The sequence below is a fragment of the Stegostoma tigrinum genome, chromosome 5 (genome assembly GCF_030684315.1).
Source record: "Stegostoma tigrinum isolate sSteTig4 chromosome 5, sSteTig4.hap1, whole genome shotgun sequence".
Classification (NCBI taxonomy): domain Eukaryota; kingdom Metazoa; phylum Chordata; class Chondrichthyes; order Orectolobiformes; family Stegostomatidae; genus Stegostoma; species Stegostoma tigrinum.
Window position 1 is genome coordinate 98,569,031 of NC_081358.1, and position 72,089 is coordinate 98,641,119.

At 41.7% G+C, this 72,089-nt stretch overlaps 1 protein-coding gene across 3 annotated transcripts; it reads right to left on the bottom strand.

Moving 5' to 3' along the window:
- Positions 1–2,477: 2,477 nt before the first annotated feature.
- Positions 2,478–32,048, bottom strand: csrnp1b (cysteine-serine-rich nuclear protein 1b). Of its 3 annotated transcripts, none has more exons than XM_048529254.2 (5): positions 31,639–32,048; positions 16,376–16,638; positions 13,231–13,490; positions 11,227–11,523; positions 2,478–8,155 (listed from the first exon to the last, which is right to left on the bottom strand). In XM_048529254.2, exons 2-5 carry the CDS (start codon positions 16,611–16,613, stop codon positions 7,124–7,126), a joined length of 1,827 nt encoding a protein of 608 aa, XP_048385211.1. In that variant the 5' UTR covers positions 16,614–16,638; positions 31,639–32,048; the 3' UTR covers positions 2,478–7,123. The 3 variants fall into 3 exon arrangements, with proteins under 3 accessions (XP_048385211.1, XP_048385212.1, XP_048385213.1); XM_048529255.2 differs by having other exon boundaries at positions 16,376–16,641; XM_048529256.2 differs by lacking the exon at positions 31,639–32,048 and adding an exon at positions 25,488–25,579 and having other exon boundaries at positions 16,376–16,641.
- Positions 32,049–72,089: the final 40,041 nt, after the last annotated feature.

The window sequence follows — 72,089 nt, forward strand, 5'->3', positions numbered from 1 at the left end:
ACAGGTCAAGGAGGCGGGATGAGGTTAGTAGGTAGGAAATGGAGGTGCAGCTTGAGGTGGGAGGAAGGGATGGGTGAAAGGAAGAACAGGTTAGGGAGACGGGGATAGGCTGGGCTGGTTTTGGGATGCAGTGGGGGAAGGGAAGATTTTGAAGCTTGTGAAGTCCACATTGATACCCAAAACCAACCCAACTCGTCTCCTCCCCCCACTGCATCCCAAAAGTAGCCCAGCCTGCCCCCGCCTCTCTAATCTGTTCTTCCTCTCATCTATCCCTTCCTCCCACCTCAAGCCGCACCTCCATTTCCTACCTACTAACCTCATCCCACGTCCTTGACCTGTCCGTCTTCCCTGGACTGACCTATCCCCTCCCTACCTCCCCACCTATACTCTCCTCTCCACCTATCTTCTTTTCTCTCCATCTTCGGTCTGCCTCCCCCTCTGTCCCTATTTATTCCAGTACCCTCACCCCATCCCCCTCTCTGATGAAGGGTCTAGGCCTGTAACGTCAGCTTTTGTGCTCCTGAGATGCTGCTTGGCCTACTGTGTTCATCCAGCTTCACGCTTTGTTATGTTATACCAGTCTCTAGATGTTGGTAAGGATAACTTTTCAGAGTTGACATTGGGATTAACCAAGTCGTGCCTTGATTTAAGGCATTAGTTACTGTCAATGGGCCATTGATGTTTAGCTTAGGATTTAGAACTGCCTGGATTCAGAGGCCGTTAGTGACAAACACACTGGGGCACTGGAGTTTTTCTTATTTTTCTTTAATTGTTGGAGGACGACCATAACTTTCTACACATTTAATGGAAGGGCATTTTCACATCTGCTTCAGTGTTGACAAAGACTTAGAGGTCAGCGTTTTTGACTGAATGCGTACAGGCAAGTGCCACCTGCACGTGTAGGCTGAACAATTTCCCATCTGCTTCGTAAATCATTTCCCATGTCAGTTTGCTGGAGGCGAGGTGAAGTATTGTAACAAGGAAAACAAAGAGGGAAGTTGATGCAATGGAACAGCCCGGTATGACCTCTGATTTCACTGAGGTACAGTTTGCAGATGAGGATCTTTGTGGAGTACGCAGAGGTCATTGCATATGTCAGGAGGTAGCCAAATGTGAGGACCATATTCTTTAATCCTTTGCAGTTAACATTGTTGCATGTTTTTTTTTAAAATGATTCTCTTAACATTGTAAGTTACATAACAATTTGTTCCCAGAAATTAATTCTGTAATTTACCTTTTCTGGGTCAACATATCTGATGCTCTCCAACTTTCTTGAAGATATGTGCAAAGACCATTAAAAAGCAATGAAGCAACTTCCTGATTGCTGCTCACTGATATGTAGTGATTGTTAGTCCATATAGCTTCTTCAGGATATTAAGATCAGTGACATGGCTGCTTCTTTGCTAGTAAAATGCCAGCTGTCAAATGAAGAGTTAAATCAAGATTCTTCACTCTCATTTGAATGCGCAAGATCCCACTATTTCAGAGAGGGTTGTGGGAGACTTTTTCCCCCAGAAACTTGACTAATATTTAATCACTCAAAACAGCAGTGTCTGTGGGGCTTAGCAACATTTGAATTGGTTCAGCATTTCCTTAGAACTGTGACTATGTTCCAGATGCTATTTATTGTTGGTCAAGTCCTTCGCGTAAACCTGAGGTTGTGAATGCAATAATGCACAGGTTGCTTGCATACCAAAGAAAGAATGAGTGTTTACATTTTACAACTGAATTTCCTCCCAACCCCCACCAGAAAGCTTCCTCATTGTTCCTTCTACAATCTTCAAAAAGGTTTGATTTGCTTATTTGCTTTTGCATTACCTATCTGCCCTGGTTGTTTTCGTATCTTCACACATTTCCAATGGAAGATGGCTGTAACTACATTCAGTTGTAACAACACTCAGAATGGGGATTAGGGAAAGTGGAGGGGGATGAAGAGTATACACTCATCCACAAGATGTGGACATTTCAAACTCAACTTCAGAGCCAAAGTACAGAATTTGAAGGAGCTGTTTTGGACCTAGAACATTCTGCCTCACAGGTAGTTATCCCTCAAACAAAGGTCTCCATTCTTCCTTTCAGAGGGTCATAACTGATCCTTGACCACTATTCAAATAAGAGTTTGAAGTAATTCTGGTCAATCGTAACCTAGGAAAAACAAAGCATTAAAAGGAAAAGCAGCCATGCTTTCTGCTCCTAACCACTAACTAATACATCCTGTGGGGAAATGAATATGCACACTGGTTTGTGTGGAAACATGGCAATGGCACAATCAGATTAGGATATAACTTCCCTCACTCACTCTTCCCACAAGGAATTTCAGCAGTCTACTGAACTTAAGGATTCACATGAGAACTGACGTCGTTGGATAGGCTTCACTTGGGTGAGGTACTACAGCATAGCTGGTATGCATGAAAAATATTCTCTGGCAGAGAGCAGCATTTTCAGAAACAGTGAAGAAAGCATCTCAAATACACACGTTTCTTGCATATATAATTTTATTATTTAAAAGTATGATGTAAATGGCTTCATACAGCTTGGATGAAATGAATAGCACAATTCCATTATCATATTTTACAGATTAAGCTAGATGCGTTTTCTTAAAAATCATCGTACCATTTTGCAAAATTACTGAAGTCTGAATATATATTATTTACATATCAAAGGCAAATGGGAGATGTACAGAAAAATCAGTTCAATACATAACATTATCTTAACAGTTTTGCAATAAATACCAACTTTCATTTTTTTCTATATACAAACAGGCAAAAAAACCATAATGGAGTGAGACTGAACTTATTTACAGATTTCTAGTGCCTTTGAACGGATTTCAATTTTTGCCAAAAAACTGAAAAAGGGAACCAAAATAAATTAATTTTTAAAGGCAGTACAGCTGCATATTGCCTGGTCCAGGTTGTTTATGCAGAGAAACTTCAGAGGACTGAAGAACAAAAGTATTAACTTGACTAACTGATCCTCCCCTCACCACATCCTCCCTAACCAACCTGAAATATCAATTCAGCTGCTAATCCTAAACCAAGTAAAGTGACATTTTTAGGGAATAAATAAGTTTGTTCACACAAGGTAACACATCACAATGGAAGATCCTCCATTAGCTCAGTTCCTTTGATTTTTTAATAAAAATACCTATAAAATCTTTACATTTCAGATTTTAAAGTATTTTAATGCAAATAAGTAAAGGATGGAAATTTTCTCTCTCTGCAAAGCTGATCTACATTCCTTCACAAAAGCAGCACAAATACTGGTCATGGGGTTTCTAACAGACCACCACAACCGTTCGAGTCCTGCCCTCTTCCTGAACAGAATTCATTACTGTCCCTTTTAAATTTGTTGTCCATGAGAAATTGGACATTTTTCCACAATTAAGATCCCCAATGTCATTGTATTCAAATAATTCAGGCAATAAAAGGCCACCAGTCCTATTTTGCTTGTCACCAGGTCTCTATTAGTTGTGCAAGTTGGGATCGAAGCTCAAAAGCAATCGCTTATAACTTAATAATAAAATGGGAGTTTTATCTAACAGTTCTCACTTCTGGTCTTAATGAATACATATAGAAATTACAAAATTATATTTTTGGACAATTAGCTTATCATACAAAACTCCTCACTGGGCTATTTAATGCACATTAACTAATTTAAAACAGAAATTTCATACAAACTCCCAATAGTTGGGATCGAACTAATAGTAATCTCTACAATATTCATTTTTTTCATGTTCAAGACTTGAGAAGGGAAGTGAGTCTGTAGACAATAGCAGTTATTTTTCACATCAACTTGACTTTCAAATGTTTGATAGTTTGTACATTAGGAAGAAAAGATCAAAATATATTTTCAAAAACACCAACGGCTATTCAGAAAATAGATCAGTTCTAATAGTTTTAATTTCATGATTCCTTTCTAATTTGGGTTCTTCATCTTTCGGCCTCATTGTTATTAATTCAACAGCGTACCTTCTGCTACAAAAATATTTACAGTTCCTCTGCATAGTAGACACTGGGCTGAACCATGCATGCCTCTCCCTCTCAGAATTTCAATAAATTATAAATTGTAAAGCTTAAAAAAAATTAGTTACTTTGTGGAATTTTAAATAATTAAAGGTTTCAAATCCCTAGCACCTTTACAGAGCTAAAACCTTCATTCCAAAATACAGCCTAAAACACTAAATGTTTGAGTGTAATTCGCGTCTTTTTTTAAAAAAAATGGTTTCTTACCAAAAAAGGTACTTTTCAAATCTTAAAACGTTTTACAGAGTTCTCGGAGAAAAGCTGAGAACCTGCGATAAAGTGTTTCACATACACAGGAGCAGTGCTGTCACTAGGATTTTTAGCGGTCACATTTGGTAGACAAACTTTTGAGTTGAAGAAACACCCGGGCAACACAGTGACAGAGTTTTTGTCCCTCTGAACTTGGCTCATGTGGAAATCACATTTCTAGGCTTTGAAAAACAAGAGGATGAAGGTGGTTTTCATGTCTGGTGCTAGTGAAAACAGATGCATGGTAAAGTAAAAAAATTAAAGCACAAAGGTGTGGAATTAAAAAGTGCATGACCAAAGTTGCAACGTGTAGCCAGTTAAAAGCAATTTTTCATTTTTCTCCAGCATATTGGTATCAAGCCGATAGTGACAGCACTGCTCGAGCAAACACAGTTACCATAACAGTGTAATGATGAGAAAGACCAGTGCTACTGAAAGGCTGTATTGCACTTCCATTGTTTCATTATTAAACCACAGTGCTCCTTGCAGTACTGCATGTACAAAAATAAATAAATACAGTACAAAATAAATAAAAACTGCACATGTAATACTTAAGGTACAGTATTACAAAAGTTACTTATTAACTTCCTGCTATTTAAGACCTTGTCACAAGTTGGCTTTATCAATGTACTTTGCACTTACAAATTACTGTTCAATTTGCTAGGCTCAGCTGTAGTTAAGACTTTGCATAGTGAGTTTAGTCAATTTGTGCATTAACCCTTTACCATTCAAAGAATCTTTATCTTGTAAGGTGTGTAAATTAAGAAGATTGCTAAATCTAAGGAAAAAAGTGCTGGAAATGAAAAGCATTTCGGTGAGAGACTGAAAGGTCCAGGCCATCAAGTGAAGAAATTTTCATTGGAACCCAGGAAAAGTTATATTTAAAATGAAGGAACTGACAGATCTGTTTCTACTTGCCCATTATTGTCCACAAATTTCAAATGTACAATCTACCTGCAATAAATACATAACAATTGTACTGCTGTCCCTTCTGAGGAATGCAAAGATTTGAGCTCATTTTGCTGTGCAGAAGTGTGCACAGAATCCTCTCACTATTCAAACAATTAGTACACATTCAGTGAATGCAACATCAGGTTGAGCACTCAGAAGCACTTCTAGAAGGAGAAAGGAAATCATATATGTTACTACTTGGGATGTCAACTAATACAGTAAAGCTTAACACAGCATTAATGCTGGGCAATGCATGTCACTAGCATATATGGATATATTCCACACATTATGTGCAGTCATGTATATTTTTGATCAATGTCCTAAAATTGAAGGTTGGAGTCAAATTACAATCTTTGGTTCCAGAATCCTGACCAAACTAAACAACTGCCACATAATTGTAAGCTTAGCAAAGGGAGTTCAAAACCTTGACTACAAAAAAAATCATATTCTGGCATTCATGTGTCTCACGTTTCCCTGTGTGACTCTGTATAGTCTTATGACCCTCTGAGAACTGTAAACACCTCCAAGTCTAGTTTTTGAACATCCCCAAATTTCCTTTATCCAATTACTTTCAGTTATGCCTTCAGCTATCTAGGTTCCCATCTCTAGAATCTCCTTAAACCTTTGTAACACGCTCTCTCCTATTCTTAAAAATCAAGACTTTCTTCTTTCACACAGATATAGATCAACCTAATCAATATAGATTATGTCCTTATGTGGCTGTCAAATTTTAAATGATAATCCTACTGTGAAGGATCTTGGAATATTTGAATACACTAAACATGCTACATCGCCCAGAACTACAGTTCGATTTAATCTCATTGCTCAATTTTACTGGATAATCTCAATTATTGCTCCCGTAGAGATAAAAAGGACAAGTTTCACAGTTTGAAAAATAACTCTCATCTGCTATAAATGACTATAACTAAACCATAAGGCTTACTTAAAACATACCACAATACAAGATTATGGGGACTACCTTATGGGGCGTTAGTACAATGTACTTTAACAATATTGAAACATCAATACCAGGAGCATTCCAGGTTGTTTGGCTGACTTACATTCAGCTAATTGGATCAGGCTGAAGGTAATAACAGTGGCACTCCCATAAGCTATAATCTGTATGTGATACAGCACCGACTCAACTGTGATCTTGAAACCCCAAGGGCGTGTAGATGCAATGGAGTAAGAATGTGGCATTAGGCTTGGCTGCTTAACCAACTAGCAGTCATCCACTACATAGGTTCAACTAATACAGAATTGGAATGAGGTTACAAAGATCAAACAACAACATGGAGTTGTAGGTTAGCATGGGTAGTTGCTTTTACAATTCAAGCTGGGGTGCAAAAGAAAAATCACATATTACAAGATAGTAATCAGGGCTGAAGGAAACAGCATGATTCTTTGAATAGATTGATCACAAAGACATTATTATACAAATGATTTCAGCTGCCAGATGTCCATTGATAAGCCAAACAGATTTAGACTTATTCCATTTCCACCTTAAGTGTAATTAGTAAGTCATCATCTCTGTGTTGCTCTTCACTAAATTACCACCGAGATTCAGTATTGATGCATCACTGTTACAACACACAAGATCCAATTATCTTTTGGATTTAAACAATATATAGCTCTTTCATACAAAAGATTACCAATTGATACTTAGGAGTAACACTCCCATTTCTTCAAGTTGAAGAATCATTTTGACATTTGTAGCATCACTGGATCCTCGATTAATACAACTGAAGGCTAATTACTGCAGAATGATTCCTTGACTTATGATTTCAATTAGTTCTGCATCCCCTCCCCCCGAATACATCAGTTATTTCACAAAAGATATCTGTTAGTTATCTTTGAAAAGAAAAAAAAAATTTGAAACTAGTCACTTCAATAATCTGAAGTTAAACCTTCACAGTTTCCATAATGGATGTTTTGATGGCTTCTTCAAGATGCTGACTGTCTGGGAAAGGTGTAGGGGGCTCTGGGAATGAATCAGCTGTGATTGGCTCAGCCAGACCAATCAGTGACTCTAGGAAACAGCTACCTGGGTCAGCAGCCTGGGAGAAACTGGGAAAGCCAGGGAACTGAAACTGTAGCGTTGGACAATTGTCCATGCTTTCATGGTCCTTCTGTGGATTGTGAAATGATCCATAGTTGAACTCTGAGAACGATTGGAAAAATTCAAAGGAGTCAGTCGAAAGGCTGAGGTCAGTGTAACTTTTCGGAGCCTGCTCCACGCAGTTAGCAGGTGGGTAGACATGGTTACTGCTCTGTATTGGAGCTACATCACCCAGGGGAAAACTTCCCTCCTGATTGGCATTCTCGTCCAAGGTGGGCAAGTGATTAGTATAGTACTCAGTGTTGAATTTAAAGCTTTCCACACCAGATTGCTGGTCACCAGTCTCACAAAAAAAATCAGATGGGTTAAAGTAAGGGAAGCCATCCTGGTTGTCAGTGTCATAACCACACTCATTATCAGAATCATTAAAATGGAGTATTCGGGTCAGTCCATCATCATCAATGTCTGCTGTTTGATGAGACTGCGGTGCATTATCCAAGAAGTGGTCATTGCTTCGCTCGTCCACCTCCTCGCTGTAATTTGACAAACTGGAGTCAGTCATGTCACTGCTACAGCTGTTATCCTCACTGTCATCTGACTCTTCACTGAAAGGAAAGGCTGGCATTAAGGAAGCAGTTCTGTCCTGGAACGTGGCCTTGTCTGCTGAGTATCCATAGTGCTGGGGATTTTCCAAGTGTGGCATGTCTGACTCTCCATTCTTATTTTCACCATTTGATTGTCTTTTCTCCAAGTCCAGCTTCATGATGGTGTGGATGAAATGCGTCTGCACTCTGGCGGAGTTGAACTCTATCCTCCCCATTGTGTTACCACAACCATCCTTTGTACAACCGCAGGGGAAAGACATCCGGTCCATCTGTACAATACAAAAATGCATAACATAAGTATTTAGGAACATCTGTCAGTACAGAAGTAGAGTAGGCCATTCAGCCCTTTATCTCGTACTATAAAGCAATTTGTTTACAATAATATGTCTAAACTCCATTCAGTTACTTTGTATTTCCTGTCCTCTAGACTAAAATTACAGAACTCTACCACTAATGTAACTTAATTACATTTAAATAGGCTTTGTTGTTATCTCATTTCCCCAGGTCTTCAGCAAAGAAGGAGAACTGCTTTTTTCGTGGATATCCTTTTAAAGAGTCATTTCTGTTTCCATTTGCCCCCCAAACGTAGTCCGAGTTGGAGGAAAATGTAAATGGTCTAATTATTAAATTGGTGGATAATAAAGAAAGATCGGTGGAGTTGTGGATAGTGAGAAGGGTTGTCAGAGGATATGGCAGGATATCGATCAGTTGAAGGATTGGGCAGAAAAAATTATTACTGGAGTTTAATCTGGGAAAATGTGAGGTTATGCAATTTGGAAGGTCAAGTACGGGTGGAAATTATACAGTGAATGGCAGAACCCTAAGGAGTATTGGTATGCAGAGGGATCTGGATACGCAGGTCCACAAATCAATGAGGGTGAATAGGGTCATAGAAAATACCTATGGCATGACTGTCTTCATTGGAAGGGGCATTGATTATAAGGATAGGCAGGTTATGCTTCAGCTTTATATAGAACTTTAGTTAGGCCATACTTGAAATATTGCGTACAGCTCTGATCACCATGCAGCCAGAAAGACGTGGATGGTTTGGAGAGGGTACAGTAAAGGTCTACCAGGATGTTGCCTGGTATGAAGGATTTTAGCTATGCAAGCAAGGTTGTATAGACTTGGTTTGTCTGAACTGGAATGTAGGAGGTTGAGGGGCAACCTGGTAGAAGTTTAAAAAGATTGTAAATGGCATGGCTGGAGTAGTAAGTATGAAGCTTTCTCCCCTAGGGTAGAGGGGTCAATTACTCAGGGACACAGGTTATAGGTGCATGGGGAGGTGGGGGTTGACTTTGAAAGAGATGTGCAAGGCGAGTTTTTCCACACAAAGGGTGGTGAGTGCCTGGAATGTGCTGCCAGAGGAAGCAGACAATAGCAGCTTTCAAGAAGCACCTGGATGAAAACATGAGTAGGAAAGGAAGAGAGCAATACGGATCCTATAAGTAAAGACAGTTTTAGTATCACAGGGCAAAATGCGGCAGCACAGGTTTGGCGGCCACAAGGCCTGTTCTTGCACTGTATCATTCTTAATACTTTGGAGGTATAGAAGGTGATGGATTCCCTTTCCCTCAGTTTAAATGTCAGGGTTAGGGAGAGAAACCTGCTAAATGGAAACTGGCTGCCCACATTAGGTTGGATGGGGCATTTCTGCATCTCAGCAAGACCTGCTTCAGAGAGATATTTGCCCAAGGCATGGGGCTTTAGATCAGGATTTGATTGTGTATGGAGTCTATAGGAATGCCAAACTGCAGACCCCAGAAAAGGAATTGGAAGAGGCAACAGTATTGAGTGAGGGTGGGGTCCTCATGCAGGTCCAGGATTTAAACTTCAAGTTTCTCTTTTTGTTTCATGGGACGCAGATGTTACTAGTAGAGCTACCGTTTGTTGTCTATCCCTACTCCATTTCAGATGGCAATTCAAAGTCTGTGTGTGTGAAATCATACACAGGCCAGTCATTCCTTAAACGACATCAGTGAGACAGATGGATCTTTACCACAATTAACAACAGGATCCTCCTCCTTTGCAGGAGGCTTCAAACCAAGATCCTACCCATACAGTTCACCATTACATGATCCTACAGTGCAACATGAAGGGAAATAAGGAACTATTTTCACTGAAGAATAAAATCCAGATATTCTCAAAAGACAGATCAACAAGTCATTCAACTCATAGGAACAGTACAAGCTATTCAAGCTCTTAAGTATTTTCAATAATTCACTCAAATCATGTTCCACTTTCACCTCTACCTCATATAAGTTTGAGGGTCTTCAGTACACAAAAGTCTTGCCTACGGAACTAAGTCAATTATCAATTTACTGTGTAAAAATTCAGACAGCATTGAGGGAGACTTGATGAGACAATATATAAACTTGAGTATTTTACACACTGTCAATTATTAGTTATTTGCAAATCATGATGCCATCCTACGAAGGTATTTGCCGCATAAAGGGACAATAAATGAAAACAGACTCTGAATAACCGCAGTATCAATTAATAACAAAAGGGCTTTTTCTTAAAAAAAGACACATCAAAATAAGGAGAGGCTACATTAAAACTGCACACAGTGATCATTAAATACCAGGGCTGTCAGATCTTTTACACTTCTGTCTCCACCCAATTAAACATTTTGCATCTGGAACACAGGGATTAGCGCACAGCTCAAAAAGAAAGTTACCTGTTGACAAGACAGGCCACGTGTGGAGATGAATCCAGAATCATGAATTGCATTGAAGGTTTCAGTGCCTCAGGCTACTTGATTACTTAGCCTACATTTTAATGTTTAGAAGCTGAGAAGTTGCATACCTAGGCATTCAGGTATTTTTAATCTTTTAATTTAAATTTGAATTACTACTATAAAATCAGTGCTTGTTCTTACAGGCAAGTGATTCCCGGTAAGTACCATAGGATTAAAATAGCAGCAGGAAGACATGCTCAGGCCTAGTTGTGATATGGCTACAAGCCTTGGATATGCTCCCAAACCTGCCGACTCAGCAGGCTGCCTGATGGAACAAGGGTGAGAAAACCATACGGGTTTCTTTATTGAAGGTGAAATATTGTTGGACTAACCCAATAGAGATTGCTCTGACTGCAAAATGGCCAAGTTAAAGTCATTGTTCACACTTGGACTAATTTTTGGAAACACACATAACAAAAGGGTACATTAAGAGATTGTATTAACATTGCAATCAGAGTCAATGCTTTGCAGATTTTACTTAAAATTAGAAGGAAGCTTGGGAATTGAATTTAAATCTTGGAAAGTAAAATGCCACTTACCACACCAGTAAGTGCACATATATGTCTATAAAACTGTGTATTTAATTAGCTGCTTACTTACTTGGCATTTAATTCCAGCTAGGCTGCAGCTACAAGTTTCTGGTTCACAGAATCCCTTACAATCACAACCACAGTCCTCACGTGACACCCTGATTGCATTCAACTCCCGCTTTTCCTCTCGGTCGATTTTCTTCACTCCAGCTGCTTTCAGTAGCATGTGCCTCTTCTTAGCTGGGTATGGCTGGGGAAAGAAGCTGCTGTCAAGCTCCACTTCACTGACATCAATATCTTCATCCAAGATGTCATCCACGGTGAGATGGTCAGCTTGTTCCGAGTCAGCGGTACCATTCTTTGTCAGCTAGTTGGAGTAGAGGAGAAGAGAAGTGTTAATTTTGTCCAAGTTAAAGATCAGTGACAATTTGCTATCATCAGTGCTTAATACTTCAGTACAGGTTTACAGTACAAGAAAAGAGCACGTCATGCTGGATGAATACCAAAGCAATCCCACTCCCAAACCTTTAACCTTATATTGTCCTTTGCTGCATCTAGGAAATGCAATAGTTAGCCACATTTGACTTGCACCAGTCCTCATCTGTGTTGCGTTGGCTGGTCTCAACTGGAACAGCACTACCAAGGAGAAACAGGGCAAGTGATCTAGCCAGAATTAAAAGATGATCGGAATCTTATGTTATACTTGGCAATATTTGTAGGGTGGAGGGAAACGAGACGTGGAATGTGCTGGCTAAAAAGAATGGCAAATGCAGATGCAATTGGAATTTTCAGAAAGGAAATGGATAAATATTTGAAGGAGACAGTGGGTTGGTAGGATTAATTAGAGATAGCAGGCAGAATGGACTGAAAAGTTTCTTGTAGATCAGAAGATGTCTAATGAATTTCTACACTTTGTGGGTAATAGTCCAAAACACAGTTTAGCAGAATACATTCCATTTGAAGGTGGAGATGCCAATATCTGAGCAGACTGAACATTGCCATTTGTTACCGTAAGTAACACTCTGGTCACAGCTGCCTACTCTACTTTTGATTGAAGAAATGCGAGCAGACTTGCTGCTCCTAATCACAAACTGGCATTTTTTGAAAAGTATATACACACAAACGTTGGGTAAAGAATACTATTGCCGTGTCTGTAGTACCCATCATGGTCAAAACAGGTCCACAGAACTTGGAGGGAGAATTAGAGTGCCATTAAACCGAATATAGAATTAAATGGAAGAAAAAGTTGATAGTAGAGATGGAAATGGAAAAGCAGCATAAATGTACTTCCAACCCTGGATTATACTTTAATTAATTTTTAATAATCTCAGGATGTGGGTAACACTGACTGTTATTAACTGTCTCGAGTAGGCCTCTTCAGGTCATAGGACTAAAGTCATATATGGGCCATGTAAAGATGCTTAAGTTTCCATTCTCTAATGGCTCTATTGGTGTTTTACAATTCATGTGCTTTTGGCCATTTAAATTGACATTGAATAATTATTTCTGGATTTTATTCAACTGAAAGTCAAGTGTCAAACTACGGGAATATATGAACTTGTATGATAAGAACAAAATGTAACCAACACAACAGAAGACCAAATGAAACCAAGAACCAGTTTCATCATTCAGTAAAGGTCATAGCTGATCTTTGACCTCAATGTCATCCTCCTGCTGGATCCCATATCCCTCAATTCCAAAAGCTAATCAATCTAAGCCAGGAATATATTCAATGACCAAGCATTCAAAGTTCGTTGGGATGGAAGAGAATTTCAAAGATTCGCAGCCAAAGAAAATTTTCCTCACCTCCATCCAAAAATCACTGATCCCTTGTTCTGAGATTGTGGCTATTATTTCTACACTGTTCTACCAGGGAAATAGAGTCTACCCTGTTGAACTCCATCAGAATCTATGGATTAATTAGATCACCCCTACTCTAAATCCAAGAAAACATATGCTCATTCTACCCAATGTCTCCTCAGAAGAAGGGCATTCTCATCCAGGAATTTAGAATCATTTCTAGAATACTCATCTTGTAAAAAAATTAATAGGTAATCATTCCCAAGTTTCATACCTGCAGTCTTAACGAATCCAGCTTCTGCTCTTTCAAGAGCTCTTTGATTTTTTTCCAGCGTACGAGCTCTTGCTCTTTGGCAAACTCTGCGAGCGTGTACTGTCTGCATGAGCTGTGCTTGTTGGCCATCCCTAGTGTGCAGCCTCCCTGACTTGGAACACTAGTGAACCCCTGACACCGGGCAAAATAGAACACGACAACACGGTCAAATTGGACGTTGTTCTTTCTCATCCGTTTAGTTTTTTTCAGGATGGGGACAGCTGCAAAACCAAGAAGGAAAGAGAAAATAACATTAATAAGCATTTAGCTACTAATAGATTTCATTAGAAATGACATTACTTTTAAAATCTAGTGACAGCTCCTTGTGCAACTCAAGGGTGCACTGCAGTGATGCTGAGAATCGCAAACAGTGACAAGTGACAAGGTCTTCATTTTGCTAAGAGAGAATTGTTAGGCAGAAATCTGTAGACAATCCTGTTCTTTTCAGTTGTGCTGACTGATCTTTTAAACCAATTCAAATGGCCAGATGTAGCCTGCGTTAATTCCTCATGTGTAGACAGTAACCCCAACAATGCAGCACTCCAGAGAGTGCTACAATGAGGTGTCAGCTTGAATTAGGTGTTCAAGGCTCTACAGTGGGCAAACGCATGACATTCTGACAGAGGACAGCTTTGGCGCAAAGATGACATAATAATTTCCACTCCCCAAGGAAGTGCAAATCTCTTCAGTAGCCTTAATGCCATGGGCCACTAGGCTTGAACTTGACAGAGTCTGGAGAGTATGGCCCTCTGTTTCCCAACACAGAGGATCATTGTGGAGCTGTGTGTGGGGTTGCATGAAAGTGTAGATTTTCATAAACTGCCCATTGCATGATACTGTGGAAGAGGGAATAATGACAACAAATTCAGCTGCATTTAAAAATAACTAAAATGTGCATTTTCTATTTAAAACCAAGAATGTGTTTTAAAAAAAAAGAGAAAAAACTTGCAGTTTCGGCCTTTTATTTCTCAAAAAACAAGTGGGTAAAGAAAGGAAGCAGCTCCTCTCACCATGGAGTCTCAGAACAGGACTCAATACTAAGAAATTCCCCAATCTGTAACTAGGTTTCCTGGCAGTTTGCTTGTTTCAAGGAACCCAGTTGTCATGCTGTCCACTGAAGGCTAATCTCAGACCTATTTTAAGCAGGTTATTAGAATGTAGCCCTGTTATTACAACTGCTTTCAGCACATGTTTTCTTTTGTGCAGGCACACAATATAGTACCTGGCTGATTTAGGAACATTGATTTTATCCCTCCAAACCCACCTAGTTTACACTGGAGTACAGCACCAGAGGAGGTAGACAGCCTCCTGCTACAATAAATACCACATGCACTACAACTGTCTCTTCACTAAGTGTTTTTCTACTACATGCAGGTCTAAATACTTCAAATCTTAAAAGCAAAGAACAATTCTACTCTAAACTAGACATGGTTCAGCATTGTCACTCTTAATCCCCGATTTGCTAATTGGGTGCAAATTCTCCTGGTCTCTGTTAACCCATTATCAAACTGTGTGTTGTCCCTACCCACTTGCAAGACACTAGTCAGTTTTTCACGATAATAAAATGTGAAGCTGGATGAACACAGCAGGCCAAGCAGCATCTCAGGAGCACAAAAGCTGACGTTTCGGGCCTAGACCCTTCAGTTGCAATGATGTGGAGGTGCCAGTGTTGGGCTGGGTCAAAAGTCACACGACATGCCTGGAGGAGGAGCAGGACTCAGAGCTTGTGTCTTCAAATAAACCTAATGGACTATATAACCTGGCATAGTGTGATTTTTGACCTTATTGGGTTGGTAGGTCTCCCTGTGTGGTAGTAGTCTGCCCAATTCACAGAACAGGTGCCAATTTAACAGATTATATGAGCAGAATTTCAGACTTGCAATAAGCAAATGCTTTATACATCACCCTCAGAGACCAGCACATCACGGTACCTGACACAGATAGTTCACCTGTAACACAATAGTTGCGTTCTTGGGTGGCCTCATGCTATAGAAAATAGCGCTATACAAGATAGTGTTATAGGGAAATCGCTGCACCCATACAGCACAAAACTCACGTTGTCAAGAGCATTCATTATTTATCAATTGCATTACAACCAATTTGCGTTAATGAAATGCACGTTATAGCAGAACTACCCGTACTTTGGAAAGTGTTCTTGTCTTTCTAGTACCTAGGCTTTAGAATATGCTCATTCTTGCAACCTTAACATTAACCCCCTTCTTACAGAAGCCAGGCAACAGCTCTGCTGACACCCAAAGGAACTACTCAAGTGTAATCCAAGCCAAATATGGTAAAGGTTTGGATGAAGAGAGAGCTTTCAATAGGGTCTTCGAAAGGAAGTGTTGGGAAGGAGAGGATAGAGTTATTGAGAAAATTCCAAGATGTTGTCTCAGTTTCTTATTTCTTTGAAGATTCCATGCCTGCATATTGAGTCTGTGCTCTTTCCCCTCAAAGTATCGTATAATTGAGAATCAATAACAAAACTGTATTTGCTGGTTGACTCTGAGGCGAATCTCAAATTCATTAAAGAAAATGCTAAATAAACATGAGAGAGTAAGGAAAATAAGGGTATGTTAATACAGTTAGAAGAAAGTGGGGAGGACACTTTTATGAAAAACATAAAACGAGCAGGAAACTTTTGGAATGAATGTCCAGATTGTGATTTTTACTATTTACATTCAGCAATTTATGACAAGGCAAGTGGTCTGCTTCCATGCTTTCATTTTTAATCCATAATGCTACATGTATCAATGCCAATAGGGATAGGAGAAAAATTGAACAACAATAACAAGCAACAATTGTTTATTCCCAGCTCAACTGAAGGAGGAAAATTATTAGTGAGGAAGTGAATTTTAGCAGTTTTAAAGGTAGCCGTGGTAGGGACTACCAGCAACTGCACTATGGCCACTCCCAGGAATCCAGTGAGAGGGGGATCCAGGTCTTCCAAATCTGACTTCTCATATGGCTAAGCACCTCCAGAATACTCCTGGGGGAAGTCATCAAATTCTGCCCAAAAATGTTACCCTGAGGTCATACAGACACCAATACCTTGCCATCAAAATCCAGCTCCCAACTGTAAAAAAGGTGAACAACGTTAGTTACTTACGGGTGAACGGTGTTGAGGGGAAAGCTGTTTTATTTTTGGTCGGCCATGTTTCATCACAGGAGCTGTCATCATCCGTGTCCCAGCTGGAGGATAATGAGCAAGATGAAGTAGAGGGGGAGGACGATGAAGAGGAGGAGGAAGAGGAGGAGGAGGAGGAGGAGGAGGATGATGGCGAAGGTGAGGAGTAACAGGGATCATCCTCCACTTCTTCAAACTTCCTTTTCAGAATTCCACTCATGGCAAAACGTAGTTTGGTCACAGGTCTGCTTTTAAAAAAGCACAAAGAAAAAGAAGTGTTTCTAACACATTTTGCATAATTACAGCTCTCCATTTTGAATGATTCAGCCACACTTAGATTTGAGAATGACCCTCACCAAGCTAGAATTATTACAGTCACTGAAGTCTTTCAATGATGACATGTTCAGAAATAAATTTTTAATTAGATTAGGTTCCCTACAGTGTGGAAACAGGCCCTTCAGCCCAATAAGTCCACACCGCCCCTTGAAGCATCCCACCCAGACCCATCCCCCCTATAGCCCACACACCCCTGAACACTACGGGCAATTTAGCATGGCCAATCCACCTAACCTGCACATCTTTGGACTGTGGGAGGAAACCAGAGCTCCCGGAGGAAACCCACACAGACACGGGGAGAATGTGCAAACTCCACACAGACAGTCGCCCGAGGCGGGAATTGAATCCGGGTCCCTGGCACTGTGAGGCTGCAGTGCTAACCACTGAGCCATTGTGCTGCCCCTTTGAGAAAAATAAATAAGCAAATTAGTTGTATCTTGAAGAGCAGATCTTTGGCAAATGCCTTTTTATACAAAAACTTGCTTGCAGAGACTTAAAAACAATGGCATAAAATGATCAGTTAAAACCACATTGATATTGGTAAAAAAAAATCGAAAGAAAAGAGCGAGAGAAGATGAAATTAAAACTAAGCACCAGAGACAAAACCTCAGTATGTGCTTTCTGTTCAGTGAGTTTCTTAAATAGTGGGAATGATAGCATAATGGTACATTACTGGATTAAAATTCAATGGTTTGAACTAACCTGAAGAATAATCAGCTCAGATTCAACATAGCAGTTTGAGAACTTCAATTTTATAACATAGCTGGATATGAAAAGCTATACTTATACAGGTGACTATCTTAACCATCTTAATTAGCCATGTATTTATATTATATCACATCACTACAAATATTTACCACAACCTATATTACTCATATCTCAAGTTGGAAAAGAACACAAGGCAAGTGGAGTAATCAAAGATACAGTTGGTCCTATGTGAATTGAAAGCTGCAAGTTTCGCAGCCTGTGAATTTGACTTGAAGGTTAAATGGGTTCAAGATCCAGGTCATAACATTTTTGAATTCCATTTTTTCTGCCAAGAACCTGGATTCATTTTCACGAAGGAAAATTCCCAATTAAAATTTTCTGGTCAGTGGCGAATTTAATCAAACATTCCCCAATCTCAAATGGAACAAAAAGCGATCATCTTTTATAAAAATCCGCTGATGTTTCCCTAGGGATCAGTGTGAAAATGTAGCATTTGGGAGATACATAGGTATTGCACTACACAGGGGCCCAGCAGCTGACCTCAGTTCAGTGTAGCGCAACAGTGAAGCACAAATAGTGCATGGTTTTCGTTTAGTGAGAAGATTGGATTTAGCTGCTCCACTGTCAAAAAATAAAAAAAAACAGCCATTATCAACTAATGGATTAGAACTGTAATTTTCACTTCTGTCATCGGGGAGTTAATTGATGGATAAAAGAACAAACATGTTTGCATTTTCACACTGTCTTTCATGACCCCAGGACATCCCAAATTGCTTTAAAGTAAAGAAAGGACTTTTGAATTTATATCATTGTTCTAAATCAGGGGAATGCAACGACCAATTTGGAAACATAGGGACTAACAAAGAGCAATGGGATTAATACAGATAATCTGGTAGTTTGTGATTTTATTTGAAGGATAAATTGGGCAAGGCAATCCCCTAAATATTGCATTGATATTTTGTGTCTATCCATGTCGCAGATCGAGCCTTAATTTAACAGCATCCAAAGACATCATATCTAGAGGTGGCAAACTCCCTTAGTATTGCAGTAAAGAACATCGGTCTAGTTTCTATGTTCTGAGCAGAAGTAAGCATTTCAACACTGAACAGCTGCTAACACCTAACAAATCAGATATGTCACTAAAAACCAAATCTTAACTCACATCCCTCAGCCCAACTGAAATTCCATTTCATACTTTGTCAGGGTGTACATTTGTTACAATCCTGGGTCTTTAATGACTGGGAAAGCAAATCAGCCAATTAAAACAAAATCCAACCAGCTGATGGTTAGGGAATTGAAACAAAGTGGTCACCCGACTGTATCACAATTAATATTTCCCTGCTATCTGCCTGGTGGGGTAAAGACTGACCCAATGTAGGACTAATTCAATTAGATCTGAAAATTCCAGGATAAAATGCTGTTTGCGTTGAGTCATGTAATCCCACTGTGGGGAAAAGTAGCAGCAACTAGTTGATGGAACAATTGGTCTCATCATTTCTAGACTGGGGTGTAGAGAAAAATCAACTTAGGTGCTCTGAGAGATCAGTACATGGTGTCTCTGCACGCTGCATCTGAACAGCTAACAGTCAAACTGTGTAGATTTATAAATAGTGAATGCTGTTGGGGGAACAGTCAGTACATTATAAAGGGAAACTAGAACTGTGAAGGAAGCATTATGTACCGAAAGGATTAGTGACCCTGATGTATTGAGGACTTTAGATAAAATAAGGTTCAGATATTTCACTTGCTGTTTCAGAATTACGGAAAGTCGATCTGAACCTTTTTTTAATTATTATTTGACCGGGGAATTAAAGATAATTGAGCAAGACTGCATTTAAGTTCCATCACCAGATACCACAACAGTTTTTGCAGCTAATCATGTGACACCGATTAGCATAACAGGTAGGCCTGACTGGGTACAGTACTGACATTGTTGTTATCTCCTAAAGAGATACTTGTCAACCTGTTTGATTACAAGGATTTTGGTCATTTTGCTTCCTACAGAAACCGGTAAGTGAATGAATTAATCGAATTCCGTTCCAATCAGCAAGAAAGCAGAAATGCTGGGATCTAAATAAATTCCTCAAAATCTTCTATGCAAACGGTATGTTTTTGAACCAGGTGGTTATGAGTTCAAGTCTCACTCTGGGGAATTGTACAAATAATGTAGGTCAAAATTTCAGTGATGCAATAAGGGGGATGCTTCATTGTTCAAGATGATTTTAGTTTTGGATGAAATGTCTGTCCTCTAAAGGGGACATGAAATACCCCAAGGCTTCAACAGTTTTAAAAAAGATGTGTATGGGTTTTACGGCCAACATTTATCCCTTAGTCAGCACCTGTGTCATGTATGGCTGCAAAACCTTTAAACTATTTGTTCTTGAGACATTTATCAACTTATCAAGACTACATTTATCAACCATCTCTAACTGCTCGACAAAGTGGTGTTGAGCTCCTTTTTGAGCTGCTGGTAGTAGCAGCAGAGCTGTAAGTCAGGGAGTTCCAATGTTTGACTGTTTAGTGATGAAGGTTTAAAAGTGCAGAGATTTTTATCACAGGAATAAACTATGGGCTTTGCCGGACTCTGGATATGCACTGAGTAATCTGAGACAACACAACAAATACTCGTAAACACAGCTTACTCACTGGTGTCAGTGGAGACCCAAAAACTTCCCACACATGACTCAACACAGTACGCTCTCAATAATGTAACCAGCATGACTTGCACACTCCTTTACTTGAATGATTCTGCAACCTTTGAAGCTTGCATGTGGGTGGACATGACTCTCCATGGAAGACTCATCTGATCTATTGCTTCCAAGATTTCACAATGATTCATGCCATGTGTATGTGAGCAAACCTTTCCTGAAATAAAATTGTACATAAACCTGCTGTGTGATAATAGAGAAAAAAGGGAGAGAAAGACAAAGGTAAGGGCTGTGGGGGTGTTTAGAGAGGAATATGATAAAAAGTTGTGACATTTAGCAAGAAACACATGATATTCCTTTGAAAACCAATCTTGGATTTTTAAACGGACTGTGTAAAATGGTTCATTGAGTGATAATATCAAGAGACAATGACACACATTTGTATCATATGGATTGCACACACTAAGCTCAAATTAGTCTCTACCAGTGAATAACAAAATACGTACCTCCCTCACCAAAACAGTATAGATGGACCTCAGATAAATGAATTTACCCCTGTTTTCAGGGCAATCAGCAATTCAAACTTTTAAGGAGATTTCTTAGGGCTGTATTAAACCCTAGTGGTTTATGCATCCTTAGGTTATCCCAGGTAAAAATCAAGGAGTAATAAATCCTCGTGGAATACTGCTCAGGAGTTACAATGGGTAAACAGGAACACTTCCACAGCTGTTGCTTCAGTGTTGTTCTACTTCAGAGTGTGCAACTTACTTTGGAGACTGGAATTGTCACATGGCATTTTTAATACACCAGTGCAAAATAAGACTGCACAAAGGCTAACTGGTTATCCTATTATATTGTGCTTTAACACTCATTACCTTAGAACCTTACAATCAATGACAGATCAGCAATTATTGATCATTTATCCCAGACAGAACTATTCAAGTTTTCACTCCAATGCTGGGAAGGGCAAGACCTGTTCTACAAAGTCGAAATGGACATGTGAAGTATTACTTCTCCATCATTGAAACTACTCGAATACAGTAGAGGACTAGCCTTGGATTAGTGATTACACTATCTTGGAGCAAGACAGTTGTAGGTTAAAGTTCCACTCCAGAGACTTGATCAGAATCCAGGAAAAACACTTCTGAGGGTCTGCTGCACTGAGCCCTTGAGACAAAACATTAAAACAGTGGCCCTTCAGCTGCCCACTCAGACAATGAAAGCTCCCACAGCACAATTCCAAGAAGAGCAAAAGTGCTGGGCAGAATCTATTCTTAACCAACATCACTATATAATTCCAGTCCATTATTACGTTGCTGTTTGTGGAATGTTGCTGTGCATATACTAATCTAAATAACCATTGTAGCTATGCTTCAAAACTACCTCACTGACTGTAAAGAGCTATGGATGTCCTAAAGCTGTGCAAGGCACTATGTAAATGACTGTTTATTTCTTATTTGTCTTTAGTGGCTAGAATGATTGAACACAATTTGATGTCATCGTTCTTGGCATTTACGGATTTCCTGCTGACCAATTCTAGACCAATATCTTGGAGAGTTCCAGTAAGTGCTATGTTGCAGCCTACCAACAGCACAGACATTACTGTTGCCTGGCAACACAACGGCTTGCACAACAGAGAAAATACAACATCGTCACCAGCCTGTCATCACAGATTTGAGCGTATGATTAGAATTCTCCAAACAGGGCAACTTTGGTGTTTTTCCATAGTGCTTTGGATTTAACTTTACTCAAACAATTGGCCAGATTCCAGAATGGTAAAGCTGGGACTTGAGTGAACAGTGAGATCTTCCACAATGTAAATGCCTCAGTGCAACCTTAACATCACTATCCAAAGCAAAGATTGGACTAAATGAATGAATCCTTTCGTACCTGATAGGCCAATCACAATTTTAAAAGAAACTCTTGAAGGATTGATGCTGTAAGAGATTAGCATCTTCTCCCAGTTCAAAGATCAGAGTACTGTAAATTTTATTTTCTTCCCCCCTGCCCCAGTATCCAATGGTTACTAAACAAATATGAGAGACACTAGACTTTCGAATGTTTCGATTTTACCGCACTGTCTTTCCCATCCAAAACAACCAAAATCAATCTTCAGGTGCTAAACAGACCACAAACACAAGTCTTTGACCAGGCTTGCTTCTTGCAGTTCTTTTAATTATTCTCATATCGCTTTCAACAGCCACAAGTGACACACAATTTATTATAGAGCTCAAAATAAACTCAAGTCGACAGACATAGCTCAGCCTTTAGTTACTGAAGGATGATTTGCCCGCCAACTTCACCCACATCCACTGTCTAAGAGAAGACTAAAAAAAGGCTCTGAGGAATAGCAGAGATGGCATTAACTGGTAAAGTTTAAGGTTCAGTAAACTTAATAGATAGCAAGTCAAAAAGAATCAGTTTACAAACCAAATCAGTAAACATCTATTAAATCTGCTCTGCATTCACTTGCATCGTTATATTGTTCAGTTGCACAGTGTCCGGATCAAAAACCCTTGATCATATACAAACGTGAAAGAAAAAAGGCATAGAAACAAACTTTATTAAAATAAAGGAGATATTTATGGATGGCCAAGATTCATTTCTTTATAATTATTTCAGGTATTTACAGTTTTAGCTGTATATTAGGAGCATGTTAATTTCTTACACCAATGCAAAAACATTTGGATTTAAATAGTGAACCTCAAAAGATTAAAGCCATCCAGTAACAATCTGCATCAAGCCAACACTACTGATCTATTTTTGTTAAAAACAGGTCAAGAAGTGATAGGTGGTAAGACATTGAGCTGACTTTAACTAATAGTTCGTATTAACATAAACGCAGAAGTATCAGGAAACAGATTAGGTGAACTGGGTTTATATGGAGTACAAACAAACAAAAGCTAGCATTTTGATGGAAACATTCATAGTCTTGGAATGCCCCAACATGCTTTACAGGGAATTTTCTGTGCTTTTTCAATTGCACTTGTAGGTATTTTGCTGTGGGCTCACAGCGTGCCATCATTTTACAGATCAGCATCCCTGTTATCACGAAGTACTTCAGACCATTTCTTTCCTTTCACAAACAGCTTTATACCAACAGCAAGGGGATAGGACAGTACCCAAAAAGAAAATCTATATTGAACTACCAACAGAAATCCTTCCAAAGCATCACTCTTCCCTGCAGAAGAAATGCTAACAACTTGTGTTTTATCTGACACCAAGTTACAGCTGGGACAGGGCAATTCCCTGTGGTAATGTTGGCAGTCAGTTCTTTCCTTCCTGGCTTTAATCCAAAACAGATGGGAGCCTCTTGGTTCTGACCTTATAGTTTGTGGAAAATAGGTAACTCACTGTTGAAAAAAGGTAACTTACTGCTTGTCGTGTGAAAAAAAAACAACTTACATAGGCACTCATAGCAGATAAAAAATTTTTTTTCTGCAACTAAAGCGTTTCCAGTTTCGAAAATCCATTCAGCTCAGGTTCTGCAGACCTGTCATTACAAGGGCAGAATAAATAGTCCATTGACACTGCCCTCTAGTGGCACAGTAAGAGAAATTACAACATTTGCAACCCAGTTTTCACATTCACACAGGATGAAAAAAATAGCTTTGTACCCTGTCTCCCCTGCCAAAGAACATTCTGTTCCTTGGCTCCAGCTCTCCCTCATTCATTCCATTTAAACTGTCTGTTTTAGTAAAAATAAACAGTGGAACAGATAGAACCCACAGGAATTTTCTGCTGGCTCTCTGACTCCCACTCAAGCTGGAACAGTGCGTTACAAGTATTTCACCCAGATGTGTTTGATAGTTCCTTTATAAGAAAGGGGTAGGAGCATGCAAGGAGAGTTGAAAGAGTGAAGGCAGTGCAGCATGGTCAGCTGGGATCAATTTCTTAATCGTTTTAACAAAGAAAGTGTATAGAACCACATCACAACCTCAAGACATCCCACAGCGCTTCACAGCCAATTAACTTTCCGAAGCACAGCCACTTATGTAAACAAACATGGTGATAACACTGTGCACAGACAGATCCCAAATACAACAAATGTAATGAAAAGCCAGCTAAAGTGTCATACTGGATAGTGGTTGAGGGTGGAATTCCGGTAAAAACCCCCTCATCAGGAACTGGCTGATAGAACCTCTGGCTAAAAAGTTTGTGTCAAAAGATGACACCTCTGCCCCCTCACGCCTGCACTGAAGCTTCAGTCTAGATTAATTCTTTCTGAGCCAAACCAATGAAAACCGACTGAACTAAAATCAGAAATAAAAACAGAAATTACTGGAAAAATTCAGTAGGACTGACAGCATCTGTGGAAAAAAAAGTCAGATTGAACATTGAGTCCAGTGACCACTCCTCAGAGTTAGCATTTTTAAGGGTCACTCACCCCAAAACATGAACTCTTGATTTCTCTCCACAGATGCTGCCAGTCCTGCTGAGTTCTTCCAGCAATTTCTCTTTTTGCTTGTGAGCCAAACTAACAGTCAACTTAGCAAGATGAGAAGACTGTACTGACTCAGCAATGAGATTCTAAGTCCACTTTTTAGTCAGAAGTCAAACTGGCTTTGAGCTTCACCACCTCTAGTAATTAAAGGAGCCACACAGACCAAAAAAGTCCCTAATCTGTGTTGAGATCTCTATTCTCCAACATAGCTAGCAGTGAAATTCAACAAGACTTGGATTCCACTTTTGGGAATAAAGAAACTGCCTTAGTTGTATAAGTCATGTTAAGTATGAGGAAAAGGTATGTAAAGTCACAGCGGACTGGTCTCTCACGTGGGAGACACACACACACACACACAACCACTGAGTTTAACCAGACAGTCATCGTGCCTCAGGTGAGGGACAAGGTTGAGAAGGTGGGAAGTTCATGGTAATCTCGGCTGATGTGGGAATTGAACCTGTGTTGTTAGTATCACTCTGCATCATAAACCAGCTGTGCAGTCAACTGAGCTAATGACGGTCATCAATGCACTTTAAATACAGCTCTGGTTTAAAATATCTCTCTGCCATCAGTCCTGCACCATCCAAAAAAAACACAAATAAAAGCTAAGAAAGTAGAAATCCATCTTTCATTATTGTCACAGTGCATTTCCTCACTATTTCTTAGGTGAAACATTGTACTTCCATTGAATTAGGAGGCACTTATTCCCTCCAGGGAGCTTCCTCCTGCTTAGCCTTGACATTGATTTGCATTAATTTCCTGACTTGTAGTCAGAGGAATGTCTTTAATAAAATTCCTTCTGTTTCAGCATAGTATTTAAAATGAGCCCCAGAGTAAAAACTGGGAGCTTATATTTTTTTATGTTAAATCAGGCTCTGGGCTATTGTAAAAAGGTACATTCCTCCATACCTCCACTCGGAAGAAATAGCAAAGTACTAAGTAAAGCCCTCTGACTTACTTTCACATCAATCTTTCCTTCTCACTTTCTTTTCCACCTCTAGATTTGCTGATTCTTCCCTCCTGCAGATGGAAAGGCTTATGGAATCATGGTACTGATATCAGCATCCACAAATCAACATTTTTTCCCTCTTTTCCTTTTAATCCACATTTCAAGCATGTTGCTGGGTGGAAGCATCCTCAGCAGACTGTAATTCTGGGTTCTGCCTCTTTGCACATTTCCCAGGCAGGGAGGGAGAGCCAGCTGATGGTGGTGGAGGAAGGAACAGGGAGTAGCATGATAAGCAATTTGAATTAACACATGCCTTTAATGTCATTAAGAAAAAGCCCAGAGTGAATTCACAAGAGCATACATCGCTAGCCAACAAAAGGTGACAAGCCAAAGGAGGGGATAACAGGACGTATAACTGATCTTTTGCTATATCAAAGCAGTGTTTAAAAAAATATCCAGGACAGCCCTTATTTCATAACAATCATGTGTATGCAAGTGACAGAAACTTCTTTATAATCACAAGTGTGCTCCTTAGTCAAACATGCATGGCTCTTGCTATCATGGCAAAATTGAAGCTGACATCTACACTGGAGCTCCTCATGGTCTACTAATCATGCAAAGTTAGGTTCATGCAACAGGGAGGGCTACAAGCAACACAGTTGGATAAATTGAAGAACTGCACAGAAAGCCAATTATAGTTTTTGCAAATGACATTTTGACAATCAGTGCTGGGAGTGAAAAACAGAGATAGGGAGTTCTGGGCATCCTGCTCCCCTATAACTTTGCTTGTCCAAAATTTCTGTCAGCAACAAAGGTAAAAACGCTTTGCGGAGGTGTGGCTGCACAAGTAGATAAACCGGTTTCTATTTGCACAGTGAAGTTCATTCCCAGCCAGGTTCTCCAAATGGAAATTCTCCAGGCAAAGAAAAGCTAGCTTATACACCATGCACCTGCATTAAAACATTTAAAAACAAATGCCAGTCTTGCTTTAACAAAAAAAAGGGACCAAGAAGCTCGAGATGAAATAAGCCTATATGTCCAATGATTAATTTAATAGTTTACTACCTTCAAATAGCTTCATAAATCACCTGCCTTTAAACCACCTACCATGCATTTTTCATTAAAACAACAATGGAAAAAGCATAGCAGCCTGCAAACACAGTATGCCAAGGGCAATACGTTCTAATACAGTAAACCCATTTACAGAACCATAAACCTGAAGTGGTTGGGAAATTTACTGTGGCTTTAATAAAACTGCAAATGATGCACAATACAAGTGCCTCAGCTCAATTAAAAAAATATCAAAATTCTCTGAATGGCTCTACATATTGCTGAGTGATACAAAGCAGAAAAGAGTTGAAATTCAAATTGGCGGTCTGCATTGAGTCTGTCTCTAATCGGGTCAACAATGGAATGGAAAAGGTGAAGTAAAATAGGCCATTGCTTAACACATCTGTATTTGCGACAGGAGGTACAAAGTCAGGGGTCTTGTTCCTGTTGCCATTCAGGAGCATGTCTGGGAAGGCTTGAGGCAATGATTCCACCGTCTTACGGACTTTAGACATTTTCCATTGAGTTGCAAAATCATAAGCCAGAGTAAGCCTACTAAGAGAGCAACCCATTGCTGTCCTGTACCACACTAGTCTCTTTGACTTTGAGCTAACATGACCGGGGCAAAGGGGGTTGAAGATAGAATTTAAGGTGGAATTGGGTCAATTGGAATTGACATCAAATGTGAAAATGTAGCAAAGCAACTGATTACGGAAAATCATGTTTTCATTTTAGATTCACATTTCTGACTTTCTCTAATCTTAATGAAGTTCCTTAGCTAAGTCTTGGAATGTCAGGTGTCAGAAGTGTCACCCAATACAACTTAGAGTGTTGCAGTCCACTTGGTGAATAGGAAGCACTCTCATGGCCAGGTATACTTGCTTTACACTGTTTTATTTGGGCATTGGAACACTATTGTTGCAACTCTCACACACTGAGCCATTTCCACTGGCAAACTATCCTTACTTAGAACATAGAACATAGAACAGTACAGCACAGAACAGGCCCTTCAGCCCACAATGTTGTGCCGACCATTGATCCTCATGTATGCACCCTCAAATTTCTGTGACCATATACATGTCCAGCAGTCTCTTAAATGACCCCAATGACCTTGCTTCCACAACTGCTGCTGGCAACGCATTCCATGCTCTCACAACTCTCTGCGTAAAGAACCTGCCTCTGACATCCCCTCGATACTTTCCACCAACCAGCTTAAAACTATGACCCCTCGTGCTAGCCATTTCTGCCCTGGGAAATAGTCTCTGGCTATCAGAATGTTGGCTTTGTGGGTAAGGCTGTCATTTGCTGCTCATCCCGATCAGCTGAATCGGCCACATTAGTATGGGATGGGAATCATATGGTCAGGCAAGGCCTCCAGGCTCCTTTTCCCAAATTAATATTAGCAAAAATAGTTGAGTTTGAGGCTTTTATTGATTCTTGATTTTTAAAAATAATATTGACTTATGGGATTTCAAATCACTGAATTAGTAGCCGAGAGGTAGCCACTGCACCACAAGACCATTTATATATATAGTATTCCTATTTTGCCACTGTAACAAATCATTAATAACTAGTGAACACTAAATAGAAACTCATGTTTTACGTGATTAGAAGACTAATTTGTCAACCAAAAAGCAACAGCTGGGATGAGGGAGGGGGGGGTGAGTGGGAGTGGAATAAAATTTTGCATGATTACAATTTTGAAGATTTTGAAATCCACCTTAAAAACTGAAAAGGACTACGAATGGTGGAAATCAGAAACAAAAAAAAGTCAGAACTTGCTGGTAAGGCTCAGTAGGTCTGACAGCATCTGCGGAGAGAAAACATTTCCAGTTTGGGGTTACTGCACCCCAAATGTTAACTCTGATTTCTCTCTACAGATGCTGCCAGACCTGCTGAGCCTTCCCAGCAATTTCTGTTTTTGAAATCCACCTTCTCTTATCCCTTCGCCATCAGAATTGTCAGGACGGAGGCTGTTCCTACCAAATCCTGCCTCAAAGGTAGCACCAAAGGAACTAAAAGTAGATGCATAGCCTTGGACGGTGATCCTATCAAGGAGGTCTGTACCAGAAACAGCCAGGCTTCAGTGGCAAGCAGGTATTAAGTATAAAGAATTTAACCATTTTGGCTAAAAGTCATGGATTAACTTTTACACGAGGGACCATTATTCAAAAATATATAGTATATAAAATGGAAACAAACTGTATATTGTTAAGCCACAATGTCCTACAACAACATTCTGAAAATGTGAGAAGATCTTACAGTAAATAGCCAATGGCTCATCTTGCAGGGCAACGTTCCTTTCAGAAAAGTGACACACTTAGCAACAGAAGAGAATGTGAAAGCCAATTAAAGGAAACTTTATGTTGCACCTCCTATTGTTACGGTCAGCAATTTCTTCCCCTCCATCTCTGCCAAAAGAACTGCACATTTTCATTTCTACTGCACAACAAAATGACTCTTGTTAAGTCAGCTGGCTCTGAACCAACCAGCACGAGACTTCAGTTCCTTTCTAACATCCTCCCTCCAGCTGTGTGCACCAAACGGGAGGAAAAAAATGCCCAATTTAGAATAAAAAAAAGCAATTTGCAACAAAAAAAACCAAATGGAAAGAACTCGGGAGGGGGAATTCAAGAAGTGGGAAGGGGCTGTATGAAAATAAGAACAGAACATGGGTTGGAAGGTGTTTAAAGAATGCACAGTGTTTCTACTGAAACAGATTGAATGGTCCTCCTGGGATTAATAACTATCATGCTCTACTGCTGATTAATTATTTAGTCAGGCCAAACTGTAGTTACAGCTGTTCCTCACAAGGTGCCACAAACACATCTTACAAACTATACTGAGCTGCCCACTGCCCTAAATTTAAAGGCAAATACTTTCCCAGCTCACTTATTTTGCTATATTTAGAAAGGCTGCATCTGAAGTCATAAGTTCTGAAGTCAATCTCTCACACTGGTGAGATGCCACTGGCATGGCATAACAGAAAAAAGGATAAAAGCTTCAGTAACTTGAAAATGAGAAAAGCACTGGGTGCATAAGAAACAGAAAAGATGTCGCAAAGGAGGAGATTATTAGGATTGATGATCAGAAGTTTACACAAAAAGATTAATTTTATTGAAGGTCTTAAAAGGAAGGGGAAGAGGCAGAAGCAATTAATGGGGGAGTATTGTAAGTGGGTAATAATGGGATGAAAATTGTAACATAATTCCAGTTCTAATTTTTTTATGGGCTTCAAAACGGTTGTCATGGGGTATCTCTACTTGGTCTTCAACAGGTCTTTAGATGTACAGGTGACACTTGTAAAACAAAAAAAACCAAGGAAAACATCTTCCATTGATTGCAAGGCTGAGTGTGGCAGAAAAACATTTGTGTGTCCAAACTCAGCTAAAATATTTATTCTGACATAAAGAGATGCCCAGAAAGAAGATTCTGGAGAACTGAAATTCTTGGCAGCCTTTAAATTTTTATTTCCCGGAATCTCAAACCACAAGAAACATGAACTTTCAGCAATGTCAATTTATCAAGTCAAAGGCTTACTGACTTATGGGCAAAGCTCTTTGCACATTTAAGACTTTGACGTTATTTCACAATGAAAGGATCAGCAGCAGCTTATATTGTCAAACTTTTCTGTTTTAAAGAAAGTCACTGATTAGGCCATATTCAGTTCTCACTCTCCGTTGGTTCCATTCTAGTCAACTGTGTGTTTAACTCTATCTCCCCTGTCAATAACACAGACTATGAAAACTTACTCCATTTTCTGGAATTCACCTCCTAAAACCTTTTGCCAATCATCCTCAAAAACCACTTCTTCAACCAACCCTCTGCTCATCCTCATTTCTCTTGTTTTCTAATTTGATGTCTGAATATTCTTCGCCTCATCAGAAAAGCAAAATGCTGTTAACGTGTTTATTTTTATGCAATTCCACATTTTAAAAACAAGCTGTTGAAACTATTTTTTTGCTGAAAGTTGTGTGCACATAAATGCCCCTCAGCCTTTTGGAATTTAGTGAGAATGGGAGAAGAATGTGGATTAGAGAGGTGAGGAAGAAAAAAACAAATTTTAAAAATGTGCGCAGCATTCCTGAGGGAAGGCACAGACAGCCAACCTGCTACATAGAACACAAGAGAAAAAAATTCACAGTGATTTGTTAATTTGCACAGTGGAACTGATTCAGTTATAAGAGCAGACACAGCATGGAACTTAGCCTCTTCAAGACTGATCATTATCTCTCATCACTGTTGACTGAGGCAGCTTAATTAACCCCCTTTGAAGTCAACCTTTCAAATACCTCTGCATTACACAGGCAGATAAAACAAAACTTATACAATCAGAAACATGTCTGTGAAGATATTACTTAAAAATGATCACAGTATATTGAAAAACAGAAGAAGATCACCACTATTTGCTGAAAATTATCCTAAAAGACACAAGGCAGCTTATTATGGCATATCTGAATTTACAAGAACACAAATTCCTGAGATTTACAATGTTTCCATCAATATTGATAGCATGATCTAACCCTTCTTTCAGTTTGTTCCTTCATAATTTTAACTTGCTGTATCATTTTGTGTTTATGTGTTTAAGAGGCATAAATTTTAAAATGAAAATGTATACCACATTAGACACAAAGTTAAAGTGGCAAAATTTTTCCCATAAAAAAAGGAAAACTAAAATCTGCTCATAGTGAGTGCGGGTATACATATGTACATTTGATTCTGCTACACTCTGCAGTACTTCAACTGAGCATAAACTCAGACATCCTAGTACTCCAGGTTGCTACGGCAACATTTTTTCTGTCTAGCAACTCGCAGGAACAGTCTGAACCTACTGAATAAGCACTTTTTGGAACAAGAACAAAATTACATTCAGCCTTAACTAGACACAAATAAATATATATTTTATATAGATAAATAGGCATTTAAAAGATATAAATATACATTCATTACACAGCTACTTCACATTGAAGCAACACTGTAACACCCTATCTGACAAGTAGCGCTATAATACATACCATGCAAGTACACTATCTAACTCCGCCAGGCAAATTGCATACCAGAAATTCTGTGAAATCTTATAACATAAGGAGAGAGAGAAAAGAAAACTTACCTCTTGAGAATTCTCAGGGTTTGATGATCATTAATTTTTAGGAGAATTGCGGGCAGGGACTAGAGGGAAAAAAAATTGAGACGAAATTCCTCTTTTTTAAAAAAATAAATTAAAAGCCGATCGTTATATTCCCATGTTGGGCAGATGAGGGTAACTAGAGGGGTGAGTGAGCTGTGTGGGGAGTTGGTGTAGGATTCCCGACTAGGGGAGACACTGGAGGTGTTGAGAAGCGGCGGCTGGTTGTGGTTGGGGTGGGAGCGGGGGGTGGTCGTAGTGGCTGGTTTAGTAGTGGCGGCGGCGGCGGAGTTGCTGCCGCTGCTGAGGAGCGAGTGACAAGGGAGCAGGCGGCACGGAGCTGCTACTGCTCCGGTGGCTCCGAGTGGACTGGAGGGGCAGCTTGAGCTACGTCACTGACTGGCTCCCAGTGAAGTGACTCAGCCCCCACCGCGCCGGGACTCGCTCTCCTTTCTCTCGCCACCCAGCGGAAAAAAAAGCGCTTGTTGCGAAGCTGACGCACGCTCTGACAAACTCCAGCCCACTGCTTCCTGTTCCCAGTAAAACCTCTTTTCTCTCTCTCTCTCTCTTTCTGTCTACCCAAGTAATTAATGTTGCATTTACTACTATGCAACCAGCACAATGAATTTTTTTTTAGCTAAACCACAGACCGAATTGTTAACGTAAGAATGAATTGTAAAATCAAATCTGCTATTATTTCTTTAAAGTTGTAAGGCAAAAGGCAAACCTTTCTTTATCTTCACCGCCCCCAACACACACACACACATTATGAAAACAGACTGTTGGCAATAAAGGTCAGATTGAAATCGCTGCAGCCTGCCTTTCTTTCTTTGCCCCATCCTTTATCAGACTAATGCAACCAATAGCTTGTCAGAATTTGGCAGGAGTCCCAAAAAATCTCTTGTCAGTGCCTCCTCTGACATCAATAGTACGTGGGGAAAAGAGATTTCTCTTTCCACATTTCCTCAATGTGTTTACAAGTGATGCATTTTCACAGCCTTAAACTCTGACGTCAGATTACAAACTGCTGAAGTAACAGGACTGATTCAGCATATGACATAACATCTTCCTGCGCTTTCCATGTACAGTCTGTGAGCATTCCACTGCACTGGGAATTGTATTCCCCTTTCAGCTCAGCCTTTCGTTTGCTCGTTTTTCTTTCGAATAATGGGCCACGCCGAATGTTCACAGCAAGTGCCAAAACGTTCGGCAAGGGCCCCACCAACTATAAGATGTAAGAGGCTGTTCGGGCCATCCATCTACTCAGTCATTCAATTAGATCATTGCTGATCAGATGGTCCTGAACTCCACTTCTTTCCCTTCTCTACATAGTGCTTGATTTTCTTGTTAGCCCAAAATGTCTCTCTTTTTAGCTTGGATAAACTTAACAATTCAACCTTGACAATCCTCTGCGGTAAAGAATTCCACACTCTTCTGAGAAACTCCTTTTCTTCTCTGCCTTAAATGGGCAATCCCTTCCTTTGAGATTATGTCCTCTGATGCTATTCTCTCCAAAAAGGAGAAACAACCTCTCCAGATCCAATCTATTCCTATTTAGCACTGCTACCTCAACGCCAGAAATCTGGTTCGATTCTGGCTGTGTTTGTGTGGAATTTGCACATTCTCCCAGTGGGTTTTCTCCCGGAGCTCCAGTTACTTCCCACACTCCAAAGATGTGCAGGTTAGGTAGATTGGCCATGGGAATGGGTCTGAGTGAAATGCTCTTCAGAGAGTCAGTATAGACATTGGATGGGCTGAATGGCCTCTTTCCGCATTGTCAGGATTCTATGATTCTAATGTTCCATTTGCCTTTCATATTATCCTCTGAATTCTGATGCAAGCCTTTTGTAATTCATACAGAAAGACCCCCCAAATGCCTCTGTGCTGAAACTTTCTGCAGCCTCTCACAAATTAAGTAATATACAGTTGTTTGATCCCTCCTGCCAAATCGCATAACCCACGTTATGTTATATCAATGTTTTGCTCACCCAGTCAAACCCCTTTCGACTCTGTGTCATTCTTACCATTTTCATTGTCACCTATTTTGTTTCATCAACAAATTTGTCACCTATTTTGTTGCATCAACAAATTTATCAATAGTACATTCCCGTTCCTCATACAAATCATGAATGTATGTTGTAAATAATGGTGACACCAACATTGATTCAAAGAAGGAAACCATTCAGTCTGCTGTTCGTGTTTTTAGAAAAAGGAAGTCTCTCCTGATATGAATTAGGCTGTTCATGGAATTCCTTGCCATCCCAAGCTGGTTATAAGATTTCACCTGGAGCCACTGCATTCCTTGTGATTTGGATCCACTTCAGTACTGTTAGACAGGGAATATGCAGTTTTTTTGATCCTTTGACAATGATGGAATTATGATAGATAATAAAAACAGAAAGTCAGGATGATCTCAGCAGATCTGGCAGCATCTGTGGAGAGAGAAACAAAGTTAACATTTCAAGTTCAGTGTAAATTTTCCTCAGAAGTGAAGGGAGTTGGAAAGTGATTGTTTTATGTTGTTGACAAAAGGGCCAGAGGATGGAGTTGAACAGATTATGAGGATACACAGTGCAAAAGATAAATGGCGTTCTAGTGGTAGTAGAGAAGAGATATAGATATAGAGTATATACTAATGATGGTTGTTAATAGTTGAATGTAGGTCTGCTTTGCTGACAGCAAAACCATGCATTTAAAACACTGGGGATGGATGAAGGAGATACAATCAAATGGAGGACGGCATTTATGCTCTGAATTTGTTGAACACAATGTTCGGACCAAAAGACTGTTAACTAACTAAGTGGAAAACAAGGTGTTGTTCCTCCAGCTTGTGGGAGCACTGCACCTTCTTTGCCAACAACATAAAAGCCAAAACTTTCCAATCCCCTCCATTTTTGAAGAAGTGCCATTATTGGTCTCAAGTGTTAATTCTTCTTTCTAATTCTTTCTGCACAGATGCTGCCAGACCTGCAGAGTTTCTCCAGTATTTCCTAGTTTTATTTCAGATCGTTAGCATCCACTGTTCTTTGTGTTTATTTGAATGGTGATTTATGTTGCTAGCAGGATGCTGTGTGGATTTGAATTTGAAGATTATCTACTGCCATGACCTTGTTGACTCTTTGAAAGAGCTATCTAATTCGTTCTAATGTCTTATTCTATTCCTGTAACAAATTCTTCCTTTTAATGTTTACATTGCTCTCGAAAGTTACAATTGAATCTGCATCCACTAACACTTGAGGTAGTTCATTTCAGATCATCCCAGGTCATTGCGTACTGGAAATGAACTTCATCTCCCCTCTGATCCAGAGAATTTGAATTTTACAAAAAAAGTTAAAAAAAAGTTCAAAAGATGCTGCATTCAGAACATAAATAAACCATGTATCTTAATGAGTTGCATAAATTCCAATTATAATCCTAGAATGTAGTGCCTTTAATGTTGAAAAAATTCGAAAGTGTTTCCCATAAGCATAGTTAAAAATCAATGCTGAGCCAATGTGTCAGATTTTCTGCCAGCATTAACCTCTTCTATGATGGAGAGACTGGGCAAATATTCAGCTGATCAATTGGTGACACTATTGCCTCTGAGTTAGAAAGTTCTGTGATCAAGCCTTACTGCAGAGAAGCAAGTCATTCACCTAAGCTGTGTCTTCAGAGCTGTACTGAGGCAGGTTCTGCCATTGAGAGGAGGCATTAAATTGCCTTCTCCCTTATGTGAAAGTAAAAGTTCCCATGGCATTATTTGAAGTAGGGAAGAGAATATTCTGGCCAATATTGCAACTCACTGGAGGAGGAAGATCCACAAATACCCCCATCCTCAATAATGGAAGAGCCCAGCACATCAGTGCAAAAGAAAAAGTTGAAGCTTTTGCAGCAATCTTCAGCTAGAAGTGCGGAGTTGATGGTTCATCTTGGCCTGCTCCAGTGGTCCCCAACATTACAGATTCTAGTCTTCAGCCAATTCAGTTCACTCCACGTGATACCAAGAAATGGTTGGAGACACTGGATATTGCAAAAGCTATGGACCCTGACAACATTCCAGCAATAGAACTGAAGACTTGTGCTCCAGAACTTGCCACTGCCTGAGCCAAATTGTTCCAGTACAGTTACAACACTGGTATCAACCCAACATTGTGGAAAATTGCTCAAGTGTGTCCTGTACACAAAGAGCAGGACAAATCCAACCCGGCAAATTACTGCCCCATCAGTCTACTCTCGATCATCAGTAAAGTGATGGAAGGTGTCATCAACAGTTGCTATCAAGCAGCACCTGCTCAGCAATAACCTGCGCATTGATGCCCAGTTTGGGTTCCGCCAGGGTCACTCAGCTTCTGATCTCATTACAGCCTTGGTTCAAACATGAACAAAAGAGCTGAATTCCAGAGGGGAGATGAAAATGACAGCCCTTGATATCAAGGCGGCATTCAACTGAGTGTGGCATCAAGGAGCCCTAGCAAAACTGGAATCAATGGGTATCAGGGAGCAAACTCTCCTGTGGTAGGAGTTGGACCTGACACATAGGAAGATGGTCACGGATATGGGAGGTCAATTATCTCAGCTCCAGGACATCTCCGCAGGAGTTCCTCAGGGTGGTGTCCTAGGCCCAACCATCCTCAGCTGCTTCACCAATGACCTTCCCTCCATCATAAGAAGTGGGGGTGTTCACCGGTGATTGTGCAATGTTCAGCACCATTTATGACTCCTCACATACTGAAGCAGCCCATGTTCACATGCAACAACATCTGGAAATGTCCAGACTTGAGCTGACAAGTGACAAATGACATTCACGCCACACAAATGCCAGGCTATGACAATCAGTTGTTAGGAACTGTTCAATGGAATTTGGGCATCCTTGCACATGAAATGCATAACGTTAACACACAGATACAGCGAACACGTAGAAAGTAAAAAGGCACATTGACCTTATTGCAACTTTACTGGGCTTTAATAAGAACACCTCTGGAGTGCTGTTATATTGTTTTAAACTCCGAACAAATGAAAGCTTTATTTGTCTTTCAGAAGGTACTACAAAGGTTCACTAGATTGATTCCTGGTTGAGAAGATTTTTAGTGAGAAATGTTTGAGCAAATAAAACATGATCCTACAGAAACATGTAAATTATGAGAGTACATGACAGAGTAGAAGCTAAGATGTTGATATCTCTGGCTAATGAGATTGTTGGGATGTTGGACTCAACTGTTATGATCTAAGATGAGATGAAATTTCCTTAGTCAGAGTGTTGTGAATCTCTGGAGTTCTCAAATATACCCCCTGTTGTTTGTAAATGCTCAGCATGTGCTATTTATATTTATTCATTTGTTTGTTTTATTGAAATTGATAGATTTCTGCATGGAGGTGGGAATCAAAGTATTGGCAATCAGGTAGGGATGTAGACTCGAAGTCAAAGATCTTATTAATTGTCTTAAATGTTAGAGCACAGGCAAAATATTTTGGTCCTGTGATTAAAGTCCCTACCTCTGTGTCAGGAGATCAGGGTTCAACTCCCACCTACTCTAGAGGTATGCCATAACATCTCTAAAGTAGTTGATTGGAAAATGGCAGCATTTTGGGGCACCATAGAAGGATCATAAGGCCTCGTTTTTTGTTTAGAGTAATGCAAGTCTCCAAACTGATTGAATCAGTTTTCTGTATATAGAAGATAGGGTGCAAACATTTCCAGAGAAATAATCTGGAGCATTATGCAATCAACTGGAATGTATTCCAATGAGAAAGATCCTTGATTTATGACCATTTGAGCCTCTATGCTTCAGCTTTCTCTATAAACCAATGTCAGACTATTTGCATTATGCTGAACATGGAACAACAGAAGGGAATTGAACATGCAAGGCAGCAGCTGTTGTTATTTTGGAATTAACTAATACAGGGACCAGCATCAGTTACTGATGATGATAAGAGCGACTTAAGTACAAGGATTACTAAGGATTATTGTGCTGCAATGGCAGTTCCCCTACCTCTGGACTAGGAACCCTGGGTTTAAGTCCCACTTGCTCCTGAGTTGTGTAATAGCATCCTTCAACAGGTTGATCAGATAGTATCGGCAGGTGGACCATTTCCCCCATCCTGGAATCTGTACACTTTTGTCCAAAATAATGAACTTGCATTTATGTAGCATCTGTCTTGAACATGAGGAAACCACAAAGTGAATTAGAATCAATTAGGCACATTTAACGCGTAGTCACCATTACAGTGCAGCAAATGCACATCCAATTTATACACAGCAAGGGGTCACAAATAGAAATAAAATAAATGGTCAGACATTTGTTAGTGACATTAATTGAGGGAACATTGTTGTCCAGAATAGTTGAAGAGTTGCTTTGTTTTTCTTTGTGTTCAATTCTTGAAGAGGGGCTTATGACATGTTTAAACTGCACTAATTAATGTCACTATTTGACAATGGAGACTGATAGTCATGTACTTTATATCAGGCAGCGACGGACAATGATCAGGAAGGGGAAAACCCATTTTAACCCTACCTTCCTTGACATTGAGCCTAACACAGTTGCAATATCACTGGCCTAGCTGCAATGGGCTTTCTCAAAATTATCCAACAACTCGGTAAGGGAACTCCTGCTTCATTACTCATTTGCGCACTCAGCAAATTTGCAAATGAAGCCATTGCTGGCATCCCAACTGGGATTTCTTTTATCCATTTCTTGCTTATTCTAATTAGGACTTAGCACTTCTTCCATTTCCAGTCAACTGTTACTTCTGAAACGGAAGAGAACTTTTTTTTAAAACATAGGGTGGGGTATCTAGAGAAGAAAGTTTAAAATTTTCTGGTGTGAGAGGTGTTTCCCTGTTAGGAAGTTACAGCCTGTTAAGAAAACAGAAAATCTTGAATAAATTAGGATAATATGAAAGCAGTGGGGACTGGATGTTTTACTGGTACACATTAATCATTTACTATAATAAAATGTGAGGCTGGATGAACACAGCAGGCCCAGCACACAGCAGGCCCAGCAGATGCTGCTGGGCCTGCTGTGTTCATCCAGCCTCATATTTTATTATCTTGGATTCTCCAGCATCTGCAGTTCCCATTATCATTAATCATTTACTGCTCACTCAGTATTGAACAAGACAATTCTGTTTGAGTCAGAAACTTGTTTGACATGAATGGATGCCAAAATTTTCTGCAATAAAAGTATTGCAGTATCTTTCATCAAATAATTCTGTGTATTGTGTTGACAGGATAAAAAGAAAGTGAATTATTATAAGGCCTTTGAAACCCCCAGGTCATATCAAAGCCAATGATTTTTAATAAGTGATTGCAATGTGTGCGCCACAAAAGAGAATGGGATGGAAAACCCAACCAAATCAATAGGTTTTGGAAAGATTTTGGTGATTTCATTGATGTAAAAGATTCTAGGACCAAAGGACATGATCATTGAGTAAGGGGCTGACCACTTAGGGCAGAAATGGGAAAGAATTTCTTCTCTCAGAGGATAGTGACTCTTATGATAGAGTTCTGCGAAGGTTGGGTTGGTAAGTACATTCGAGGTTGAGATAGAGAGATTTCTCATCAGTAAGGGAGCCAATTTTTATAAGGAAAAGGCAGGGCACAAATAAACACAGAAACAAAAACAAAGTTGCTGGAAAAGCTCAACAGGTCTGGCAGCATCTGTGAAGGAAAAAGCAGAGTTAGGGTTAACTCTGTTTTTTCCTTCTCAGATGTTGCCAGACCTGCTAAGTTTTTCCAGCAACTTTGCTTTTGTTCCTGATTTACAGCATCCGCAGTTCACACGTTTTTATTTCGGGGGCAAATAAAGTTTGACGTACCCAGTACATTGACACCAAAGTGGCAACATTACAAACTTTTCACTGCACTCATTCGAGTGCATGTGAGAATAAAGCTATTCTACTCTACAAGTTCATTGTAATACCCTCAGTTCCTTGGTTCAGATCATTAATGTATAACATTAGTTGTGGACTCAACACTGACTCCTGCAGAACTCCACTAGTCACTGGCTGCCATCCTGAAAAATAGATTTTATTCTCTGCTTTCTGCCAATCAACCAATGCTCTAACTATGCCAGTACTTTGACCTAACAGCATATCTTATTTAATAGTCTCCTGTGTAGTACCATGTAAAAGGCCTTCTGGAAATCCAAATATATCAGGTCCACTGGCTCTCCTTTGTCTAAATTGCTCGCTATATCCCCAAAGAATTCTAACAGATTTTTCAGGCATGACGTCCCCTTGATGAAGCTGTACTGACTCAGTCCTATTTTACCAAGCGCTCCCAAAATATATTATTCATTTTTTTCATGTTTTGAGGTGGCACGGTGGCTTAGTGGTTAGCACTGTTGCCTCTCAGTGCCAGGGATCCAAGTTCAATTCCACTCTCGACAACTATCTGTTTAGAGTTAGTACATTCTCCCCGTGTCTGTGTGGGTTTCTGCCAGGTGCTCCCGTGTCCTCCCACAGTCCAAAGGTGTGCAGGTTAGGTAGATTGCCCATAGTGTCCAGAGATGTGTTAAATTAGGTAGATTATCCATGGAAAATGCAGGAAAAATGTAGAGGGATGAGTCTGGGTGGGATGCTCTTTGGAGGGTGGGTGTGGACCTGTTGGGCCAAATGGCCTGTTTCCACAATGTAGGGATTCTATGATTTCATGACGTACTCTGCATCCTCGCCCTGAATAATGGCCTCTAACATCTTACCAATGACAGAGGTCAGTCTCACCGGCCTGTAGGTCACTGTCTTCTGCCTCTCTCCCTTCTTAAACAGGGATGTTACATTTGCCATTTTCCAAAATTCTGGCACCTTACCTGACTTCAGTGATTCGTAAAAGATCACCACCAATGTCTCCACATTCTACTCAAATATCTCCTTCAGGAGTCTGGGGTTTAGTCTATCTGGCCCAGGTTTATTTATCCGCATTCAGACCTTTCAGCTTTCCCAGCATCCTCTCTGTAGAGACAATTGCTACACTCACCTCTGCCCCTGGCTCTCATGAAGTTCTGATGTGCACCTTGTGTCTTTCATTGTGAAAACTAATGCAAAGAGGAGCTATTTATCTTTGTTCCCCATTATTACTTCTCCAGCCTCATTTTCCAGTGGTCAGTTGTCTACTCCTGCCTCTTTATTGTGTTTCATATCTCTAAAAGAACTGTTGCAATCTTCTTTCATATTACCAGCAGGTTACCTGCATGTTTCATCTTCACCCCACCCCCACTGCATTTTTAGTTATGTTCTGCAAGTTTTAAAAGTATTCCCAATTCTTCCACTAATCTTCACCACTTTGTATGCTTTTATGCTGTCTCTGACTTCTCTTGTCAACCATGGTTGCCTTATCCTCTACTTAATATGTTTCTTCTTCCTTGTGATGAATTTCTGTCATGCCTCCTGAATTATCTCCAGAAACCCCTGCTATATCTGCTCCATTGTATACCCTACTAGGTTCCCCTTCCAATCAACTCCGGCCAGCTCCTGCCTTTACTTGATTATAATGCCATCATATTTGATTCCAGCTTCTCTCTCTCAAACTGCAGGGTGAATCCTATCACATATGGTCACTGTCCCCCTCCTTAAGCTCCCTAATCAAGCCTGCTTCATTATACGCCACCAAAACCAGAATTGCCTGATCCCTCATGGGCTCTACCACACACTGTTCCAAAACAAATCTCATAGACATTCCACAAATTCCTTTACTTGACATCTGATAGGAATCTAATTTTTACAGTCCAACTGCATATTGGAGCCCCCTCTGATTATTATAATAGTGCCTTTCTTACAATCCTAATATGTTTCCTGATTCATTTTCCTCCCACATCTTGATAACCGCTGGGAGGACTGTACGTAACTCCCATCAGCAATTTTTTTCCCTTGGCTGTACCTCAACTCTGCACGTACAAATTCTACACCTTCTGAACCTACATCACTTCTTGCTATCTATTTAATTTCATTTCAAATTAACAATGGTACCTGGGCCCCTCTACCCAACTGCTTGTCCTTTCAATGAGATGTGTTGGGCACTTAGTTCCCAGTCCTGATCCCCTTGCAGCCATTTCTGTGTGACATCCACAACATTGTACCCATCTATTTCATGCTAACTACAAATTAATTTGCTTTGTTTCATGTACTGTGCACATTTGAATACAACACCCTCAGCCTTGCATTGACTGCTCCCCTTCTCATAATTGTCATCTTACCTGCTGTGCCTGAAGATAGATTCCGAACTCCTTCCATACTCTCTGTCCTATTACTTGTTCTGGAAACTTTAATAACCTCTCTTTTGAGCCTGTACTCCCCCAATAACTTTTTCCATAATTTCTCATTGAACTGAGCTCACCCCCCACCCCCTCACCTCCATACACACATACGTTATTTAGTTTAATGCCTTATGTCTGAAGTTTCTAGGCTCATCAGCGTGGGAAACATCTTCTCTATATCTGCTCTGTCATTCCTTAATCACTCTGGCCTGCCCCTATGCTACTCACCCTGGTTTGCCCCAATCCTGCTTAATCTGATCTGGGCCCATCATTTTCACTGCTCTAGCCCTCTGAAACTATAGACTCTATTTGGATTGCCAGTGACATAAGCCTTTTTATTTAATCTCGCAATGTTCACTACACACGGCACTTCATTTAAGCAGCCAGGCTGTATCACATTACCAAGATAATAAAATGTGAGGCTGGATGAACACAGCAGGCCAAGCAGCATCTCAGGAGCACAAAAGCTGACGTTTCGGGCCTAGACCCTTCATCAGAGAGGGGGATGGGGAGAGGGAACTGGAATAAATAGGAACCAGCCCAGCTCTTCCCCCCCACCCACTGCATCCCAAAACCAGTCCAACCTGTCTCTGCCTCCCTAACCGGTTCTTCCTCTCACCCATCCCTTCCTCCCACCCCAAGCCGCACCCCCATCTACCTACTAACCTCATCCCACCTCCTTGACCTGTCCGTCTTCCCTGGACTGACCTATCCCCTCCCTAACTCCCCACCTATACTCTCTCCACCTATCTTCTTTACTCTCCATCTTCGGTCCGCCTCCCCATCTCTCCCTATTTATTCCAGTTCCCTCTCCCCATCCCCCTCTCTGATGAAGGGTCTAGGCCCGAAACGTCAGCTTTTGTGCTCCTGAGATGCTGCTTGGCCTGCTGTGTTCATCCAGCCTCACATTTTATTATCTTGGAATTCTCCAGCATCTGCCGTCCCCATTATCTCTGTATCACATTACCAGCTTGACATATCTTTTAATACTTCATGGACAGCGGGAGACTCAAAGAGATTTGGGAAGACTATTTTTACTGGTGTGGATTCAATCCAATAATTTAGGGAGTAGTTTTTGGAAAGACTTTTAATCACAGGGGTAGTTGTACTCTTTTAAAAGCTCTTCATTTTAACCAGTTGTGTTTAGGGCTCAAGTGGCACTGTAGTAATATACCTTCCTTTCGGTCAGAAGACCTCGTTCAAGTTCCACATGCCCCACAGGTGTACCATAACAAGTCTGAATAGGTTGTTTAAAAATATATATATGTTGCATTTTTCATGGGAATTTACTATTAAGATTCCAAAAACTGATCAAGATTGTCATACGCAGCGCAAGTCTATGGCCTGTTTACAATTAAACTTGTTTCTAAGGAGAAACCCAACATGTGTTTTAATGCAGTTTGCAGAATTGCTTGCATTGTTTGACAAACTTTTTTTTGTCAACAATATAAATGTTATTTGAATGTGTCCTTGTTAATAAAACTAATGCATTCATGACACAAAGATTCAGAACAAAATTCATGTGCAGATATTCAAATCTCTTCAGGCTTCCATGATTTGTTAGAAATACGGTATATAATATTCATCCCCATTGTTTCAGTGACTTTAAGAATAAATAGCAGGTCTTTGTAAATTAGGGAACATTTGATCCAGTATATGTGTTGAAAATTATCTGATCTCTGTAGGGTTGCAATAAGGATGTGCACATGTGGTTTCAGAATCAGTGTTCCTGTCTCACTATCACAATCCGACGATGCCTGTTGACCTGTTGGAATGTGAGGTTTCAATGTAGGTGAGGTGGTACAATGCAGAGTGGTAATGCCACCAGCCTATTGTCATAGTAGGAATGTCATTCAGAGGCCCAGGCTACTTCTCTGAGACGTACAAACATATAAGTAGGTCATTCAGTCTCTCACGATTGCTCCTCCTTTCAACATGATCATATCTGATCTATTTTTGCTGGTATTCTACATCCCTTTTACACTGGAAAGGCTTTGATTTCCTTGCCTCACAAAAATCTGTCTACCTCCACCTTAAAACATTCAGTGAGACTTCCTCATTCAACCCTTTTAGAGGCAAAAATCAGCCTCTGCACCTGTCAAGATAATAAAATGTGAGGCTGGATGAACACAGCAGGCCCAGCAGCATCTCAGGAGCACAAAAGCTGACGTTTCGGGCTTAGACCCTTCATCAGAGAGGGGGATGGGGTGAGGGTTCTGGAATAAATAGGGAGAGAGGGGGAGGCAGACCGAAGATGGAGAGAAAAGAAGATAGGTGGAGAGGAGAGTATAGGTGGGGAGTTAGGGAGGGGATAGGTCAGTCCAGGGAAGACGGACAGGTCAAGAAGGTGGGATGAGGTTAGTAGGTAGATGGGGGTGCGGCTTGGGGTGGGAGGAAGGGATGGGTGAGAGGAAGAACAGGTTGGGGAGGCAGAGACAGGTTGGACTGGTTTTGGGATGCAGTGGGTGGAGGGGAAGAGCTGGGCTGGTTGTGTGGTGCAGTGGGGGGAGGGGACGAACTGGGCTGGTTCAGAGATGCGGTGGGGGAAGGGGAGATTTTGAAACTGGTGAAGTCCACATTGATACCATTAGGCTGTAGGGTTCCCAGGCGGAATATGAGTTGCTGTTCCTGCAACCTTCGGGTGGCATCATTGTGGCACTGCAGGAGGCCCATGATGGACATGTCATCTAAAGAATGGGAGGGGGAGTGGAAATGGTTTGCTACTGGGAGGTGCAGTTGTTTGTTGCGAACTGAGCGGAGGTGTTCTGCAAAGCGGTCTCCAAGCCTCCGCTTGGTTTCCCCAATGTAGAGGAAGCCACACCGGGTACACTGGATGCAGTATACCACATTGGCAGATGTGCAGGTGAACCTCTGCTTAATGTGGAATGTCATCTTGGGGCCTGGGATAGGGGTGAGGGAGGAGGTGTGGGGGCAAGTGTAGCATTTCCTGCGGTTGCAGGGGAAGGTGCCGGGTGTGGTGGGGTTGGAGGGCAGTGTGGAGCGAACAAGGGAGTCACGGAGAGAGTGGTCTCTCCGGAAAGCAGACAGGGGAGGGGGTGGAAAAATGTCTTGGGTGGTGGGGTCGGATTGTAGATGGCGGAAGTGTCGGAGGATGATGCGTTGTATCTGGAGGTTGGTGGGGTGGTGTGTGAGAACGAGGGGGATCCTCTTAGGGCGGTTGTGGCGGGGGCAGGGTGTGAGGGATGTGTTGTGGGAAATATGGGAGACGCGGTCAAGGGCGTTCTCGATCACTGTGGGGGGAAAGTTGCGGTCCTTGAAGAACTTGGACATCTGGGATGTGCGGGAGTGGAATGTCTTATCGTGGGAGCACATGTGGCGGAGGCGGAGGAATAGGGGATGGAATTTTTGCAGGAGGGTGGGTGGGCGGAGGTGTATTCTAGGTAGCTGTGGGAGTCGGTGGGCTTGAAATGGACATCAGTTACAAGCTAGTTGCCTGAGATGGAGACTGAGAGGCCCAGGAAGGTGAGGGATGTGCTGGAGATGGCCCAGGTGAACTGAAGGTTGGGATGGAAGGTGTTGGTGAAGTGGATGAACTGTTCGAGCTCCTCTGGGGAGCAAGAGGCGGCGCCGATATAGTCATCAATGTACCGGAGGAAGAGGTGGGGTTTGGGGCCTGTGTAGGTGCGGAAGAGGGACTGTTCCACGTAACCTACAAAGAGGCAGGCATAGCTGGGGCCCATGCGGGTGCCCATGGCCACACCCTTAGTCTGTAGGAAGTGGGAAGTTTCCACTGTACCCGGTGTGGCTTCCTCTACATTGGGGAAACCAAGCGGAGGCTTGGGGACCGCTTTGCAGAACACCTCCGCTCAGTTCGCAACAAACAACTGCACCTCCCAGTAGCAAACCATTTCCACTCCCCCTCCCATTCTTTAGATGACATGTCCATCGTGGGCCTCCTGCAGTGCCACAATGATGCCACCCGAAGGTTGCAGGAACAGTAACTCATATTCCGCCTGGGAACCCTGCAGCCTAATGGTATCAATGTGGACTTCACCAGTTTCAAAATCTCCCCTTCCCCCACCGCATCCCTTAACCAGCCCAGTTCGTCCCCTTCCCCCACTGCACCACACAACCAGCCCAGCTCTTTCCCTCCACCCACTGCATCCCAAAACCAGTCCAACCTGTCTCTGCCTCCCCAACCTGTTCTTCCTCTCACCCATCCCTTCCTCCCACCCCAAGCTGCACCCCCACCTACCTACTAACTTCATCCCACCTTCTTGACCTGTCCGTCTTCCCTGGATTGACCTATCCCCTCCCTAACTCCCCACCTATACTCTCCTCTCCACCTATCTTCTTTTCTCTCCATCTTCGGTCTGCCTCCCCCTCTCTCCCTCTTTATTCCAGTACCCTCACCCCATCCCCCTCTCTGATGAAGGGTCTAGGCCCGAAACGTCAGCTTTTGTGCTCCTGAGATGCTGCTGGGCCTGCTGTGTTCATCCAGCCTCACATTTTATTATCTTGGATTCTCCAGCATCTGCAGTTCCCACTATCTCTGCACCTGTCGAGCCTGTGTGGCTACCACCTAGCAGGTCAAGAGCTGCAGATTCACAGGAACGCCACCACGTGCAAGTTCCCCACCAAGTCACACACCATCCTAACCTCAAGCTATCTTGCCATTCCTTAACCTTTGCTGGGTGAAATTTGTGGGAAACAATGCCAGTTTGAGAATGCTCCCACATTGCCCAGGGCAATTAGTGATGAGTAATAAATACTGGCCTAGTTAGGGATGCCCACATCCCTTGAGCAAATAAAAAAATGTCACTTGTCCTCACTTTTCTAAACTCCAGAGAAAACACTGCAGATAACCTATTCATTTCAGTTTAGTAAGCCTCCTTTGAACCATCTTCAATTCATTATGACTTTCCTTAATTCGGGAAAGCAAAATTGCATACTGTATTCAAGTCATGGTCTCACCAATGACCCATATAATTGAAGCATAACATCCTTATTTTTATGTTCAATTCTCCTCAAAGTAAACAACAGTATTTCATTAGGTTTCTTAACATTGAGGTTCATTTCATACACTAGAACATTATAGCTAGAATTTACTCCCTAAGGGAATTGTGAGTCAACCCACAGCATGTGGACTGCAGTGGTTCAAGAAGACAAATCACAACTACCTTCTCATGGGCAACTAGGGATGGGCAATAAATGCTGGTCAGCCAGCACTGCCATGAGTGAATAAATAAAAGAAAAAAAATCTAGATACTTCTGCACCTGCAAAATATGAGGTTATTCTGCATTTAGATAATACTCTGCTTTTCCTTACTTCATGCCTAAGTAAAACAAATTTCAGTCTTCCATAATTTTGTCCACTCACTCAACATATTTATTCATGAACTCTTCATAACATATTTTCCTGGTAATCATTGTTTCGTTTGCAAACGTAACTACCATACCTTCACATCTATATCATTGATATAAATTGCAAAAACCTGAAGCCACAGCACAGGTGCCAGTGGGGCTCTAATTGTTACATCCTGCCAATCAAAAAAAATCAATTTCTGCACATTCTGTTTTCTGCAAGCTAGCCAATCTTCGAACCATCCCTGTATATTACCCATTACACTATATACTTCTAAAGTTGTTCGAAGTTGCACTTTCCAGTCTGACTGAATTTTTCCAAGAATCAAGTGAACTTTGAAAAAATCACACCAAAGCATTTACTGCCTCATTAGCTAATTCTTTTAAAATGAAATCCTTCAGGGCCCAGAGGCTTCTAAGCCACCAGCTGCATCGGTTTGCTCAGCATCACTTTCTTCGTGATTGTAATTTCACTAAAGCTCCTCTCTTCCTTTCATCTGCTGATTGACAGCTATTACAGGAAAGATTTTTTGTATCCTCTATAGTGAAGACAGAAACAAAAAATTTTTCAACTGCCATTTGCTCATTATTCACTATTAACTTCCTATTCTCATTTTCTCGAGGAACTAGCATTCACTGTATTTACTCTTTTCCTGTTTAGTTACCTGTAGAAACTCATGCTAATCATTTTTACATTTCTAGCTAGCTGCCTCTCATATTCTAATTTCTTTCCCTAATTGACCTTTAGTCATTGGCTTATTTATATACTGACTAATCATCTGACCTGCCAATCATCTTTGCACAGTTATATGCTTTTTTCTTTAGCATGATGTTTTCGTTAATTTCTTTTGTTATCTCCGGATTGTTAGTTCATCGCTGTGAGCTTTCCTTGATAGTAAGAAGGTGCATGTTCTGAGTATTTTGAAATAACTCCTCAAATGTCTGTCACTGTTCTCCAATATTCTGTCTCCAAGGCCAGTATTCCAGTGCACTTAGAACATAGAACATAGAACATTACAGCACAGTACAGGCCCTTCGGCCCTCGATGTTGTGCCGACCTTTCATACTGATCTCAAGCCCATCTAACCTACACTATTCCATGTACGTCCATGTGCTTGTCCAATGACGACTTAAATGTACCTAAAGTTGGCGAATCTACTACCGTTGCAGGCAAAGCGTTCCATTCCCTTACTACTCTCTGAGTAAAGAAACTACCTCTGACATCTGTCCTATATCTTTCACCCCTCAATTTAAAACTATGCCCCCTCGTGCTCGCCATCACCATCCTAGGAAAAAGGATCTCCCTATCCACCCTATCTAACCCTCTGATTATTTTATATGTTTCAATTAAGTCGCCTCTCAACCTTCTTCTCTCTAATGAAAACAGCCTCAAGTCCCTCAGCCTTTCCTCGTAAGACCTTCCCTCCATACCAGGCAACATCCTAGTAAATCTCTTCTGCACCCTTTCCAAAGCTTCCACATCCTTCTTGTAATGCGGTGACCAGAACTGTACGCAATACTCCAAGTGCGGCCACACCAGAGTTTTGTACAGCTTCACCATAACCTCTTGGTTCCGGAACTCGATCCCTCTATTAATAAAAGCTAAAACACTGTATGCCTTCTTAACTGCCCTGTCAACCTGGGTGGCAACTTTCAAGGATCTGTGTACATGGATACCGAGATCTCTCTGCTCATCTACACTGCTAAGAATCTTACCATTAGCCCTGTACTTTGCCTTCCGGTTACTCCCACCAAAGTGCATCACCTCACACTTGTCTGCATTAAACTCCATTTGCCACCTCTCAGCCCAGCTCTGCAGCTTATCTATGTCTCTCTGCAACCTACAGCATCCTTTGTTACTATCCACAACTCCACGGACCTTAGCGTCATCTGCAAATTTACTAACCCATCCTTCTACGCCCTCATCCAGGTCATTTATAAAAATGACAAACAGCAGTGGACCCAACACCGACCCTTGCGGTACACCACTAGTAACTGGTCTCCAGGATGAACATTTCCCATCAACTACCACTTCAGCTGGCTAGTTTTCATGCCCACATTAAAGTATAGGATATTAGTCTTAGACCTCCTTTCTTTCAAAGTGGCCGTAAAATTCAACCAAGTCTGGTTGCTGCTGCTTGGAGGTACCCTTTCACTGAGCTCTCATTAATTAATCCTATCACATTACACAATACTAAATGTAACAACTGATAGCTTCTTAGAACAGCATGTTCTGGAACAATCTCAAAAGCATTCTATCAATTGACATTTAAGGAAATATTCAACTCCTCCAAACTGAAATATAATCCAGAGAGGAAAGAAGATTGTAAGAGGGTAAAAAAGGATCCATTGCTCAGCAAGGAGGTTAAAGATAATTTATAGGATAAACTAAGACATACCAATACTGAAAATGCCAGTGGCAAGCTGGAAAATTGTGAATTAAAGACCAACAAAGCATTAGAAAAAAGTAATAAAAAGAGCAAGTATTAACTCTGAAAGCAGGCTAGCGTAAAATATAAAACCAGAAGCAAAAGAGCCAATAAATATATAAAAAGGAAGAGAGTAGCTAAAGTGAATGTTTGATTTTTAGGGGATGAGATTGAGGAATTACTACCGAGGAACTCAGAAATGGCAGAGACACTAAATCAACATTTTGCCCATGTTTTTACAGTAGACAACACTGAAACCATCCCAATAGTAACCGGTATGCAGAGATTACGGAAAAGGTGGAATTTAAAACAAGTGGCATCACTAAGTAGGAAAATGTACTGAGCAAAATGTTAGGATTAAAGGTAGACAAGTCCCAGGGCCTTGACAGTCCACATCCTAGGATTTTAAAGGAAGTAGCTGCAGGGTTAATGGATGCATTGGTAATAATATCCTAAAACTTCCCTCGATTTTGGCAATGTTCCAGTAGATTAGAAAAATACCAATGTTACAACTTATTGTAAAAAGGATGGAGGCAGCAAGTAGGAAAATATTGACCAGTTAGTTTAATGTCTGTCATTGGGAAATTGTGGGAATTCCTTATGAACAAAGTAGTAACGGGACATGTGCAAAGGCAAAATGCAATTCATCAGAGGTGGCATGTTTCTCTGTAAGTACGTCATGTGTGACTAATTTGATAGAGTTCTTCAACACCTAACAAGCAAAGTGAATAATGGGGATCCTGTAGGTGTAATCCATCTGAGCTTCCAAAGGGTGTTTGATAAAATGATGTACATAAGGTTAACGTACAAGAGGTTAGAATAATATATTAGCATCGATAAAGAAAAGGCTAACCAACAGAAAGTAGAGTGTCAGCATGAATCGTTGACAAACTGTGACTAGTTGGGTGTCACAGGGTTCAGTCCTTGGCATACAATAATACAGTTTATGTTACTGAGCCTAGCGATAGTGAGGGAACCGCAATAGATCTCCAAGTCAGGATGGTGAGTGGCTTGGAGGCAATCTTGTAGGTGGTGGTGTTCCCATGTATCTGCAGCCCTTGTCCTTCCAGATGGAAGTGGTCGTGGCTTTGGAAGGTACACTTTGACAGGAATAGAATAGCTGAATATTATTTACTTGGAGAAAGGCTGCAGAAAACTGCAGAGTAGAAAGAATTTGGGAGTCCTCATGCATGAAGCACAAAAAGCTAGAATATAAATTCACAGGAATTTGAGAAAGCAAAAGGATTGTGGGCCTTTATTTAAAAGATAATAGAACCTATGAATAGGCCAAAGCCATCCAAGACACAAACCGGACAAAACCTACGATACTGTGAACAGTTTTAGTTCCTTTATCTCAGGAACAGTATAATGGCACTGGGAGACAGTCCAGAGAAGGCTCACTAGGCTGATTCAGGTAATGGAGGCACTTTCTTATGCATGGGGTTGAGAAGTTTGGGCCTATACTCATTATGTCAGAGTAAGAAATCTCCATTTAAGGCAGAGACAAGGGGGAATTTCTTCCCTCACACCTAGTGAATTTGTACAATTCTCTATGACAGTGGGTTGTTGAGGCTAAGCCATTAAGTATATTCAAGGCTGAGATAGACAGATTTTTAATCAATAAAGGAACCAGGAATGTAGAGCAGTGTCAGGTGAGCCACTATCTTATTGAATGGCAGGGCAGACATGATGGGCCAAAAAGCATATTTCTGCTCCTTCATCTTAAACTCTATTGACTGTTAGACTATTGTTGGTTGTTGTCAAAACTCATCTAGCTCACTAATATTAGTTTGAGAGGAATTCTGCCAGCCCCTACCTGCCAGGTTGGGCCTACATGTGAGTCCATACCTACAGCAATGTAGTGGGCTTCTAACCCTAACTCTTGGAATGATATAACACTTTGTCCAAGAATGATTAAGGAAGATCAACAAACGCCAGTGACAAAACAGAATAAAAGAAGGATCATGCTTAGCCATTCTTCCCTTTTAAGGGAATAATAGGCGATTGAACAAGATGGGTAGATGGTGCTTGTAGGAATCAACTGATGAGTCACCAGTTGCCTCCAAGATCAGAGATTAAGCAAAGCACTGTGGATGACCCTGGTGACTTGATAACAATACAGACACATTTGGTCTCCATATTGTATTTGAGCGAGCCCTATCAGTTCAGGAAAGTGATGCTTCCAATGGAGAAGTGACTTAGGAGAAACATCCCTGCGCCACCACCCCTCAACCCCAACGCGCACTTGCCCAACTAGGACGAATTAAGACATAAATCAGTCTTGCTATTTGCAAATCGCTTTCAAAAGCATTTTGTTTTTGCTTATTCATTTTAGTGCTTATCTCTCCCTGGGCACATCCTCTGTGGGTTGCGTAACATTGGCCTCAGGAAATGATGATTGCAAGTCTTGTTGAAGGCAGCGTCATTTGCTGGCTACCCAGGTTGTAGACCGGAAGTTTCCCTGTTATACCATCTGTTCACTACAACTTGCTCCCTCATCCTCAGTGCTTGCCTTCTCGAGAAAGAGGACTCAACAGCAAAGCTTTAAGCCTCACCTCAGGAGTTGATCACACACTATAAATCGAATATGCTATCTGCAGCAGTTTCAGTGGTAATTTTCAAGCCATTCACAGAGCTGGGTGAGGGAGGGACATACCGAGGCAAAATTCCCTCCTGCTCAGTGCGTCAATTGGAAGATGCCATGCCATAATAAGGTCCAGGTGCCCGCTTGTGCATGGGGTTATTTTTGTTCTGCACATTTGCTCGCCTTCAGCTCAGGTTTTCCATCACACTTGGCGGATTTGTGCGGTGAATACACGGGAAACTAACACTGAGTCACATTTCCTCTGCTGGGGGAAATCCAGACTCAGAGAGCACCGTGTTAAAATGAGACCTGGCTCGCTCAGAACTGAAATCAGGAAAGCCATTTTGCCTCACAGGATGTTCAGTGGAAATCTGTAACCTACATTTCCAAAAAGGCTCAGGGATGGGATTGATTTACACAGTCAAATTTGAGAATGATAGATTTCTTTTCCTAAGGCAAAGGGTATACACAGAGCAAAGATTTAGGCACAGGGTAACCCATGATGGAACTGAATTTCCGGATAATTCAATAATTGACTCCTGTTCCAATGTTTCTATTGTCATTAAGAGCAGGAAAATTGTCGGATTTGATTCCCTCTGTGTTGGGCTTTCCTTGAGGTCACTGAAAAAGAGCAGAACTATTATGGCAGAGCAACAGTTATCCATAATAAACTGGAACGGTCAAGTTTTCGCTCCTGGTTACTACTGGAGAACACGAGAAAAGTAAGTGAGGACAAGATGGAGATTAGTTGTGATGGCTGACACAGTTGAATCACAGAGGTATGTGGTGCAGAAAGAGGCCATTCAGCCTGTGTGTCTGCACAGGTTCCATTGCCTAGCGTCCTGTCTTTTTCTCATATCCCTGCACACCTTTTCAATCCAAATAGTCATCTAATGCCCTCTTGAATGCCTCGATTGAACTTGCCTCCACCCATTTCCAGGCAGTGTATTCCATATCCTAACCACTTGGTGTGTGACAAATATTTTTTGCATGTCGCTTCAAATCTAGGCCCCTTTGTTCTTTTTTTCCCTTTTACAGGTGGGACTGCTTCTCCCTATCTACTCGGTTCAGACCACTCATGATTTTGAAAACCTCAACCACATCTCCTCTCAACCTTCTCTCCAAATTGCTCTATAATGATCGGCTAACCTTTAGTGGCTCTGGCCCAATGGAATGATTTTCCAGAAGTCTTGTTTATGGCAGAATGCCTGAGGATGACAGTGATATCAGGAGGAGATAAAAAGTTTGGAGTAAAGAGACAACCTTAATTATTGGCGGTGAGTTCAGAAGTCATGGTGAGACCCCACTTTAGTACTTTGACATGCAATCTGGGCTGGCAATTGAGTTTATTACTGAGTGAGTGCTGCACTGTAGGAGCTGTTGTCTTTCAGATCATATGTTAAACTGGTTGTTTGCTCTGGTGGTTATAAATATCCTATGCTACCACTGGAAGAGACAACATTTGTTCCTTAACCAACACCTCGAAAACAGACTAACTGGTCACTCAGTTGTTGGTTAATCATATGCTCCATTTGCCTACAATACAGCAATGACAGCAATTTCGTGTGTAATTTGTTGGTTGTGAATCATACTGGTACATTCAATGGATATGAAAGATACTATGTGTATGGCATTCTTTATTTTCTTTTTCCACAGATATTCATGGAATAGAGGAATTAATATGAGATGGAAAAAAGAAGGTTTAAATGTAGGGTACGGACAGAATGTGTAAATGATACAAATTACCCAAATACTACCGATGCAGTCCTGACTACAAACAAGAAATTTATGGCCACATTTTTGCATGTTTTCCATTCCACAATATACAGGCAGGATAACAGCAGCCAAATAGTGAGTCACTGTGTAATCCAGTTCATATTGTTCTGACTGTGTCAGAGGGTATGCCTCTGTTACTTCACTTCTACTGTTTGTGCCATTACCATGTCTAGTTAAGGTAATGAGTAAGACTGCGTTCTCTTTATTCCTCGGTCCATGCAGAATGGGCAGTTGAAATGACAATGAAGCTGTTATGTTCTGCCTCAGTGCCTGCCCAATTAAGGGTCAGAACATTGGTCAAAATATTACCTGATTGTCAACTAACAATCTTTGCAGTATATCACTTTGGGTTATTGTTGAGGTTCATCTTGAGCAGGTCCAAAATGAAGGATTCTGTGCTCTATGGTCTATTCCACGGGACGCAACAAAGCAAATATCGAATGCACCTGGAGGGCCACCAACTCAGTGAAAGACGCTCTGGTTCACCCGAAACTTGTTGGCCTTCCGTAACAAAGAATTGGCCTTAACTGAGTGTGGCAGACTGGCACATCCCAAGGTCCAGGATGACATGCTGAGGGGTACACTAAAGGCTGAGACAGCTGCCATTGAGGCAGAGTGGGGAAAGACCACCATCTCAGTTCTTTCTTCCAAAGTTAAATGGGGATTTGTTCAGTAATTGGACCGGTGCCTCATATAAATACATTCTTGTACAAGTAACAAGGGTTTATTTGCTTCCTCAAATGCTACTGTACAGAACTGAGTTGCTTCCTTGATTATGTGTCTATGTAAGAGTATTTTTATGAATAAAATAAAGCTTTCAAAATAAAAATAGTACACGGACATTGGGTGAGGACAATGTTGAGCTCAGCTGAGACATCTCTTCTCTAGTCAGTGCACTCATGTGCATTATCAGGGCCGAAAACAACAAGCAATACTAACAACAAGCAAGACCATACCTTGTGTTTACGTAGCGTGGTCAACTAAAGAATGTCTGAAGGCACTTCAGATACAAGCATGAATAATAATCTCTTCTGACCTTAAATCCACTGACATGGTTGACTGCCTTTTGCAGTGGACATCTCAGCCTTTAGGAAACTTGTAGGAAATCATTGTCGAAGAAAACACGCCATCAATTTCTTAAAGGAAACTACAGATGAGCAGTAAATTCTGACCTTGCCAGAAAACCTCACTTTTCAAAAGTGGATATGTGGAATTAGAATTAAGTCACCAACACAAATATAAAATCTATTAAAAGGAAATAAATGTAAAAATATAGGATATCTTTCTTATGTAATTTATGCCTATTGTGACCCAAGATACAATACAAAAACATACTAGCATGATACTAAAAAAATCAGCATGCAAATGCACAGAGACAACTTCAGATGTGATTTGTTTAACTTTTACCAATTCTGCCATGAAAAGGGACTCGTTAAGTCTGCAGCAAACAAAAATCAAAAACTTCTGGAGAAACTCAGTAGGTTTGGTGGCATCTGTGGAAAGAAAGCAGAGTTAACATTTCAGCCCAGTGACCCATCTTCTATCTCCTTAAGACTGAGGCTGCACTAAGCTCTGTTTTCTTAAAAATAAAAATGAAAATGACCGTGCACATTTAAACACTAAATGTGAGTACAAATTTGAAAAAAGCCAATCTGAAATCCAGTCAGCTTCTGTTCTGACTGGATGCGTTAGGATCATGTTCCCCAGTAGTGCCCTCCATTGCAGCTGTTTGTGGAGATTGTGGGAGGGGAGAAGACACTTAATGTTCATTTGGCAAATTGGCACAATCACTAATGATGACACTTGTTTGGCATCCAACTGTTACGTTAATATCTATAGAAGGGTTGAATTGATTGCTCAGGCAGCTGACCTTATAAATGCATTTCAGGATCCACGTCAATGTACTATTCTCCTGGATTCTCCATAAATTTAAAAATGAATCTCCTGAACAAAGCTATGAATAACCCCATACAAAAAAATAAACTTACATTTAAAAAGTTTGGAGTCAAGGAAAAACGCTGTTAATGGTAGTTGAAAATTGGCCAATTTGATAATGAAGAATCTGTTTCCTTTTCAATTGCTGTGGTAAGACATTTGTATGGTGTGCTGCATGATCAGGAGTTTTCGTAGGAATTAATGATGGAAAGTGAAATGTAGAATCTTGTTGAAAAATGCCCAGCCAGAGTTGGCACCCAAAGTCAATGACAATAGCCAGGCCTGGACGACACAGTGAGGCCAACATGAATGATCTATGAACTACGGCCAGTAGATAGACACCCATCTGTGGCCAGGACCAGCATTTCCTGGTTGACGGAGTTTACTCCTTGAGCCCTATGCCAGTTTCATCATTAAGGGGGAGATGAAGATCTGCTGCTTACGCACTGACCGGGAGACTCCAAGAAAGTAGCAGACTGGATATTCCGCAGGTCTCCTGCTGAAATTAAGGGGGGAAACCCCACTGAATGTTAGATTCTCTGAATTAGACTGGGTTATTCCAAGGGATAGTCATAAATTACTTAAATCTGTTGTATCCACTTGGTATAAAATACGCTAGTGTTAAAGTTTCTAATTAATACGACAATGTGCCTTATGTCTGTTTCAGGTAGTACCTAGGCATTCCTAAGAAATTACCCTGTATTTAACAGTTCGCTGAAAGCACAAGCAGATTGGACAAGGCTCTTCTATTATTCACATTAGTCAATTGGTCAGCATTATACCAGATTTACATCTAAGAACCTGCAGCATTGCATTTCTACTCCAACATTATTTGCTTCTTTTTGTTTTTAACAGTGAACTGATGGCTTAAACCCCCAGACCTCTTTCCTGATGTTATCTCTATCCATTTAATATGTAACAAGGGATCCACATTCTTGATTCTCCTATCTCATATCAGACAGACATAAAGACTTTCCCTCCCCTCACTCATCCAATTATCTTTCCTCAGGGCATTGATCCATGCTGATGTACAATTCGCAGCCCATTTCTGCCCTTCTTGCGCAACTAGTGTTTAACCACGACTGTGTCCCAGTAATGACTGTTGGTAGGCTGTTGCGTTGGTTTAACTTGCAGGATTTCCCAATCCTATTGTCTGTGGATGTTGGGTTTGACTGCACTGACTCACTGTTTAAAACAGAAGCATTTTTATTTCAGTACGGCCTTCTCAAACTATTTCATAATCGCACTGGAAAAAATTGAATGACAGTAACGTCTCCTCTCAATCCTTGTTCCCTGAATATCCTGTGACATTTGTTTACATTTCATAAGAGGCAAAATGAAAGTATCTTCCTAGTCAGAAATCTACTTTCTGCATGACTTTCATTTTGCTTTCAAACCTTTTCTTGGGCATGATTACTTAATGACAATTTCTTTGCTGCCTATCTTTGCCAAATCCTATGGACTTTTTAAACAAAGTTTCAACACTGTGGTGAGAACAGTGCTGAGGAAATTCCAGGCCAGTGGTTGCTGCAATTATTTCCTCTATCTCTCAGAAACACTCTGATTCACACTGAGGCAAAGTTTCAGGGGAACAAATAAGCACTCAATTCCCCATAAAGGAGGCCTGGTCTGAATTTTGTTCTTGAACACGTAAATAAAGAACTTGCATTAATGTAGTAACAGAGATAATGGGAACTGCAGATGCTGGAGAATTCCAAGATAATAAAATGTGAGGCTGGATGAACACAGCAGGCCAAGCAGCATCTCAGGAGCACAAAAGCTGACGTTTCGGGCCTAGACCCTTCATCAGAGAGGGGGATGGGGAGAGGGAACTGGAATAAATAGGGAGAGAGGGGGAGGCGGACCGAAGATGGAGAGAAAAGAAGATAGGTGGAGAGAGTATAGGTGGGGAGGTAGGGAGGGGATAGGTCAGTCCAGGGAAGACGGACAGGTCAAGGAGGTGGGATGAGGTTAGTAGGTAGATGGGGGTGCGGCTTGGGGTGGGAGGAAGGGATGGGTGAGAGGAAGAACCGGTTAGGGAGGCAGAGACAGGTTGGACTGGTTTTGGGATGCAGTGGGTGGGGGGGAAGAGCTGGGCTGGTTGTGTGGTGCAGTGGGGGGAGGGGACGAACTGGGCTGGTTTAGGGATGCAGTAGGGGAAGGGGAGATTTTGAAACTGGTGAAGTCCACATTGATACGATATGGCTGCAGGGTTCCCAGGCGGCAACAGAGGCTGGCTGGGGCAGGCTGAAAATATACAAACCCAGGGCCAGATGTCCGGGACAGGGGTTAGAGAACTGAAACTAAAGGAAAACCCCCATTCATGCCTCAGCTAAAATGAGGCAAGCCAGACTACAACCTCAACAATTTCAGACCCTTTGGAGCCTACACAGGTGTAAACCCATTCAATTCCAAATCAGGGATAATAAAGTGTGGAGCTGGATGAACACAACAGGCCAAGCAGCATCTCAGGAGCACAAATGCTGACGTTTCGGGCCTAGACCCTTCATCCCCCTCTGATGAAGGGTCTAGGCCCAAAACGTCAGCTTTTGTGCTCCTGAGATGCTGCTTGGCCTGCTGTGTTCATCCAGCTTCACACTTCGTTATCTCAGATTCTCCAGCATCTACAGTTCCCATTATCACCAATTCCAAATCAGTGTTCAGGCACAAAGTTTCTGAAGAAGGGTCTAGGCCCGAAACGTCAGCTTTCCTGCTCCTCTGTTGCTGCTTGGCCTGCTGTGTTCATCCAGCTTTACACCTTGTTATTTAAGAACATTCTACACCATTGTGTTACATGCAAACCTGTTTCACCTTGGAACATTCACACCACTATGCAAACTGACAAGATATGCTTCCAAGGGAAATGCCTGACATTCCAAACCCATTAAAACCATTCATTTCAATTGAAAACAATTCTCACCCACTCCCCTGCTCAGGAAACTTGTCAGCCTCAAGGGGAGGAACAATAGCTCACAGATTTGGCAGGAGATAATGGCCGGCGGGTTGGGGGGGGGGGTGGGGTCTGCAGTAGGGTATACCTGGACACACCAAGCCCAGCAGAGCAGTGAAGTGAAAAGCGAAGGAAAAGGAAAGGGAAGCAAGAAAACATAGAACATAAAACACAGAACAATACAGCGCAGAAAAGGCCCTTCGGCCCTCAATGTTGCGCCGACCTGTGAACTAATCTAAGCCCCTCCCCCTACACTATCTGATCATCATCCATATGCATATCCACGGGCTGTTTAAATGCCCCTAATGTGGCTGAGTTAATTACATTGGCAGGCAGGGCGTTCCACGCTCTGAGTAAAGAACCTGCCTCTGACATCTGTCTTGAACCTATCACCCCTCAATTTGTAGCTATGCCCCCTTGTACAAGCTGAAGTCATCGTTCTCGGAAAAAGACTCTCACTGTCCACCCTATCTAATCCTCTGATCATCTTGTATGTCTCTATTAAATCCCCCCTTAGCCTCCTTCTCTCCAATGAGAACAGACCCAAATCCCTTAGCCTTTCTTCATAGGGCCTGCGCTCCAGACCAGGCAACATCCTGCTAAATCTCCTCTGCACCTTCTCCAATGCTTCCACATCCTTCCTGTAATGGGGCGACCAGAACTGCACGCAATATTCCAAATGAGGCCGCACTAGTATTTTGTACAGTTGCAGCATGCCATCACGGCTCCGGAACTCAATCCCTCTACCAATAAAACCTAACACACCGTAAGCCTTCTTAATAGTACTATCAACCTGGGTGGCAACTTTCAGGGATCTATGTACATGGACACCAAGATCCCTCTGCACATCCACACGACCAAGAATCTTTCCATTGACCCGGTATTCTGCCTTCCTATTATTCCTCCCAAAGTGAATCACCTCACAATTATCCGTATTAAACTCCATTTGCCATCTTTCAGCCCAATTCTGCAGTTTATCCAAGTCTCCCTGCAACCTGCACCATTCTTCAACACTGTCCACCACTCCACGACTTTAGTGTCATCTGCAAACTTACTAACCCATCCACCTATGCCTGCGTCCAAGTCATTTATAAAAATGACAAACAGCAGTGGTCCCAAAACAGATCCTTGAGGCACACCACTAGTGACCAGACTCCAGGCTGAATATTTTCCATCAACCACCATTCATTGCCTTCTTACAGAAAGCCAGTTTCTAATCCAAACTGCTAAATCTCCCTCAATCCCGTGCCCCTGTATTTTCTCCAATAGCCGACCATGTGGAACCTTATCAATGGCTTTACTGAAGTCCAGGCGATGGAATTGAAAGAACGAGAGTGAGGAATGGGGCATTGCCTAACCCAGCTGGGCTGGTTATTTATATCAATGACAAAAAGGATTCATCACTGAGAGAACACAGTGTGGAGCTGCAGGAACACAGCAGGCCAGGCAGCATCAGAGGAGCAGGAATATTACCATTTTGGATTGGGACCCTTCTTCAGAAATGGGGGAGGGGGGGAAGGAAGGTCTGAAATAAATAGAGAGAGGAGGGGTTGGGCTGGGGATGGGGTGGTGATATGTGAGTGCAGGTAGGGAGCAGTAAGGATTGGTCAGTGAGCTGGGAGGGAAGATGGACAGGTTGTGACAGGTCAAGGAGGCGGGGATGAGAAGGAAAGTTGGGCATTGGACATATGAGGTACTGCTACTCCAGTTTCCATGTGGCGTTATTGTGACGCTGGCGGAGGCCCAGGATGAACAAGTCACCCAGGGAGTGGGAGGGGGAGTCAAAATGGTTCACGACTGGAAGGTGTTGTTGTTTGTTGTGAACAGAGTGCAGGTGCTCTACAAAGGGGTTTCCGAGCCTCTGCTTGGTCTCACCGATGTTGTGGAGGTTACATCAGGAGCAACGGATGCAATAGACCACATTAGTGGATGTGCAGGTGAACCTCTGTCCAATGTGAAAGGTTTTTTTGGTTCCTTGGATGGAGGTGAGGGCGCAGGTGTAGCATTTCTTGCATGTGCAGGGAAAGGTGCTGGGCTGGTGGGGCTAGTGGAGTGTGGAGTGGATGAGGGAGTCTTGGAGACAGCAGTCCCTCTGGAAGGAATATAAGGGTGGGGAAAGAAATGTATCTTTGCTTGTGAGGTCAGATGGCAGGTTGAGGGAAGGGACAGAGAATGACATATTGAATCCAGAGGTTAGTGGGATGATACATGAGGACAAGGGTGATTCTGTCTTTGTTTTAGTTGCGAGGAGGGAGCGTGAGGGCAGAGGTGCGGGAAACATGACAGATGCAGTTGAGAGCATTTTTGATCACTGAAGGGGAGAAGTTGCGGTCCTTGAAGTAAGAGGACATCTGGGATGTTTGGGAGTTGAATGCCTCATCTTGGGACGAGACATGGCAGAGGCAGAGGAATTGGGAGTAGGAGATAACATTCTTGCAGGAAGGTGGTTGAGAGGAGGTGTTGTCTAGTTGTGCAAGGAAGTGGGTGAGAGGAGGTGTAGTCTGGACTTGCAGGAAAGTGGGTGAGACTAGGTGTAGTCTACCACTGATTCTTATGGCACACTGCTGGTTACAGGCCTCCAGTCTGAAAAGCAACCCTCCACCATCACCATCTGCCCCTACCTTTGAGCCAGTTCTTTATCCAAATAGCTAGCTCCCCCTCTATTCTGTGTGATCTAACCTTGCCAGCCAGTCGACCATGAGGAACTTAGTCGAACGCTATTCTGAAGTCCATATACATCACATCCACTAGTCTGTCCTCATCAATTCTCTTCATTACTTCTTCAAAAAACTCAGTCAAATTAGTGAGACATGATTTCCCATGCACAAAGCCATGTTGACTATCCCCAATTAGTCCTTGCCTTTCCAAATACATGTGAAACCTATCCCTCTGCATTCCCTCCAACAACATGCCCACAACCAATGTCAGGCTCACCGGTCTATTGCTCCCTGGCTTTTCCTTACTGCCTTCCTTATATATTAGCACAATGTTAGCCAACCTTAGTCATCCTTGAAAAAGTATCCAAAACGTTTCATTGTTTCAATAAATTAGAGGGTAACATGCATTTATATAGAGCTTTTCACAACCACAGGACATCTGTAGTCAATGAAGTACTTTTTTAAAAAAATTCAGTTTGAAAGATTTTCTTACAACAAGGCCGATTTTTCAATCCAGTACTGAGGAAATGTTGCAACATTGAATATGTGGTCTTTTGGATAAAACATTAAAGCCCTCTTAAATGAAACATCCCACAGACCTCTTTGCAGAACCAAAAGGGAGTTTTCTAATAACTGGCCAATATAAATTCCTCAAAAACACTTAGACCAAATTATATGGGCATGTACCTCATTGCTGCTTGTTGGACCCTGCGGTACATAATCGCTGTCATGTTACAGTTATGGTTGTAAAGTGCCTTGGAATGCATTGTCATCATGAAAATGTACACATAAAAAGATTTCCTTTTTTTCTGTACACATATGTGGGATCGGGCATTGAATAGTGAAGGGTACAGAGGTACAGTGAAAATATAGGATTTAAAAACAGTGTCTCCTGGACTAAATTCTGTCATTCCCTTTCTGGTGACTCGCATGTCTTATGTCTCTGAACTTCAAGGCTGCATACCCATGCGGAGCTATTTCTGAACAAAGCTGAAAAACTCTTTGTTTTAAGTCTCTACCACACCAGAGCTTTAACTCTGGCAGAATGATAATCAGGCAACAGTGATATCATGTTACTGAATCACCTCTGTCAGAGCATCATAAAATAATGAAGAGACAAATATTAATGCATATTTATTTCAGCTTTATTTTCATTAGTTTTAACCTATAATGCAAATACAGACCATTGTGGAAATTTCTGGAACTCCTTTTGTTAATAAAGCCATGTCTCATCTTTTTTCTTCGAATCATTTACAGGATGTGGATGTCACTAGCAGAGCCATCATTCACTGCCTGTCCTTAGCTACCCTTGAGAAGGTGATGGTGAGCTGCTTTCTTCGTAGATAGAATCATAGAATCTCTACAGTGTGGAAACAGGCCCTTTGGCCCAACAAGTCCACACTGACCCTCAGATCATCCCACCCAGATGGCCACCTAACCTAAACATCCCTGAACACAATGGGAAATTTAGCATGGCCAATCCACATGAATTTGAAAGAAAGGGAAGAAACCAGAGCACCTGGAAGAAACCCATGCAGGCATGGGGAGAATGTGCAAACTCCACACAGACAGACCCCCAAGTGTGGAATCAAACCTGGGTTCCTGGCACTGTGAGGCAGCAGTGCTAACCATTGAGCCACCGGGCTGCCCCATTTTGAGTACCAACAGCCCATTTGATGTAAATGGATTCATGTGCTGTGAGGGAGAAAGTTCCAGGATTTTGACCCAGTAACGCAAAACAAATGGCAATATATTTCCAAGTCTGGACAATGTATGAGTTCGAGGGGAACTTGTAGGTGGTTGTGTTCCTATATATCTGTTCTTGGCCTTGTAGATGGTAGTGGTCATGGGGTTTGAGGGTACTATCCAAGGCAGCTTGGTGAATATCTACAGTGCATTTTGTACATGGTACACACTGCTGCTACTGGCCATCAAGGGTTTCACAATTTTCTGGCACTTGTGTGACACAAATGCCGCCTGTCAATCCACACTTGGATCTTGTCCAGGTCTTGCTGCATTTGGACATGATTACATTAGCATCTGAATATTCACAAACAGTGCTGAATGTTATGCAATCATCAGAAATTATCAACACTTCTGATCTTACAATGGAGGGGCGGTCAATGATAAAGCAGCTAAAGGTAACAAAATGTGAAGCTGGATGAACACAGCAGGCCAGGCAGCATCTTAGGAGCAGGAAAGCTGACGTTTTGGGCTTAGACCCTTCTAGGCCCGAAGCATCAGCTTTCCTGCTCCTAAGATGCTGCGTGGCCTGCTGTGTTCATCTTGCTCCACACCTTGTAACCTCGGATTCTCCAGCAGCTGCAGTTCCTACTATCTCTGAAGCAGCTAAAGGTGTTTGACTTGGGACACTGCTCTGAGGAATGCCTGCTGAAATACCCTGAAGTTGAGATAATTGACATCCGACAACAAAAAACCATCTTCCTTTGAGCTATGTATGAATCCAACCAGTGAAGGGTTTTCCCTTTGAATTCCATTGACTCCAGTTTTGCTAATGCTTCTTGATACCACACTTAGTCAAAGGTGGCACTGATATCCAGGGCTGTCACTCTCACCACACCGCTGGATTTCAACTCCTTTTGTTCATTTTTGGACCAAGCCTGAAATGAAGTCATTGGACCCTGGTGGGACCCAAATTGAACATCGGTGAGCTTATTCCTAAGTAAGTGCTGCTTGAAAGCGCTGTTATTGACACTTACCATAATTTTACTGATGTTTGAGAGTAGACTAATACTACATCCTCTACAATTTTTACTGTCGCTGCGCTGACTTTCAAGGTGTGTGCATAGCAGGGACTTCCATAATTCAATGTGCCCCACGACGATTAGTTTGTGGGGAAGTCATGCAGCTCAGAGGAACATTGCCTGATTGGGTGGTAGTTTGCAGATAGATTTTTCCTGCTTTGGGTCTGTGATACTCAATTTTCCACGCCGTTGTAAAAAAAGTCAGTGTTGTTGCTGTTCTGGGACAGAGGCACGAGAACGTTATGGAGCACTTCCCTTTAGTACTATTGCAGGAATGTTGTCAGGAACTATAACGTTCTTAGTACCCAGTGCCCCCAATTGTTTCTTTTGCAGTGAATCAAATTGACTGAAGACTGGCATCTGTGATGTTGGAGAACTCTCAGGAAGCCAAGATGCATCATCCACTTGGCATTTCTGGCCGAAGGCTGTTGCAAATGCCTCAACCTTACCTTTTGCACTGATGTGCTCGGCACCCTCATTGCTGAGGGTGGAAATTTTGGTGGATCCTCTCTTCCTCCAATGAGTGTTTAATACTCCACTACCATACATGACTGGATATGGCGGGACTGTTGAACTTAGATCTGATTCATTTGGTACAGAATGGGTAGCTGTGTCTTTCACCAGCTGCTTATGGTGGGTGACACACAAGTATCCTGTTGCATAACTTCACTAAGTTGATACCTCATTTTTAGGAATGTTTGGTGCTTCTCCTTGGCATGCCCTACTGTATTCTTTATTGAACTACAGTTCATCCTCTTGTTTGGTGGTAATTGTAGAGTGTGGCATGTGCTGGGTCATGAGGCTACAGATTGCATTGTAGTATGACTTCCTGTTGCTGATGGTTCACAGTGTCTCATGAACTCCCAGTCTTGAGTTGTTAGATCTGTTCAAAGTCTATCCTGTTTGCCCTGCCACACATTACGATGGAGGGTTTTATCAATATGAAGATAGGATGTTGTCTCCACAAGGGCTGTCTGTGGTCACGCTTGTCGATGCTGTATGGACAGATACAGTTTGTGGGATTTGTGAAAATTGGATGTTGTGTTTGAATATGTCTTTACAACAGTAATGACAATTCAAAAATGAGTTGTTAGTGCAGTACTGAGTATTACTAAAGACATACTTTGTTAAAGCTTTTCATCTTGCGCTCATTAAAGCAATTCAAGCACAAAAAATAAAGTTTTGATAAAATGTGTCTTTTCTCAGCAATACTTTAAAAATTATTTCACTGTCTGGAAGGTGTTTGGGATATGGTAAGGTTATGAGAAGCAGCAATATAAAATTGTAGCATTCTCTTTAGGGAATTTATTTTTAAGAAGGCTTTGCAATTTTTTATAGCAAAAATATACATTGTATATTTAAAAAAATCATTTACAAGTACATACAAAGGTTCTAAATAAATTCTGTACAGTCTTTGCAGAAAACACAATTAGAATTTTGACATTTCTCAGACCTTCCCAGCAGTTACAAAAGTAAAGGCATTTTCCACTCATGCAGGAAACAACTTAAATTCATGTTGGGGCACCGAGAGGGACTGACACCCAAACAGATCCTCAGTATAAGAGATAATGGGAACTGCAGATGCTGGAGAATCCAAGAAGGGTCTAGGCCCGAAACGTCAGCTTTTGTGCTCCTGAGATGCTGCTGGGCCTGCTGTGTTCATCTAGCTCCACACTTTGTTATCTTGGATCCTCAATATACTTTGGTAGAAAGACCCCAGACGGTGGTTTCCTCATTGCACCTTGACAGCAACTGTCGCAAGCTTCAGTGCATCTCTCAGTGTGTTGTCTTGTACCTTTGAAAGTTCCAGTCTGTAACACACAGTTGAGGTCAACTCTATAATCTGGAAGACCAACAAGTTTTGGGCAGGCCAAATAGCTTCTTTCACTCGGTTGATGGTCCTCCAGATGAAGCCAATGTTTGTGTCAATGCGTGTTGTGGGGAACAGACCATATAGCATAACGTCCTGTGTTGCAGAGCCACTTTGGATGAGCCATGACAAAAACAACTTCATCTCTCTCCAGACTTTCTTTCAAAAGGCACATTCCAGAAGGAAACATTTGACAGTCTCTTCACCCCTACAGCTGCTTTGAGGGTGGCGTGCTGTGGTACATAAGAGACTGGGTCTCAAAGGCAGTGCCTTTCTCACCAGCAGCCAAATTGTCTTGGTGCTTGTTGGAAAGTTCTGGTAATGTGGTATTCAGGCATATCCTTTGACAGTCTCCTCAGGGAACTACCTGGAAAATCCATGCCATGCCCCCAACTCCTGCAGAGTCCTGAGGATATTTAGTGCTGGCCACTTCCTGATGGACTTCGGTCATTTTCCTTTGCAAATTTTTGTACAAGGGCCAGGTGATACTGAACAGTCCAGCTACTTGGAGCATTGCATGGCAATGAGGCTAGACCCATCCTTCATATTACCAAGGACAGGTATAGGTATGTACCTCAGTACAGAGTGACACTTGGTTTTTGCACACTGAGGGCCTACGAACAACTTGATGCAGCCACACACAAGGTGACCTACAGGATGAGGGCAGCCTTGGCTGTGTTCTTCCCACCCCCTTGTCCAGAGTTTTGTACATAGTGTCACTGCAGACATAGTCCATCTTTGATGTTGAGATGAAGTAGAAGATGGCTTAGGTGACCGCAGTGTGCAGGAACGGGGAATGGGCCAGACTTGTGCCACATGTGTCAGTACTGAGAGTACCTCTCACCTAATGACCAGGTTTTTATTTGCAATGGGTTTGCACATGGTGAGTTTCTGCCTCACCTTTGTAATATCCTCCTCACAAATTTTTGCGTTCCCCCAGCCTCTCTGAACCTTATTCTCAACACATTTGTGCAATCTGATCTGATGGTGAAGGGGATAAAGGATTGGTTGGCCAGTTCTCAAAGAGCATGGTTTTGTTCTTGCCTGGATTTACCTTGGCACCCAAGGCCGGGTTACTGATGCTCACGAGTCTGCACATTGACAGCAGATCCAAGCAGAAAATGTCATCCATTTACAGGGATGCTTTGACCTGCAGGTCTCCAATGCCTGGAAAAGTCGCTCCTTTGGGGCTCACATCTTTCTTGAGGGACTCAACAAAAGGTTCGATACAAGACAAACTAGGCAGTGAAGAGAGGACAGCCCCTACCTGACTGGATCCTTTTTTTAAAGCTCATTCACAGGATGAAGCCATTGCTGGCCAAGCATCATTTATTGCCCATCCCTAATAACCCGGATGGCAGTTAGGAGTCAACCACATTGCTGTCACATATAGGCCAGAACAGGTAAGGATGACAGTTTCCTTCCCTAAAGGGCATTAGTGAATCAGATGGGTTTTTCTGACAATGGATTCATGGTCATCATTCAATTCTTAATTCCAGATATTTATTGAATTCAAATTCCACCATCTGCCGTGGCGGCGATTCACACCCAGGTCCCCAGGATGTTATCTGGGTCACTGGATTAACAGTCCTATGATAATACCACCAGGTCATTGCCTCTCTTTATCGGATCGGGAAGCTTTCTGATTCCGACCTGTTGTTTGAGATTGCAGTAACGATGCTGGTGTGCGGCAAGTTGGATCCAATTTTGGATTCCCTCCCCAAAGCCCATGTTGGTGAACACATTCCACATGAATGTTTGTGATAACCTGTCAAAGGCATTCAACTGGTCTAGGCTGATGAGGTGACTGTCCACCCCCTGTCAAGCATATGGGCAATTGTATCCCTGAGGAGTGCGAGGATCTCCTGCGAGGATTGTCCTGCCCAGTAAATCACAGGTTTGGTCAGGCTGAATCATCAATCCCAGAGTAGACCTGACCCAGCTGGCTATAACCTTAGACAGGATTTTGTAATCTGCAGTGAAATTAGTTGCCAATTTCCAATTACCTCTCTCTCCCTCTTCCTCTTATAGATGAGGGTGATGATAGTTTTTCTCATGGATACACAGTCATATTACCTCTACACACCCGACAGATCCTGGCCAATCAAGTCCCACAGAGCCGAATACAACTCAGCCGGTAAGCTGTCGCTTCTGGGAGTTTTATTTCATTCAAAGGACTCGAGTGCCAGAGATAACATCTGATCTGACCTCTCTCACATGTCATCAAAGACCTCCATGACAGTAGACAGGGATGACTGGGATGCCATGCTGACTGTAGGCTTCATGCTATACAGTCTGACGTAAAAGGATTTGCTGATCATGTCAGATGTCAGGCTGAGATGAGGTTACCAAGCCATCTTCTTCCTTCAGACTGCTGATCACAGAGCTGTCCCTGTGCACCTTCTGGAATAAGAATAAGCACAACTCATTCTGCTCTGTGGAGTGACCCCTGGACCAAACAATTGCCTTGAAGGCTTCTGAGGCAAACAGCAAGGCTTGCTGTCTCTTCTTGTCTAGGTGATCTCCTTGAAATTGATATCTATTATCTACAACAGGAGTAAGTTCTGCATGCTTTTTCCTGTTGCATGGAGTTTTTCCTGTTTCTCTCTCTCTCTCTCTCTCTCTCTCTCTCATCTCTCACCTTTGAGGTTGAAGAACCTTTTGATGCTCCCCTTGACTGTTTCCCACCAGTCAGATGGAGACTCAAAGAGAGGTTTCATGGTTATTCAATGTTTGTAACCCCTTTTGAGTTCCTCAATGCGTCCTGAGGTCAACAGTTTCACAGTCAGCTACCACACTCCTCTGCCAACTTGCTGGTCATCCTGTAGATGACAGTCAGCCAGCAGGAAGCAGTGGTCAGAGAAGAATGCTGGGGGATCTGATTGAGAATGATTGGGACATAAACAGGAAATCTATTCTGGAGCAAATAGGTTCACCTAGCCACGCCCAGGGGTACTGAAGGTGTCAGAGATAGTAGGAACTGCAGATGCTGGAGAATCTGAGATAACAAGGTGTGGAGCTCGATGAACACAGCAGGACCAGCAGCATCAAAGAAGCAGGAAAGTTGATGTTTCGGGCCTAGACCCTTCTTCAGGAATGGGGAGGGGAAGGGAGATCTGAAATAAATAGGGAGACAGGGGGAGGCGGATAGAAGATGGATAGAGGAGAAGATAGTGGAGAGGAGACAGACCGGTCAAAGAGGCGGGGACGGAGCCAGTAAAGGTGAATGTAGGTCCGGAGGTAGGGAGAGAATAGGTCAGTCCAGGGAGGACGGACAGGTCAAGGGGGCCAGCTTATCCCCGCCTCCCTAACCTGTCCTTCCTCCCACCTATTCTCCTCCTCCCCCCTCAAGCCCCACCCCCATCTCCTACCTACTAACCTCATCCCAACCCTTTGACCTGTCCGTCCTCCCTGGACTGACCTATCTCCTCCCTACCTCCCCACCTACACTCACTTTTACTGGCTCTATCCCCGCCTCTTGGACTGGTCTATCTCCTCTCCACATATCTTCTCCTTTATCCATCTTTATCTGCCTTCCCCCTTCTCCCTATTTATTTCAGATCCCCCTTCCCTTCCCCCATTTCTGAAGAAGGGTCTAGGCTCGAAACGTCAGCTTTCCTGCTCCTATGATGCTGCTTGGCCCGCTGCGTTCAAACAGCTCTACACCTTCTACTGAAGATGTCATGTGGTTTTGCATCTTCTACTGTTTCCATCAGGAATCTGGATGTGGTGTCCAGTTTGTTGTCAGTCCATCTGGATCATCCAGCTATACCAATGATACAGTCACCAGATAGAACAACCAGTAGCTGAGGGGTGGCCAGTCACTCACAATTTGATGTAAAATTACAAGCTGTGAAAATCTTCTGGAGTCTTGCCTTACGTATCTGGTGCTGCTGACAGTGAACCAGAAGAATTGTTTTTAAGTGCAGCTGAGTTTGAGGCAGGCAGCACGTCTCTCCAATTTTGGACTGTTTTTACACCTTCTTCATTGCCTGTGGGTTTCTCTGGAAACAGGAAGTGCTTCCTCTCAGTTTGGGTGGCACTCCTGTTTCTTGAAGTCATTATTTCAGAACATCACAGCAGGGGGAAATTCCCAGGCCAACTTTCTGTTTTTGGACTGGCTGCATTTGTCCAGCTGTATTCTTAATTTTGAAGGTGTCAGCTTTAGCTCAACAGTAGCAGTCTCACCCTCTGTTTCAGAAGCTCCTGGCTACAAGTCTGTATTCCAATGGTTTAAGTACACAATCCAGCTGTCGCTTCAGTGATCTGCTTTTGGAGGTGTCACTTTCTGACAAGGTGTTGATGTTGAAGTGTTAACCTTTGACAATGTCTTCAAGTGAAATTGGAAAAAGATTAGAACTTTCACCAGAGTCTTGAAAAGTGTTTATCGCTCAACCAACTCTGGTTATTTAATTCATTGCTGTTTATGCCGTACAATTTGTTTAAAGGGCATCACAAAAGTGACTATAGACCCAGTCTAGGGCTGAATCGTCAGCCTTCCTGCTCCTCTGATGCTGCTTGGCCTGCTGTGTTCATCGAGTTCTGTACCTTGTTATCTCAGATTCTCCAGCATCTGCTGTTCCTACTATCTCTGCTTATAATTAAAGCTGTTATCTCACACTGTACTATGTATACACCAGTGCTTAATCTAGTGCTGTCCACTAGAAATCACTGACTAGCCGCAAGTATAGCCAGAGCAATACCAATTTAACCGCATGTTCCAACTGGAGATGAAAATAACTTAACACACAAGCAATAATACTGAACAAGTGTGTGTTTACTTAACAATCATCTAACTCCCTTCAATAGCCAAGGAAGGAAAAGAACTCTCAAAGTTCAGAAATCCCACTCCCATTCTGTTTCTAATTTAACCATTTTACCAACAAAAGCACAAAATGGTAAGATTCGGGTCTGTAAATCCTGACTAGATTATTAAGACCACATGCCTAATGACAGTGTTTATTACACATCTTTTAATTTATCAATCAGAAATTAGCCATACCTGGATTCCCAATTAGCCATATGGGGCAAGCAGCTGACATATTGGATAGAGATATTAGGAACTGCAGATGCTGGAGAATCTGAGATAACAAAGTGCAGGGCTGGATGAACACAGCAGGTCAAGCAGCATCAGAGCATCAGGAAAGGTGACGTTTCGAGCCGAGACCCTTCTTCCGAAGGAAAGGTCTTGCTAGACCCTTCCTTAGACCCTTCCTTTGGGAGAAGGGTCTTGGCTCGAAATGTCAGCTTTCCCGCTCCTCTGATGCTACTTGGCCTGCTGTGTTCATCCAGCTCTGCACCTTGTTACAACATATTGGATAGCATTGCTTTACATTGCTGAGAGAAATTGGCATTATGTATTTCTTTACAGTTTGACCACATTCCACAAGCCAGCCCAGTTTTCTTATAAAGCACCTTTCTTCTGGCTGCTAGTGCTTGCAGTGCATGAACAAATAATTCAGCTAATTGGATTTTTAAATGCCAGTGTGACTCCAGGAAGGCTTCTAGTGAGCTGAAGTTTTTCTTTAATGAATCTGCAAAAGCAGCGCGAGGGAAAGCTCTGGCTGCGGACTTGATTGGTGCTTTATTAAAGGAACAGAGTCCATACAGAGAACTGAGGTGTCAGATTTGATCAAATCTGCTTTTATTTTAGCAATGCATTAATCTGGATTGCAGACGTTTCAAAGTACAGAATCAAGCTGGTGTGTCCTGATTTTCAGCTCACAGGGAAAAAATAGGTCTATGTCAGCAGAAAGAAACTGGATTCATGAGCTTCAATGCTGCATGAAATGCTGATAATGATCAGAATCCAGGTTAAAGCAAGGCCAATATAAAAGCAACTTTATGTATTTCACTTAAGCTAATAGGGAAGGCAGAATAATCAGCTTCCATGTTATGAAACAGGGAAGGGAAACA

Excerpts from the sequence above, each read along its gene's own strand:
- csrnp1b (XM_048529254.2), bottom strand. The coding sequence starts at position 16,613 with ATGAGTGGAATTCTGAAAAGGAAGTTTGAAGAAGTGGAGGATGATCCC. Across the intron at positions 13,491-16,375 it reads CCCCTCAACACCGTTCACCC|CTGTCCCCATCCTGAAAAAA; the intron begins GTAAGTAACTAA and ends TTGGTTTTGCAG. Across the intron at positions 11,524-13,230 it reads TGGATTCGTTAAGACTGCAG|CTGACAAAGAATGGTACCGC; the intron begins GTATGAAACTTG and ends TACTCCAACTAG.